Source organism: Calliphora vicina, chromosome 2 (assembly GCF_958450345.1).
Source record: "Calliphora vicina chromosome 2, idCalVici1.1, whole genome shotgun sequence".
Lineage (NCBI taxonomy): Eukaryota > Metazoa > Arthropoda > Insecta > Diptera > Calliphoridae > Calliphora > Calliphora vicina.
This window is the reverse complement of record NC_088781.1, coordinates 97,360,701-97,432,789: the sequence shown is the minus strand read 5'-3', so window position 1 is coordinate 97,432,789 and position 72,089 is coordinate 97,360,701. Positions and strand designations below refer to the sequence as shown.

The window sequence follows — 72,089 nt, the reverse complement described above, 5'->3', positions numbered from 1 at the left end:
TTTTATTTATTAATAGCACATTAAATTTACATATCAATATTAGAAATTAGGAACTGGCTACTGAGGCCTTCGTCCTTAAACTTATATAAAAATAAATATTTAGTTAATAAGCAAGCATAGAATATGTAGATATTGAAATATAAAAACAAGCATTGACAGGCGCTAGAACCAAACACGCCAACAAAAGTAAACAACTGTATGACTGACTCCACCTTTTATGAATTTGCCTTGTTTTGCAATTTGTTTAAAAAAATTTATCAGTACACATATCTGTCGCTTGAATCCGTTTACAATTTTTATTTTACTTTGTTTTTAGTTGATTTTAGTTTTTTAATAAAATATCTAAAAAAGTGAAATCTCTGCAACAACAATTCGTTTTAGATTAAAGTATTTTGCTTAATTTATATTTTAGTTAATTTTTATCAGGTAAAATTATATGTCCTAATTTAACGTAGAGTGTTCAAAGTCCAATTTTATTATTTTGTACTTTAAGATTCTAAAATGCAGTCCGCAGCTTTGAGATCATTTACAACAATGTTCCGTAAGCCGGTAACAGTTTTGCGCTGTATGTCTTCATCCTCTGTTGGAAAATTAACTACGGTCGATGTGAATGAGAAAACCGGCATAGCCACTTTGACCATGAACCGGCCCCCGGTTAATGGTTTGAATTTTGAATTGTTACGTGATATAAATAATTCGATTGATGAAATTGAATCGAATAAATGTCGTGGACTAATCTTGACTTCGGTAAGATTGTTAGAAAGATAATGGCTAGACTTTTTTATATAATTAAATGAGATATTTAGTCTTCCAGCACCATATTTTCGGCCGGTTTAGACATTATGGAAATGTATAAGCCCGATCAAGAAAGACTGAAACAATTTTGGACTGCTTTGCAAGATACCTGGATGGCTTTGTATGGATCAAGTGTACCAACAGCTGCTGCCATAAATGTAAGCCAAAGATCTTTTAAGCACGGTGAACATTTTCAAATTGTATTAATCATTTATTTTTTAGGGTCACTCACCAGCCGGTGGTTGTTTGCTGGCCACCAGCTGCGAATATCGTGTAATGCTGCCCAATTTTACTATTGGCCTTAATGAAACTAAATTGGGTATAGTGGCACCCAAATGGTTTATGTCTACCTTTTGCAATGTTTTACCTCGCCGTGTAGCAGAATTGGCCTTAACCCAAGGTAAAATGTTTAGCAGTGAGGAAGCTTTTAAAGCGGGTCTAGTAGATGAATTAGCACAAACAAAAGAAGAAGCTTTGGCCAAGTGTGAGCAATTCTTTGCTAACTTCGCCAAAACGAATCCATTTGCTCGTGCCATGACCAAACAACAATTTAGATCAAAAGACTTGCAACAACTCGAAGATGAAAAGGCACAAGATTTAGAAGCTTTTCTATTCTTTGTTAATCAGCCCAGTGTTCAGAAGGGCTTGGGCCTTTATTTGGAAAGTCTTAAAAAGAAATCCAAGTAAATAATGGGAGTTAAATAATGAAACTAAAATCAATGAGATTTTAAAGTTCCTTGAAACGATTATTGTTAAAATGCATTTAAATGTATGTTTTTATTTAGAATTACAAAAATATATACACATTTATAAAAAAATATATTTTAAATAATATTTAAATTGCTAACTCAACTTACACACATATTTAGCCTTCTTCATTAAGAAGTTCATCTCGTACTTCTTGCTGCAACGATTGTAGGTTTTCAGTCATCAAATCAAGAAATGTATTAATTTCTAAAACTTTTGCACGATTGCGCTCAAGTTCATCTCTGAAAGAAAAATACAGTAAAACTTAAGTCATAAAGGAATTGAATTAATCAAAAATTTAGATTATGTGTATGAAGAATGCTGAAAAAAGGTTTGAAATTTGAAGATTTTCCATAAACATTTTTTTAAACGTATTTGTATTATAAAAGAAACATTATTAAGGCCCTAATTTTGTAAATCACGTCACCAAGTGATATTTATGTGGAAAGCAAAAACAAAATTTCAAAAATTTTAAAAATTTGTTTTTGTTTTATGTACAAATTCTGAATAATTTGAAAATTTTGTATATAAAACAAAAACAAATTTTTAAAATTTTTGAAATTTTGTTTTTGCTTTCCACATAAATATCACTTTGGTGACGTTATTTACAAAATTAGGGCCTAAAAATTGTTTTCACCCCCACTTTTTCTATTTAAATATAGTAAAAAATTCATTTCATTCTGGAATTTTATAAAAGTTTTTTTGGGAATTGTGAGATTTTCTGTAACAAATTTCTTTTTTTCCACTGTAGTATTTTTAATTAAAATTTCTATATAAACCGTAAAACATAGAATAAACGCATAGAACGGAAGGAGAGAGTAAAATATTACTCTCCTTTCACACATACGGGTTATACAAAAAAAAATACATGCAATACATTCTCATGAATTAGGTTTCTGACTACAGGCTTAGGTTTTTGGCTCTCGGTTACCTATATGGTTGTTACCTATGCCGAAAAATTTCATTACAAACTTTTATACACAAAACTTAAATGTTTGCCTTGATTTTCAAAGACACCTCCATGATATTTTATACTTATTAAAATTCAATACATCTTTATTAATTTAATTTCTTGAATATTTCTGTTTTGTCATGTAATTTTTAACTGCATTACCGACGACGGCATAACCAAACGTACAAGAAACCAACTATGTAGATGAATCTACTGCGATCGTGTAATTTGAGGCTATTTATTTTTTTAATTCCCCCACTATTGGCAGTAATTATGCCTTCTTTTTCGAAAGTTTTTAAAAATCTACAGAAATGTCAAAAACTTAAATTAAATCTCAGAAAATATTGATTTGCATGTTTTCTACAATAATAGAAGTGTTCGCGTATTTCCAGTAAAAATATCCAGTAACATTATTTTAGAGAGTAAAAATAATTTACTCTTAATCTGAAAAATAACCAAAAAAAGTACGCGAACGACAATTTGTAAAAATAAATTGTATTTTATTATAAATCAATTTAAAACGTTTGTTTATGTTATTTTACTTCTTTTCTTTGCAAGACTTGTAAATTGTGTTAATTTTCAACTTTTTTGTTTTGTTTACATTTGCAATAATATGTTTTAAACGTATTTGTTATGTTGATATTTTTTACTGGACAAAAAATGCCCAGTAAAAAATATCATGTTCTCTATCTACGAACTGTCACTTTTAACACTCTCTTGCTCTCTCGTTACAAGTTTTTAAAAGTAAACGAACGGAATCCCGTAACTTCCAGTGATAATTTGTACAAATTATTCACCCTTATCGTGGTTGGCGTAAACGTCTTACGCCTACGACTGTTTCGTACTAGATTAAAGGTAAAATGCAAACTGTGTATTTAATCTAGTACGAAACTGTCGTAGTCATATGATGTTTACGCCAACCACGATAAGGTTGATTACAAATTATCGAGTACGCGATCACAACTAATTACACAGTACAACACATGATTTTGGGACTCAATTCTGACAATTGCACGTGAAAGTAGCCCCAAAAATAAGAACTTCTGCATCATTAGTTTTGTCAAGTTGGCTGCCGTAATAATTTAATGACCATACGAATTTGTTTTCCTCAAGGTGGATTTTTATCACTTTTTCTATATTTTAGCACGGTTATATCTCGTATACCGTACGGAATATCTCTTTTGTGGCTGAAGCAAAGTTGTAGATATTGAATAGTAGGAAAAAAGTACGGAACATACCTACCCGAAAAAGGTGCACCCAGTGCCTTAAAAATCGCAAAAATGCCCATTTTTTAACCAATTTTTCACCTTTTTTGCTCAATAACTGGATTACAAATCCAATTATGGACCGATCACCATGAAATTAGGTCATGTGATTTGTAACTATATGAAAGTTATTAATCATGAATTTTGTATGTATACCATCATTTTTAACAGATTTATTCACTTTAAAGTGATTTTCGGAAGCGGGTCTTATATGGGAGCTATGAATAATTATTGACCGATCATAATAAAATTTTTTGACATGAATTTTATATATATAAAACTTATTTTGAGCGAAATTTGTGTAGATACATATATAAATTAAACATTTATGACCGATAAAGTCCAATTTCGGGAGGGCATTTGTATGGGGGCTAAGTGAAATAATGAACCGATTTCAGCCAATTTCAACAGGCTTCATCCTTGTGCCGAACAAATTATATGTACCAAATTCTTTTATGATCGGTCCATAATTTGTCATAGCTCCCATATAAGACCCGCTTCCGAAAATCACTTTAAAGTGAATAAATCTGTTAAAAATGATGGTATACATACAAAAGTCATGATAAATAACTTTCATATAGACACAAATCACACGACCTAATTTCATGGTGATCGGTTCATAATTGGATTTGTAATCCAGTTATTGAGCAAAAAAGGTGAAAAATTGGTTAAAAAATTGGCATTTTTGCGATTTTTAAGGCACTGGGTGCACCTTTTTTGGGTCGGTATGTTCCGTACTTTTTTTCTACTATTCAATATCTACAACTTTGCTTCAGCCACAAAAGAGATATTCCGTACGGTATACGAGATATAACCGTGCTAAAATATAGAAAAAGTGATAAAAATCCACCTTGAGGAAAAAAAATTCGTATGGTCATTAAATTATTATGGCAGCCAACTTGACAAAACTAATGACGCAGAAGTTCTTATTCTTGGGGCTACTTTCACGTGCAATTGTCAGAATTGAGTCCCAAAGCAATGAACTGAAAAATGTTGTACTGTGTTATAGTACCAAATTTGCATGTAATCGATATCAAATAGTGTTTCAAAAATATGTATTTGTGTAAAATTTTTTCAGGAGAAGAAGTTTTCTTATCAGTAATATATGCGGAAACGTAGCTTTAGCGTATTTTATTTATGGTTAAATCCCTTAAATAAAAAATATCTGAGTGTAACTTACTTATTCAATTTATCGATCATGTCATCAATGAAGAACTTGCTACGAGTCATCAAACGATCTTCACGTTCATCGATGCGCTGTGTGTGGCAGTCCTTCGTGCCAGCTATTAAATTTGCTATAGCTTCGCGATCTTCCATACAATTTCGTAGTGGCTTAGGAACACCGTCAAAATCTTGTAAGGCCAATTTGGTTGCTATATAACGATTGACAATTTCGCCTAAATTTTCGGAAAAATGTACAGCAATATCACGCAATTGACCGAAGTACGTTTGAGCTTGTTCTACAAATTTTGCAATCATTTCCTGGAGACGTCTTTGAAATATGATGATTGTTTCCTGAAATGGGTTTACATACATATAGATGTTTGTATATTTTTAATATTTTCTAAACATAAATTTTCTCCTAAAATAAATACCTCTGTTGTCTCGTGCAAATGTAGTTCCTGGCTCATCAATTGCTGCCATACACTATTAACAATATCATCAAATTCCACAGATAAATGATCCAATTTATCTGATTGTTCTAAGCTCTCTTCAGTTTCCTCATCTTCACCCCTCAAAGCTCTACCTTCTAAGTATTTGTGACATGCAATAGCTTTTTCGAATATATTTTCCTTATACTGTTGAAATTCTTCCAGTATCTTGTGACCCATTTGTTGTACCTCCAAGTGACCTTCTTCCATGCTGTTGGTAAATTGTTCAATTTCTTGTTGACGTTCTTCAAATTTCTGCAAGCCCAGTTTATAGATTTCCTGAGTCAACTCAAAAATATCTTTGTCATATTCTTCGGCCAGATCAGCGGCTGAAGAGCCGACCATCAAGAGTATACGGCCATCATCGTCACCTTTCCACAATGACTCATACAGTTGATGTTCATTTAAATGTTCCACAAAACTTGAGGATAGACGTTCTGCATCTCGTTCCTCTCTAGCTTTTTGTGCACGAGTTTGAAGTTCTATTTCTTCGTTAGCCTCGATTTCCCGAAGTTCCCTACTGGAAGTAGTAAATTACATGTTAACATTTGTTGTTAACGGAAATATCCGGGGTGTAAGATTAATCGAATAATCGGGCAGATATCAATTAACAAATATGTATATAAAACCAGAGAGAAAAAAAGATTGGAAGGGAAGAAGATACAATTTTTTTGTAATCAAAATGATTTCTCATTTCTACTATCGTCTTTAGAAAATATTATCGGTATCGAATCTTTCGAAAGCGATTCTTGACATACAAAAAATATACTCTTTATCGGGATATCGCAGGTTTATACACATTTTTGAACACATTCTAATTAGCTATTCTATATTAGCTCATTTTGATTCGAGAACGACTATCTATCTATGATCGTAAGTCAAGATTATTACTTCCATTGTTCCTTATATTGATTATAAAATATACTTACTAATAACGTTCTTTAGCCCTTTGCCGATCCTCATTTTTAATGGCTACATACTCATAATATTTGACATGCGGCAAAACTGCAGCAATATAGTCCATCAAACAAAATTCTGGATCATTTGATAAAGGGTTTCCTTCCAAATTTAGAACTTTTAAATTTGTTAGAAAACGTAAGCGTTCAATCTGAAAGAAAAAAATAAAATATTTAATAGATTTAAAACGAATCGTTAATTCCTACGGGAAAACACTTACTCCCTTCGTGGAACTTATTAGATTATTACCAATACTCAATATAACTAATTTCTCAAGAGTATCTAACTTTTCCAATTTTGTTATCATGTTGCTGAAGAGTGACAAAACTTCTAGATTTATCAATTTATCGAGATTTTCAATACGTTCTATGTAGTTGAAACTAAGATCGAGCTCTTTAAGGTTCACTAGCATTTCAATATTTTCAATAACTTCGATTTTATTGCAATTTAAGGCCAACTTGGTTAAATTTGGCAGAATCCATAAGTGATCTATGCGCAATATGTCTACCAGATCAAATATATTTACAATAAGTATAGCAAGTAATATGTTTTAATTGAAAATGAGTTTAATACTAACTTCGGAAATCCAAACGCAATGTTGTTATGCGTTCATAAATCACGGGTTCCATTTGATGCAATCGTGCCTCTTCGCCATTGTAACCATCCTCTAAATATGATTTTTCGATCATGTGTTTACTTATAATACCGGGTTCAATTTCTGGATATATTATCTCATCCAGTGATTTAAGATTATCTATTTTTTTATTGTTATCCGTTGTTGCTTCTGCCATATTTTAGTATAAACTATGAACGTATTAAATAAATTTTGTGAATTAACTGGATGTTTCGATATGTTTGTTGGTTGCCAAGGAGTTTTCTTTGGATATAAATGTTATAAATGTGTACATTGGAGACTTTAACAGTGGTTAGTGTGTATTTGGAAATCTGTTTGTGTTTTTACTTGTTGGCTTAATATATGATTTCAATTAAATTATTAATCAATGTTCCAATGAGGAACTAATAATATCATGATCAGGATGTGTGATTTACATACAAATGTATGTTTGTATTGTAGTTAGTAACCCAAAATCATTTCTAAACAAATACATTTCGAAATCAAAGCATTTCCAATAAATAAGTTGATACCATATCAAAGATATTAGGCATTAAAGTATACCGATCGACTCAGAATCTCTTTCTGAGACGATTAAACGATGTCCGCCTGGTAACTTGCTTCGCAAAGTCATTAATGTCTGATTGTTTTTGACCAATCCATAATTGAGCATAGCTCCCATATAAGGTCCACTTTCAAAAATCACATTAACGAGCATAAATCTCTTAAAAATGTTTGAATCCCAATGAAATTTTACAAAAATAAGTTTCATCTTATATAAAAAATAGGCCACACGTTTTTTTGTGGTATACTCTTTCCATAAAAGTGGTAAAAAGCGTTTTAAAAATGGTCGAATTTCGGCCGCCATCCTAGTAGACATAAATCTCTCGACATAAATTCATGAAGATCGGTTCATAAATGGTCATAGCTCCCATATTCACTTTATAACATAAAATTTCACAAATAACTTTCCAATCTCTCCTATATAGGGTCTTCCGAAAATCCATCACAAAAAAAATTATTGAAATTTTAATAGAAGTGGTTTTGTTCATTTCATCACCTAAAATACAAAACATCATCAAAAAATTGATGTTATTATTATTTTATTTTTAGCAAAAATAAAAAAGAGCCCATTTTGAAAAAAAAGTTCGAATTTGCAATAAAAAAGTCAATAATTGTAAAAAATAAAATAGGTCTCAAAGGAAAAGACCTAAGCTTTCTTTTGAGCAAAAAAAAATTTTTTAAAAATCCCCATATTGGAAAAATATTTCGATTTTGCAAAAAAAAATTAAAAATTTTATGTCTTGCGTTACAAAATATTTATTTTGATAGATATCCCACTCGCATCCCACTAAGGGAAAAAAAAATTTAAAAAAGGGCATGGAACCTAACCTAACTATGTCTTGAGTTACAAAATATTTATTTTTATAGATATCCCACTCGCATCCCACTAAGCGACCAAAAGGGCCTCCAAGGAAAATATCTCAGCTTTTGTTTGAGCTAAAAAAAAAAATTAAAAAGGGTCCATTTTGAAAAATAATGTCAACAAAGTTTTTGATTTTGCAAAAAAGTCAAAAATTGTATGTTTTGAGTTACAAAATATTTATTTTGATAGATATCCCACTCGCATTCCACTAAGCGACCAAATAGGTCTTCAAGGAAAATATCTAAGCTTTATGTTAAAAAAATGGCCCATTTAAAAAAAAAATTCAAAAAATTTTTTGATTTCGGAAAAAATATTAAAATTTTTTTATTTTTTTAAATATATTTTTTTCGAAAGATTGAAGAAACAGCTATCTAAACTATATGGGACACATTTTACTAAGAACAATAGGTAATAAGTTACATGGATAAGAAGAAACACTGTCAAATTTTGACCCCCTCTAACTCAGAGAGTTCTCGCCCGATCTTGTTAAAAAATTGTGTCTGAGTTACTATTCAATAGAACTAACCTTGGTACTAATTGTTCCCGATCTGAAGACATCGATTTCAAAAGTTGGTTCACTTGACAAAATGCCCCATATACAAACTGCTTTTATTTAAAATAAAAAAAAATATTTTTATTTAAGTTTTTATTTTTCATAAAAATTTATATTGATGATACGTTTTTTTGTTTCGGAAAATAACAATTCATAAAATGTATGTACTTTGAAAAAACTAGTTTTATTGTATAAATTATAATTCTAGTTTCAATGTAATTCAGATTTGAAATTTTTTTCCAATATCTCAAGTAGTTTTCATTTTATACCGTTTATTGCTTCTCCTATAAACTTATGAAAAGTGATGTTGCGTTTATTTGCATTTTAGATGAAGATAACTGGACTATTTTAAATATTTACTACAAAATCATAATTTAAATAGTTGCATTTATAATTTGATTTCAAATACAGTGCACTCGCGATAATATGAACTAATTAAAACCATAGGAAAAAAAAACTGTGTAGATTGATCCGTTTAAAACCAAAAATATGCTGTTCATATTTTAAATCATTTGCACTAAGTTCTTATTTTAGAGTAGCCAATTAAAAGACTAATTCTTGCCTTTTATAAAGAAAACACGTCGACGTAGTATAAAGGTTTAATCAATATTCATTTATTATAAAGAAAATTATATTATATTCGTATACGGATTTGACATATATCTCACAGTAAAGAAAAAAAATAATCAAAGGTTACTAAGTTAATAAAATTTAAAATTTAAGAAAAACACAAATGGAAACACAAGTACATTTTAAATAAAATTATTGAAAACATATTTTAGGGTTTCCCACAGTCGGCTATCCTGCATTCAAAGCGTCCTCGCTTTCATCATCTTGAGAATCATAATCAATGCCATCATCAAATGTAGGCGGCAATTTCCAACAGGGTTTCAATTTATCTGAGGCATATACTGATGAATAATGACGTGACGTTCTTTTAGATTTTGGAAGGTCTTCTATAATATATCTGTCATTATCAAGAACTTTCACTATAATAAATGGACCTTTGTAACGGGGTTCCAATTTACGAGATGTACCACTACTCGGAGGTTCGTTTTCAGCAAGTACAAGATCACCAACGATGTATTTGTGAGGATTCGAGTGTTCTTTATCGTATTGATCTTTAGCTTGTCGTCGCTTTATATTAATTTGTTCGGAAGCAGCTTGCCTTATGGCTTTCATTTCATCATCGTTAAAGTTATAGTTATCGTGTACAGCTGTAAAATCTTGTTTTGTAAAATATCTCGTGGAGAATAACAAAATAGTAACTCATGAGGACTTCTACCAGACGTTTTGTTTTTCATTGTGTTTAAAGATCATTGAATGTTCATCAAATGTTCATCCCAACGTTTATCATTTTGTATTGTAGGTAAAAGCATTGAAAGTAATGTTCGATTTGTCCTTTCAGCACGACCATTAGCTCGTGGTGTTCTAACCGCGTTTAATACATGTTTTATGTCATTATCTGAACAATATTTCTTGAACTCATTCGATGTGAAGGATGTCCCTCTGTCAGTGACAATACGTGTTAGAACTCCGAAGTAACTTGAAAATTCGTTCAAAACACTTATAACATATTTCGTTGCTGTACTCTTCACAGCTCTAATAAGAGTAAATTTAGTAAAGGAATCAACCACCACTAAAATGTGTTCATTACGTTTACTTGATTTTGGAAACGGTCCCAAATGATCCAAATGAATTGTGTGAAATGGTACAGGTTCTATATCATTAAAATGGTATTCACCTTCTATTCGACCACCTTTGTTTTTATTGTAAGCACATTCAACACATGCTTTGATATAAGACTTTACAAAGTTTCTCATTCTTGAAAACCATACATAAGTCAAAAGTTTATCCATCGTTTTTTCGACACCGAGATGTCCATTTTTGTCGTGACAATCTTCAACCACTCGCCATCGCAAAGATTTTGGAACGACCCATAAGTTTTTGTTGTTGTTCTTTCGAAATAGTCTACCGTTCTCCAAATGGTAATCTTTTGACAGGATCTTATCTTTATTTTGAAGTTTTATAGTAATTTCTTTTATAGATTCATCTTGAATTTGCATAATAGATAGCCAGTCGTCATTATGAAGATTAATTTTATCAATTTTAAGAGTAGCGACATCTATATCACTAGGAGGCTCGTTTGGCATTCGGCTTAACGCATCAACATGTTCCATACATTGACCTTTTCGGTGTTCTAAAATCACATCAAAGTCTTGAATTCTTAACCACCAACGAGCTATACGAGGAATTAGTTCACGTTTTGTCATAGCTGATTTAACGGCGCTGCAATCTGTTATTAACTTAACTTGTTTACCATATACATAATAACGAAACCTTTCTAACGTTTCTACTACCGCTAAAGTTTCCAGTTCGTAACTGTGAAAATTCTTTTCTGTAGGACTTGTTGAACGGCTGTAATATGCTACAGGTCTTAATTTGCCTCTTCTTGTTGTAGTAAACGCTGCCTAATCCTATCGAACTGGCATCAGTGTGAATTTCGTGATCTGCTTCTAGACGAAATGCTGTCATGACAGGTTGAGACGACAATTTTGTTTTTAATTCGTTAAATGACGTTTCTTGTTGATTTGTCCAAATAAATTGTTGATCATTTCGAAGAAGTTTTCTGAGTGGTTCTGATATTATAGAATAATTTGGAATAAATTTACGAAAATATCCACTCAAACCTAGAAATTTTCGGATTTCGTGTACATTTTCAGGGCGTTTAAATTTATGATTATATTGCTGCGGATTTTACTTTACCAGGACAAATACCTTCAGGAGTCAACTGATGTCCTAAAAATTCAATCGTAGTTTTTAAGAATTCGCATTTCTGAATATTTAAAGTTAAATTTGCATCTTGTAAAACTTTTATAACTATTTTGATTTTATCAAACATTTCATCTTCCGTATTACTGCCGATTAGAATGTCATCCATGTAATGCTCCATAGGAGCATTTTTCAGTCCGAAAGGCATGCGTTTAAATTCGAAGAGACCATTAGTGGTAATGAAAGCAGTATATTTTCGACTATCAGGTTCGATTAAAATTTGATAATATCCACTATTGAGATCTAACGTAAAATATTTATATTTCTTGGCTTCTTGAAGACACTCTTCAATATTTGGCGTTGGAAAATTTTCTTTTACCATTAACTGATTCAATTGCCTATAATCGATGCAAAGTCGCTCGCTACCATTTTTCTTTTTTTGAAGTAGAACTGGACATGCGTATTCCGAATTTGAATAAGTGATTATATCGTTATCTAAAAGCTCTTGAATCATATTTGCAATTATCGCCTTCTTTGGTTCTGAAACACGATATGGAGCCTGTGCAACAACTTTTGAATTCGTCAAATTTATTTTCATTTCAACTAAATCAGTTTTTCCGAGATTTTGTAAACTATTTGAAAACACACTTTTATTTTCTTGAATCAATTTATTTAATTTAGCTTTTGTATTTTCGTCGTCTAATTCACATTTTATAAATTTATTGTCAATTTCAATGTTTTTGTTTTCGTCAATTTCAATAACATTATCAACGATTCTCACTTTTGTATCAGTTTTATTATCAATTATTATTTTACCGTTTTGAACTGACAATATTAAGTTACCGTTAGCAAAAATATCTTGTCCGAGTAAAATATCTGTTAACAAAAGTTCATCTTCGACTAAATATAATGTAATTAGTATTTCGATATCATTTATTAATAAATTTGCTAAAATTTTTTCATTGGCAACACGTATACCACCAAAAATACCGGAAATTCTCATATTGCATTTAATTCGTTCCGAGTTAATTTGTTCACAAACCGATTTTTTTACTAAACTGCACTGACTTCCAGTATCAACAAAAGCATTTAAGGTATTGTCATTTATTTTAAAAGTATCGTCATTGCAACAAAACATATTTCGTACCGTAACATTCTGTTTGCACTCAGTTTCATTTTTAGAATGAACTTTATTACATTTTTCACAACGGGGACGTTTTTGGGGTTTTGAGCAATTGGTAGAAATGTGTCCCATTTCATTACAGTTATAACACTTAATTTCTTTTCCCGATTTGGTTGACGTTCCTTTTTTTTATTGTTGTAATTGACACTTTTATTCACCGCATCAGTTTTACTTTTTGTATCAATCGATTTTATTACACGTTTATCGGGCACATTTCGTTCATACTCACACAGAATTTCACGTAATTGTTTAACCGAATCGATTTTCTGAGCTGCGATGGCTACTTGAATTTCGCGATTTTGTAGTCCTTCTCTAGTGTATTTAACAATTGCTTTTTCGCTCAATTTATACCGTTTGCCTAACGCGCATATTCGAAAACAATAATCCGTCACTTTTTCATCATTCTTTCTTAACGCACTTATCATTTTAAAATGTATTTCTGCTTCGTCTTGAGATGAGGTAAATTTTTTCTTTAATTCTCTGGCAAAATCATTCCAGTTTGAATGTAAAATTGGAAGACAGTCTAACCATAAACGAGCAGCACCTTTCATTCTGCTGTATACGGCAAGTAATAAACATTTTTCTTCCCATTGATAAGCTTGTATGGCACTTTCTACTCGTTCCACGAATTGTTCAACAGATAATGATGATTCATTTGTTGGATCGAATTCGGGAATTGTTTCAGCAATTTCTCGAACAGAACAATTATTATTTAGTCGTGAGCTTGAGTAAACATTGGATGCTATATTATTGTTTCCCGCAATAACATTTTGACGTTGCATTCCAGCTGTTTGTTGTGCGTTTGGCGTTGCAAAATTCATTTGCGTTTGCGTTTGAATAAGACTCATAGCGTTTTCCAACATTTTCTTCAACTCATCAACCTGCCGTTGCAAGTTCATGACATTATCGTTATGTTGGGCAACTTGAGTTACGTTTGGGTTTTCATAGTTTTGAGGAGTGATTGTTGAGGCCGTTTCTTCAAAAACATCACTATCCTCACCGTTATCACCAATTTCATCAGTACCAAGAAAACTTGAAAGACGTAGAACAAGTTCCGTTTTTGAGCCCGAAGTTGGTAATTCTCGTTCACGTAGTAGCTGTTTTAGCTCGTCCACCTTCAATGTTGAAAGCTTTTTCATCTTTAATACGTTGGTATAAATTATTTATGTCGTTTATAATTTGATTCCCATCCCACTTCTGATCTAAAAGACTAATTCTTGCCTTTTATAAAGAAAACACGTCGACGTAGTATAAAGGTTTAATCAATATTCATTTATTATAAAGAAAATTATATTATATTCGTATACGGATTTGACATATATCTCACAGTAAAGAAAAAAAATAATCAAAGGTTACTAAGTTAATAAAATTTAAAATTTAAGAAAAACACAAATGGAAACACAAGTACATTTTAAATAAAATTATTGAAAACATATTTTAGGGTTTCCCACACAATGGAAGTAAAAAAGTTTTCACATTTTGGTAGAAAGGGAGTGTCCCTTATAAGCCATACATTTTTTTTTTTGGGAAAGAGAGAAATGTTATATATTTTTGGGTCGATTTTGATGAAACTTAAGAAAAATATAACATGAACACAGCACAAAAATGAGGTCATTTGGACCGCAAAAGCTATTAGGTTGACGATGTTTCACTATTTTGGAATTAATTTTGAATTTAATTCCAAAATAGTATATAATGAAAACCGCTGAGTTTTAAAATAAAATCAAGCATGATTCACCTCAATTGAACGAGTTTGTCATAACGTAATTTTTTTCTGGGTTATAATCTCTATGGAAGACAAAAGAAAAATAATAATAAAAAATATTTCTAAAAGACTGAAAAAAATCGTTCATAATGGTTATTAAAGACCAAAAAAAAATAATACTCTTTTATAATGGTTATGGGAGGACTAAAATTTGTTTGAGTTGTTTATAATTGTTATAACTGGACCTATTTTTTTGCACTTATTTTTTCTAAACCAATTGCTTATTTAAAAAAAATAACAGTTATTTCGAGTCCCTGGTTGAAAATGTTAAAATCAGTCCAACCAAATGCCCATACGAAGTATTTGAATACGAGGGGAGACCTAGAAAACCGATATTTGCCGCAAATATGTATTTACACAGTGCAACAACCAAAATGGGAATAGGATGAAACCAAAAGAAAATTAAAGTTGACGTTTTCCATAACAAAACCCTCAAGGCTTTTTTTAGTTCCGCGCTAAATTTTTTTATACGCATTTGATGTTGATGATTTTGGAACGCTGTCTAACAAGAAATAATCATTAAAAATTTCATAAAACAATGCTTATTTATTTTTATTATCCTGAAAAGTTGTGGTATCGTACTGTTTTTGGGGTAGAGAAATCCATTTTTCATATTTATTTTTACTGAAACTCGCGCCAGAAGGCGTTGCACAGTTGTATAGAAAGAAATAAATCTATAACTTCTAAACGGTTATTCCGATTTTAATGAAATTTGACATGCGCAAAGGCGAAGTGTTGTTATGTTAATGGATTTAGAACCTCATGGGCCCACCAAGGGTGCGGGCAGGGGTCCCCCAAAGTAGGACACCTCGGGTATTTTAATATTCAATAAAAAATACATATATAGAACCTCGTCTAAGCTATCAATTAACTCTTATAGCTTAGGAGATATTCGCATTTGAAAATTAAATGTATATGTCAAAGAATTGTTTAAAAATCATTACTGAGTCCAAAGTTATACGCATTTGAAAAAATTGTTCACTAGTTTTTTGGGAAAAAATACTTTTTGTCTGTTATGTGTAAATAATTTTTACTTAAAAATACCATTTTTGGGAATTGCGGGATTCCTGAATACAAATTTCAAAATACAGTGCAAGCTCGGTATTCGCGACTAATTAAAAACCAGACCTGTCACGATAACAGAATCCAAAATTTTATTGAAAAATTTGATGTAATTTTTAAAATAAGAATTGTTTTTATTGATATATTTACATTTTAAATTTTTTAAAGAAATTGGAGATTTTGAGTTGCTGTTTTGGCAAATTAAATTTTAAAATAACAGCTGAATCAGGTAGTTCATATAGTGCTGTTGTCGGTTTATCATTTTCAAAGCATATATTTATCGATATTATTCGATAATTTCCCGTACCAATTTGAACTACAAGTGTACCAATAGTTGAAAGATCATGGTTTTTTTTCCTGAATTATATTTTGTAAAATATTTAAGGGCATGTTATTCTCTTTACTCCATTCAGTACCGAATTCAATTCGTTACAGGATTTTCGGAAATTGGACACTGATATTTTATCCGAGGACGTAGCTTGAATTTTAACTGCATTTTTGAGATTGACGTTTTTGAATTTGAGCTCCAAATTTGTTCCCTTTTCGCCAAGCAAGTGGGTGAGCAGTTGTTTTTTATAATTTAATTTAACGGTTGAATAAGCACAGTGCAATTGGGTGGTAGATTCTTTACTATAATTAAACCGTCATCACTTTTTAGTTACTCAACTCAACACGTCGCACAGTGGGTTGAATGGTACCCAAAGTGGCGATTAATTCATAGAAGCCGTAGTTTTAAAATATTATATTTTTTTATTGATGAGTTAATATAAGCACATAAAAACACAGCATTTTAGAAAAAAAGGTTAAAAAAAAAATTTAACCCTTTAAGCGCATTATTGTTTTTTGGAAAAAAGACCTTTTTTCACAATTTATGCTGTAACTTTGGAATGGAAAGCGATAAATTATTGAATAAAATTGGAAATTAAAGCATACTTAATGTGCTATTAAAAAATTCAAAATATAAATTTATTGTATGTATTTATATTAGTATAAATTTAATTTAAAATCCAATTTTTGTTTTACACAAAATTGTATAAATTTACAAATTTTTTGTCAAAAAAGTCATAAAAGAGAATATTATAATTTTTTAGTACTGAATAATCATAAATCCATAAAAACACAGCACTTTAGAAAAAAAAAGTTTAAAAAAATTTTTTTTTAACCCGTTAAATGCATTATTGTTTTTTGGAAAAAAAGACCTTAGCTCACAATTTATGCTATAACTTTGGAATGGAAAGCGATAAATTAATATATAAAATTGGAAATTAAAGCATACTTCATGTGCTACTAAAAAAATAAAATTATAAATTTATTATATGTATTTATCTATATATATAAAAGAGTAACGTTACTGACTGACTGACTGACTGACTGATTCATCATCGCACAGCCCAAACGGCTGAAGCTAGAATCACGAAATTTTAACTGTGGGTTCCTCCCTCCCCAAAACGATCCGATAAGAAGGGATTTTTGGAAATTCGAACGTTTAGGGGGTAAAAAAGGGTAAAAACGGGTAAATTCGGTAACCTTATATCTTCAAAACTAATAAAGATACAAAAAAACTTAAAATAGCATGTTACTCCATTTAAAAAATAAGCTGACAGGTGTTTCGTACTTTTTGGAAATTCGAAACTTTTTGGGGAGAAAAAGGGTAAAAACTGTATTTTGGTACTTTTTTTGCACCCTATGTATCTTTTAAACCAATAAACATAGAAACAAATTTTAAATCGTATTCTTTAATTAACAAAAAATAAAAAATATAAGTTTGGTACTTTTTGGAAATTCGAACCTTTAAGGGATAAAAATTGTGTTAATTTTTGGTACTTTTTCATAAAATATGTTTTTCTATAATTTGACATAGACATACGAATATTTTATTATGAGCTCCCACCACGTTACAGAAATTTATTTGAATGAAATTGTACCACCTCAATGGGGATAAAAAAGGTACCAAAAAGGGGATAAAATCGGGAAAATACATTATATTTGAAATTATTAATCCAATTTTGATAATTTTTTTTATCGTTGGTTCCTGGATTCATACAAAAATTAACTAACAGCGTGTTATTTGGAACTCGAGTACCAAGGTGTATATTGGGCCAAATCCGGGTAAACAGTTTGGTACTTTTTTTAAAACATATTTATTCTTGGGCACATTAACATAGATTTTAATATTTTGATACATGCCTATAGCATAAACAATTTTGGCAAAATGGAATATTTTTAAATTTCAAACTTGAGGGGTGTTCAAGTAAGAAAAAGGAAATTGGTACTTTTCCTAATGGTACTTTTTTAAAATTTTAAATTAATTCAGTTATCGACATTAAAGTTAGCTGATATTTATTTGAGTGAAGTTAGTGTTAGGAATAGGGCATAATATTTAGGTACCAAAATGTGTGAACTGTACTATAGGTACTTTTTTGTTCATCTAATGGTACTTTTTTGAAAATTCTATAATTATGGACTTAGAAACATGAAATTAAACATATATGGTCCTAAGTGAGTGATAATTCTAGGGGGAGACTTTTTGGTACTTTTTCTTTATTCGATTGGTACTTTTTGTAATTTCTTCACCAATGAACCTAGAAACATGAAATAAAGCTTATATGGAACCGAGTGAGTGGGAAACCACAAGTGTGGGCTTTTTGGTCCTTTTTCTATATTCTAATGGTACTTTTTTGAATTTTCTATAACAATGGACTTAGAGACATGAAATTAAGCATATATGGTCATAAGTGAGTGAGAATTCTAGGGGGAGACTTTTTGGTACTTTTTCTTTATTCGATTGGTACTTTTTGTAATTTCTTCACCAATGAACCTAAAAACATGAAATTAAGACCGGAGTGAGTGGGAATCTACAAGTGACTGCTTTTTGGTACTTTTTCTATATTCGAATGGTACTTTTTGAATTTTCTGTAATAATGGACATAGAAATATGAAGTTAAGCATATATGGTCCTAAGTGAGTGAGAATTCTAGGGGGAGACTTTTTGGTACTTTTTGTTTATTCTAATAGTACTTTTTTGAATTTTCTATAACAATGAACTTAGAAACATGAAATTAAGCATATATGGTCCTAAGTAAGTGAGAATTCTATGGGGAGACTTTGTGGTACTTTTTCTTTATTCGATTGGTACTTTTTGTAATTTCTTCACCAATGAACCTAGAAACATGAAATAAAGCTTATATGGAACCGAGTGAGTGGGAAACTACAAGTGGGTGCTTTTTGGTACTTTTTCTATATTCTAATGGTACTTTTTGAATTTTCTATAATATAATGGACCTAAATATGAAACTAAGCGTATATGGTCCTAAGTGATTGAAAATTCAAGCGGATACCACATGGTACTTTTTGTTTATTCTAATGGTACTTTTTTTTAATTTTCTATAGCAATGGACTTAAAAACATGAAATTAAGCATACATGGTCCTAAGTGAGTTAGAATTCTAGGGGAGACTTTTTGGTACTTTTTCTTTATTCGAATGGTACTTTTTGTAATTTCTACACCAATGAACCTAAAGCCATGAAATTAAGCTTATATGGACCCGAGTGAGTGGGAACCCACAAGTGGGGGATTTTTGGTACTTTTTATATATTCTAATGGTACTTTTTTTGAATTTCCTATAATAATGGACCTAGACTTTCCAAAAAATCGAAGAATTTCAAAACCGCGGTTTCGGTTTTAAAAAATTAAAAATCGATCGGTTGCGGTTTTGTGATAATTTATTAAATCTTAAGTATTATAGAAACAAAATTAGTTGATAATATAGGAAATGATATACAAATCTAAAATTCAAGCTTGACGGGTTATGGTTTAGTGAATGCGAATTTAAAAGTGATAATCAATGGTACTATTTCCTTATTGCAATGGTACTTTTTGAATATTTTATAATAATAAACATAAAAATTTAAAATTAGGAACACATTTTGCATTTTCTATAATAATGGACCCAGAAATATGAAATTAGACATTTACAATTAGATTCACAAAGTGAGACTTGGTAGTACTATTTCTTTCTTCTAATTGGGGTGGCGAAGCGCACCGGGTCAGCTAGTATTAGTATAAATTTAATTTAAAATGCAATTTTTGTTTTACACAAAATTTTATAAATGTACAATTTTTTTTAAAAAAGTCACAAAAGAATATATTATAATTTTTTCGTAATGAATAATCATAAATACATAAAAACACAGCATTTAAGATAAAAAAAATTTAAAAAAAAAATTTTAACCCGTTAAGCGCATTATTGTTTTTTTGGAAAAAAAATACCTTAGTTCACAATTTATGCTGTAACTTTGGAATGGAAATAAAAGCATACTTAATATGTTATTAAAAAATGCAAAACATAAATTTATTATATTGATGGCTTATATAAAAAAGGCGTAACTAATTTTTTATTTTCAAAAATTTCAATGAAAAAAGAATTATATTAAATAACTTCATTAAAATAAAAATAAATAAATTTTAAATAAGAAATAAAATGTGATATCTCTTCTTATTAAAAATTGCATTTAAACTTTTTTTGTGTGTAAAATTTGATGGATTTTATTAATTTTTTTCCTTCTCCTGTAAAGTAAAAAAATATCGAGTTACGCCTTTTTTATATTAAGCCATCGATATGTATTTACATTAGCATAAATTTAATTTAAAATCTAATTTTAGTTTTTCACAAAATTTTATAAATGTACACATTTTTTTTAAAAAAAGCCACATAAAATACATAAATACATAAAAACACAACTTTAAAAAAAATGTAAGAAAAAAATGTTTTAACCTATTTTGTATCAGAATATGTTTTTTAGCAAGAGGAGTTCTTTCACTATAACTTAAATAAGTAAAAACCTCAATAAACCCGCACGATTTTTTTTCTGTATATAGAAGCTGAAAGTTCATGTTTTAAGAGCATTTAATGGAATTTACCCGATCTCGCCCTGATTTTTTTTAAACTCAATCTATATATCGAAAAAACCCCAATAATGGAGAACTTTAAAAAAAATCTTAAAAAATATTTTCAAAACATTTATCTAAACAAAAATTATTTATTTATGTTCTCAAATACCTGAAGTTGATGGTTCCATTTTAATATTTCTACTTTAACAGATTTAACAAAAAATATAAGCTCTCGAAATATCACAATTTTCAATTTTAACCACAGCACGCAAAATTTGTAAAAATTATTTGACTTTGACCGATCACTGCCAATAAAGTAAGTTACTCACAACTGTAATTTTAGCAGTTTGTGATGTATTATTTAATGCACTTTAACCCAATACCAAACATGACTAAAACAGATAAAGTTCAGCTTTTGAATTAATCGCCACTTTTGGTACATTTCAACCCTCTGTGCGTCGCGTTATCTAAAAGCAAAACTGCATTTTGCGGCAGACATTTTGAAGCCAAAAATTCTCAGACCTAAAAAATGTTTACTTATGAAGAACTTACTTTTTCGAATTGGTGAAAATTAACTTACGTGGAGAACAAATTCGTGATGGAACCAGTCCTTGAATATAAATGATGTCATCCAGGCGTTATTACAGGAGTTGTATATTACAGGATTATTGAAAAAACATGGGTGGGTTTTTCGATTTTCCAACAACCAACAATTACAGTTTGTATGTGCCATTCGCAGGACATGTTTTATTCGCTCTTTACATGTTTTCTGCCTCATTACATATGACAAGAGTGTGATTTGGAAGCATCCTATAACATAAACCGGATTCGTCGGCATTGCAGATTTGGTGAAGCGTCAATCCATGCTCATCAACGAATGCTCTTAAACTGTTTCACAAATGAATCAATATGATGAGGTTTCGAAAATAATTTCTCTCCCGTAATTTTGAAAAATCTATTTGTATGTCAACGCTTGGTTCGATAAATTTTAGAATACAAATGACTTTTGATCGTAATATCGTTCCCTTTGTTTTACATACCACTTATAAAGCATTTGTTCCATTCTTGCACGCAGAGAAAAAACATGGTTCGACATGGTTACGAAAACTATACTATGTTCTTTGTAACAATATATTGTTGTCGTAAACATATAATTGTTGTTTTAATTTAATTTCAACCATATTTTAGTTACTGTAAACGTTTATATTTTCACCGTAAATATAAATATGAATATGGTTTTCGGACAACTAAATAATGATAAATAGTTAAACATATTATTATTATGTACAACCATTAAATGTTAAGTTGTTATATATATGTTTAAGATTCAAACAAATTATGTTTAAGATGCAAACAAAATATGTTTACTTTTAATAGTCTTTTATTCACCATTTGTGAGTGTTGGTGTTTGTCTAAGCTGTTTTTTTTACAAGTAAATTTTGAGTCTCTGTAATTCCCATTCGCTCTTAGTTTTATCTGCATATTATCTTTAACTTTCCTAGAGCGAATAACAATAAATTTCAGTGAATTTACCAATAATATTTTTATTGGGAATTTAGTACCATAAAACTAAAACCTATTAAATTTTGTATTTCTAAAAATGAATTTTAATAATAATATGATTACTTTGGGTCATATTATGATTGATTTATATCATAATATGATTATTTCAGAACATTTTATGATTGATTTGTATCATAATTTGATTATTTCAGAACATATGATATTTAATGATACTAATAATGATCGTAATATGTTTTGGACTACAAGCATAAATCTGATCATAATATGTTGCTCTTAGTTTACGGTTACCACAACCATGTTTTTTCTCTGCGTGTGGGTACTCAGCATTCTTTAAAGTGCTACGTTTGTCAGTGCCACTTTCTGTTGTACGTACGAACTTTTGTAATGAATTTTCTTGCTTTATAATGCGGTAAACCGAACCCTTATGTAACTTGTAATTCACGAAAATTTAATCTTTTTTTAAATTCCCTAATTTTTGAGAAATCGTTGGCTTTAAAATATGTTAAACTTTTCCCATATTAAAAGACACGAATAAGCTAACAAAATTGATAAAAATCATCCAAATAGGTTAATATACCAGGTGACGGGGATTTCCCTTTTTTGGATATAGACATTGTAATCAAATTTAAAAAAAAAACAGATAAAAGTCGCGAAAATAGAACCTGTTTTTCGTAAACTGTTAAAAATTAAGCCGTCGCAATAATAGGTAGTCGCGAATACCGAGCTTGCACTGTACCAATAATTATTGGTAATATCTAACGTATTGTTAGGAAATCGTACTTGAATTCAAATATAACGATTTAACCGGCTGATTTAAAGTTGCATAATGCTTTCAAACAGCAGTACCTCTCAAACTGTAACATATCTGCGGGTATTATTAACATTGAATAAAAGCTTTTAGTTGATCAGTGATCGTAAGTACGGCAACGCTGAATGTTTGCTGCGACTCGTATATTCGAAAGCTCTAGACTTCGAATATACGAGCTTTGACAGTAAAAGAACATTGTAGAAATGGTTGCAGTCGTTTTAGTTTATCAGAGACGCTATTCGAATAAACATCAACTGAGTGCCTTAAAGTGTGCTGTATTTTCCAGTGAATTAATAAACGTGTATAAAAAAAACACTGAGTGACTATTTAATTCTGTTGTTGTAAATTTAAAATAAATAAGGAGTTGTTACAATTTTTAAACTACTAAACGGTTTTTATTTGCAATCAAAAGTATCCGGTTTATTTAAAGGAAATAAACCAACGTTTTGAAAAGGTTAAAACGTAACAGTATGTATTAAATAATACATATATGAAAAACTTTGTTCGGACCACTATACATATTTTGATTCCAATAACTTTTAAATGCATAAATTATACAATGTGAAATTTACCATTAATATTTTCTCCTAATAGAAAATATACAACTACCCAAATCAGATGAACCAGATAAATATTTTATACAAAATGCACAACAATGGATGTTGGTATTATATTGGTGGTGGGTACATAAGATTTGAACAGCCGAATATAACACTCTTATTTGTTTCATGATCAATATTTTAAGAAATGAAACCGGCCACTAATTTTAGAAAGCAAAAAAAATTCGCTTTCTCTCTAAAACAAAACTAGTATTTCCTTCCAAAAATACTAGATCTAGATTAATCCTGTTCAAAAAAAAGCATTTTTAAATATAACAGACAACTATACCGATTACTTACTTAACAAATATTAAGTATTTCAAATATAGTTTTTGGTAATTATGGCCAATACACCGTTTCCAATGGTTACGGCAAGGAATAGTTGTGTTCCTAAAGTTTCTTTGAAATAAACCACCCTTGCTTGAAGAAGTCTTCCACGATGTACATATACAGTACTTTGTTTAGTTCAGTGACACCCACCTTAAGGTGTTCTTGCAATTTATTATACTTTAAAAAGTAGCAAGTTAAACGAAATAGCCGAAAAAACAATCCTAACAGGTGCAATTGTTTCCCCAAGACCACGATTCGGGTAGAAATTTCGCTGCAGATGTTTTTGTAGTTGCAGTTTTTGTTGGTGTGATGTTGTTTGTGATGTAGTGGTCGGTCGGTCGGTCGTGCATTTTAAAGCGGGGTAGTTGAAACTTTATATAGTTTTTATTACTTTAATTCAATTTAACATCCTGTGTGCGTGTCTAGTCCTTACAGACAGCACGCTCCATCGTTTGTTGGCTCGTTTACTCTCGCACTAATTTACTCACATATACACTGTCAAACAAACACAAACATATGTATGTTTGTCCTTTCGCTCTTGACGTCTTATTAAATTCGTTGTTTTTGTTGTTGTTGTTCTTTGATAGTAATGAAACTCTCTAATGGCTAGATCCGCTGAAAAAGTCTTGGCAACGTCTATGCTAGTGCTAGTTACATTCGTGGTTGTTGTGGTATCAGTTTTATACGTTTTTCTCCTCGATAAAAAGTATTTTCAAGTGCCACAAATTGTAAAAGAAGAATTTTATACAAATTTAAAATAATATCTCTTTTTATTATAAAATAAAAGTGAAAAATTAACTGTAACTAAATGTCAAATAAAAGTGTTGTAAATAAAATTATTTCTTTTTGTAAAAAAAATTATTAAAAAAGCCGAAAAGGAAACCTTGTGGCTGGTCATAAAAACCGAAAGAATAAAGTTTTATTATAAGCAGAAATTAATTTTGATTTAATCGATAAAGGCAGCAATTAAATCCTGGTGGAAAAAATACCATAAAAAACTAGCAACCATCCAGTCTGTTGGACTGTCACTGCTTCGGTGATTTTTATTTATAAAAAGGTATAAGTAAAGTTTAGTTAAAATATTATTTTTAAATTAAATCACGATATTTATTCAAGCGAAGTGCATAGAAAAAAATATACACATATTTATTTGCAAATATATGTACTTTTCAGAACTTTTTTTGTGGTAGAAATCTGTATTAAAGTTGATTTTTTATTAAATATTGTAATTATTTCAAATGTAATTGTGGACAATGCGATGGCGAAGGATGTGTTTGTATTTCAAACTGTGACATATTTTATTCATTAGAACTAGTTCATATCCCAAATTTTAATGCCCTTAAAAACAACAACTTTGTGAATAATAATAGTTAACAATAATTGGTTTTATTGTTTCTTATTAATCATCAACTAGAAAATTATTAAATTTTTTATTGATTTTTTATTATTAGATCAGCTCTTTCCCAAATGAAATTTAAGTGTTTTAAAAGGATGGTCATAAGGTTTTTAGTTTATATAAAGTATTGTTTATATGTGTATAAATGAATCAAATTATGGAGTAAAAGAAGTAGGGATAAGGGGAAAATAATCTAGCTTAAATAATCCAAAATCTCTGAAAACTTTAATAACTAAAAAATAACACTATGAAATAAAATCAAAAATGTATTGTACTTCTGGAAATACCGCAAGAATTTGAGAATATCAATGTAAAATTAAATATAATTCCAATATGAAATTTAGAAAAATCCAAATGAAATTAGAAAGATTCTAATTGAAATTGAGAAAAATTTTAATGAAATTAAGAAATATAAATCATACAAATTTAAGAAATATGAAACAAAAAACATAGTGTTACTGACCAACAGTTTGTATTTTGCAAATCCAGAGCGGTTTGATGAAATGATATGAAATATTGCGGTTGGTTTAGTTATAATTTTCTAAACCAACCAACATTACTTTTAATTTTGGACCAAATTATGGTGAATAAAGTGTTGCTGAAGAGTTGTCCAAAATTTTACACAGAAAAAAGTTTCAACATAAATATTATGATTTGATTTCATTGATTTCAATTCATAACATTTATAAATAGTTTCTTAAATATTAAGTTTTTTTTCATATTTTATGTTTTCAATATTTCGAGAAAAATTAAAATAAAAGCTAATTTTTATTTAAAATATATCCGTATTTACTTGTGTATGAGTTTTTGTCTTCGTAGGATACCGTTAACCTATTCGCATGTATGAACAAACAAATTTAATTTTTTAACGGCAATTTCAAAACTCCACTTTCAAATTTTTAAAAATTTTGTTAAACAAATTTCAGAATTTTTTGATTATCACATTGGGATTTATTGAGATCATAATAGGGAATAAAAATATGAAAAAATTATGTCAATACCTCTAGCAGTTTTAATTTTTTGTCCATATTTTGGAGAATGACCCCAATTTCCTTACTGTTATAAATTTTAAGTAAAACCTATTCATAATATTATAGTCCTGGTAATTTTAAATATGGCCTGAAAAAATACACATATTTTAATAAAATGTTTTGACATTTTTTTTTTTTTATTTTGTATTCATTTTATTTATATCCCAACAAACACAAATTAATACATTTAAAAATTTATTTTAATATCTTTTGATCTCAAACTTAATTCTTAAGTCTTTCTCGATCTAAAACAGCAAATTTAACATAAAATTTAAACTCGATATGAGGTTGATTGTGAAAGAAAATTGAAAGTTTTATATTTTTAATTTGAAATTTAATCTAAATGTTTGTTGGTATAAAGTTCTATCAAAGTGCTGCCACTGTTTTATACTGAAATTACAGGATGATTCCTGTATTTGAAATGATTTCCGACATGATTTTAATATTATCACGAAAATTTTACTCGATTTTGTTTGAAAAAATGTATGGGAAATCACATTTGTAGATTATCGAGGCGATTTTCGAGTGAATGTGAATGGGCTATAAGGAATTGGGTCATTCGCCAAAATATGGGGAAAAAAATAGTTTTTCTCGAAAATCGAAAAATTTATATCGCAGGTACGGAAAACTGTAAGAGATATTGGCATAATTTTTTTCATATTTTTATTCCATATTATGATTTCAATAAATCCCAATGTAATGATCAAAAAATTCTGAAATTTGTTTAACAAAATTTTTAAAAATTTGAAAATTGAGATTCGAAACTGCCGTTAAAAAAATAATTTGTTTTTGGCCATACCTGTGAATAGGTTAACGGTATCCTACGAATAGAAAAACTCATACACAAGTAAATACGAATACATTTTAAATAAAAATTAGCTTTTATTTTAATTTTTCTCGAAATATGTTAATTTTTGTTCCTAAATTTTTTGTTCTCATTACAACGATAATTACGTACATATTTCGATTCTTTTGCATTCAATTGCAGAAGTATTTATTTAGTAGCAAAATTTTTTCAAAAACTGTAAAATTTACCTTTTTTCGAATTTTGGCGAAAATACAGTTTTTGGGTCATTTTGATACAGGGTTAATTTCCAAAAAAAAAATTTAATGTAATATTCATTAATATAAACAAATCTACATATTTCTAGAAAACAATGCAGAATGTTAACGACTTTCACCTATTTATTCCATATAAATAGTAAAATTTTGCATATATCTGAACTTTGACCTCCATGCGCGTCCAGACATCGTTGTCCGATTTGGCTTAAATTTTCAGCATTTAACTTTTAGGCCTAGTGTCACAATATTCCACCCGGCACTCTTCAAAATTTTAACAAACATTTTTTTCCATACAACTGATTGTCACTCTAATGAACATGTTCTTATTCTGAATGAAAAAGTTTGGGAAAAAAAAGTCATGTTCGATTACTAATATTTATTACAAAATTCATTCCAATTATGAATTTATTTTTTCTGTGTATGAAGACTACTGGCATTGTCACATGTCAGAACGAGTTCGAATACCTGATTCCCCCACTGTCCCCATCAATGGAAATAAAGCTGTAACTTCTAAATGGATAGTCCGGTTTTAATAAAATTGTCCATTGCTATAGAGGAGGCGTTGTTGAGTTTAAATATTGATATACGAGTATAATAGTAGTGTTTTAAAACAATCCTTTTTAATGAATAAATTGAAATTCGTTGTTAATTAAAAAAAAATATTTAAAAAAGACAGATTTGCTAACAGTAGCAAAAAAAAAACAGAGAAAAAGACAAATGTGAATTTCTAGTAAAAATATATAGCTAAAGTAATGTTTTTTTGTAGCCCGAAATCAAACATTTGGCATGATTTTTAATTGTTCATATACCCGAGCTAAAATAATTTGAGGCCTTGAGGATAAGCCTGGTATTTAAGAGCAAATTCAGATTGGTTTTTAAGTTACAGATTTATTTCCACATTTTTTTAGTTCACCAATTGTGCTCTGCGACTATCAATTTGAGTAATGCCTGCGTTAACAATTGCAGCTATCAGGTCAATGCTGGCGCCATATGATGTATTTATCCAATGGAGTGTTCGGGATCCAACATGAGACCAACTACATTTTCTAATTAAATAAATTAAAGTTGGTCTCGTACGTTTAATTAAATGTTTCTAAATTTTATTTCGAGTTTTCTTAATTTCTTTTGGAATTTTATCAATTTTAATTTCAGATTCTCAATTCCATTTGAAACTCTAAATTTCAATTGGAATCTATTGAATTTCAACTGGCAATTCTCAATATCATTTGGAATTTTCGCTATTTAAAATTGAATTTTATTTCGAATATTCTCAAATTACAATACTCAATTTCATTTCGAATATTCTCAATGTATTAGTAGAAAAAACTATGTGAAAACAAAAACTACAATCGTATGTGTGATTATTTTGAGTAATTTTTTTGTTTGAGTTTTTTTCTAGTTTCCGCTCTATGTTCACAATTTTCTCAATTTCAATTTGAAATTCTGAAATTTATTTGGAATTTTCTAAGTTTCAATTTTAAATTCTCAATTTCATATTAAATTTTCTCAATGACAATGACAAATGGTGTAGTAAAAGAGAATAATATAGAGTTTCGAGTTTAAGAAAACATATTCATAATTCAATAAGATTAAGTTCTCTAAAGTCAAATCGTTATACAAATAGAATTGGTTGGATTCCTTTGTATTAAATTAATTGCCAATTCATTGAAAAATATTGATCATATCTTTTTACAAATTGAGTTACTAGTTTATGAATTTACCAGAATTTTTCCATATTACCAAATTCTTCATGTTTCAAATCATAATATTTAATAAACTAGTTTTTTGAAACTCTAGAATAATATGTTCTCTTGATGTGTTTACTAGATTTTACTACAAAAACTGAATTTTAAGAAAACTAAAAAATATTTGGTCAATTCACAAGGTCTCTTATCAGTCATATTGTCATAATGTCCTAATATATCACGACTCGGCAGCTCGGCTTAACCGACTCTTAGGCATTCGGCACAGGTTTCTGCTGGTTGGTTGCGATGACACAATAAATAAAGCATACATAGTAGAAATAGTTTAGGACATTTGTGAAATATTAGGACATTATGACAATATGACATGATAAGAGACCTTGTGAATTGACCAATTTATTTTACATTTATTATTTGTAGATAAAGTCAGAATGAACAGTAAAGAACAATATAAACAATTCATATAAAAATTACAATTAAAACAGCTAACCTAAATACTCTTCATTTGCTAGTTTAAGCGGTCAATATTGGTGTGATAATCTTTGCAATGTAAAACAAGCTGATGAAAAATAATTTTTCAGGAAAACATAAGGAAGATTTAAGAGACTTGAATAAATTTTTGTGTTTTAATTAGATTTTGATAACAAAGTTTAAACTAAAACTCAAAATCATCAATGTGGATTAACGTTAGATTAGACTAATGTTTTTATTAACCAAGAGCTAGTTTCTTACTTGTCAGTTAAACTCAGCTTAACACGCTGTTATATTAAACCTGAAACATATTTTGCCGGGATTTAAATAATGATTGTGTTTCTCACTAATGGATTAATTTTGTAAGCATTGCCATACTTTTCAGTCAAATCACATGTGTATTCCTCAAAATTGTTCATATAAATATGGCAATACCTAAAAAGCAACCGCGTACATATTTTTTTTTTTTTAAATTTTTAACTTTGTAAATGAAAAAGTGACATTAAAGTATATAAAATTTATATTAAAATTATATTGATGTTAATAAAGCAAATCTAAACAAAGAGCTGTGCTGAATTGTTTATTTTATTATACCCTTCATCTTCGTGAGAAGTGTATATATAAGTTTGTCATTCCGTTTGTAATTTCCACAAGATAATGTCTGTTGAAATCAATTTTCTAAAGACCCTATATATCTTCGGGATCCAAATTTTCAATAATTCTGCATTCGAAAAGTTTCCTATTTAAAATCAACTAAATCGGTCCACAAATGGCTTAGATATGGGGAAAAAACCAAGAAAACCTCGATTTTTGACCTATATCTGGATTACTAAGTCATTAATATGGACAATATGGATATCTAATGATAGATATTTCAAAGACATTTGCAACGACGCACGGTGGCTTCATCGGCCAAAAGTCCAACTTTTGGTTAACTCCGATTTAAAAATTTTTAATGCCATTCAATAGTAAACACATTGATACTAAGGTAGCCAATAAATTAGATAAAAATATGGTCAATTGTGTGCGTGGCATACTGTTAAAGTCAGATATTTTATATCATTTTATAAAAAAAATGTGATTTTTGTAAATTTGATCAGAAGTAAATTATCCTTACTCGCAAACTATTATAGATAATTGGATGATTTTTTTGTTATTTTGGTAGGATAATAGTCTTTAAGAACTGGTATGACTTGTCACTGCACCGTTTATACCTGATTTGTTATTAATTTTTTTTCTCAGGTACTATATTTCAGTCAAAATAGAATTTCAGTGGAATAAAAGTGCTTAGGGTCAAAAGGGGTTCAATAAATTTTACTACCAGGAGAAAGACCAATGTGTCCTCTTTAAGCCTATATATACTTGTTGACCTGTTTTGACCTGTTTGTTGAACACTTTTTTAATTTGAATGAAATTACTCCCACATTTTTTTTGTTCTATTTTTATTTTACCTGTTCATATGACTGGCGCAAAGTACAAGTCGCAGTTTTGAAGATATTGCGATAAAATTTGGTACATACATTTTTTCGGCCCGAGGACGAAGCCTATTGAAAATGCCTGAAATCGGTTCATAATTTCACCTAGCACCCATGCAAATGTTATCCCGAAATTATACTTTATCGGTCGTAAATGGTTAATTTATATAGGTATCTACACAAATTTTGCTCCAAATAAGTTTTATATAACCTGAATTAATGTCACCTAATTTTATGATGATCGGTCCATAATTAGTCATAGCTCCCATATAAGGCCCGCTTCCAAAAATTACTTTAACGAGCATAAATCTCTTAAAAATGTTGGTATAAACACAAAATTCTACACAAATAACTTCCAAATAGACATAAATCACTCGACATAATTTTATGGCGATCGATCCATAATTAGTCATAGCTCCCATATAAGACCCGCTTCCGAAAATCACTTTAACGAGCATAAATCTCTTAAAAATGTTGGTATAAACACAAAATTCAACACAAATAACTTACATATAGACATAAATCACACGACCTAATTTCATGGCGATAGGCCCATAATTAGTCATAGCTCCGAAAATCATTCAAGAAAATAAATTATATTGTAGGGTATTATATGGTCGAGCTTGGACGAACATATTCTTTTACTTGTTTTTATCTGCTTACAACTTTTTTATAAGTAAAGGTGATGTAAAAATTAAAAAATCCGCATTTTCATACTAAATGCTATAAAAAATTAAAAGTTCAACTTTAACCTTAAATTGCTGAACAACTGTTGAATCGATTTTAATGAAATTAAAACTGGAGAAAAACTCAAGAAGTTATCGGTCCATCAAAAAAAATTTCTAAAATATCTCCATCGGTTTAAAAGTTACAGAGTTTTGGCCGATGAAAAACGATAATGAGCCACTGTGCGACGTATATACGACCATAGTAAGTTGGACCTACAATGGAAAAAATATTTTTTAACCCGAATTTTTTTTTAATTTTTTAGCACCCAATGAAATAACGCCCAATTAGGAAAATGAAATAAGTTCCAATAAATTAAAACCTATAAAAATTAAATAACTCCCAAATGAAAAAAAATAATTTTAAAGTCTTTAACAAAAAAATTATTAATATTTAAAAAAAAAAAATTTTTTCAAAAAAATTAAAAAAAACAACTTTGGAAAAAAAAATTTGTATACCTTAAAATATTTAAAATTTGTATTTTGAAGTATAATTTGGTGAAAGGAATATAAGATTTGGCACAGCCGAATATAGCTCTCTTACTTGTTTTTCATCTGTTTGTGCTTTGGCATTTTATACTTAGGTTTAATTCAACAATGATGCTCAGTTAAACCGAGATGGTACAGTGAAATAACTCCCAAATGAAATATCTCCCCACAAAAAAATGAAATAACACCCAACAAATTTTTCATACAACTTAGGACTTATTTTATTATGAAACAACTCCTAACGCATAGGGAGTAATTTCATTGCTCGACCATTGCCAAAGGCCGGCAATGCAAAAAACTTTTCTGAGCGAAGCCAGTTTTTGATACACCCCAGAGGAGAAAACCTTAGCGCCTGCCCAAAGGCCGGCAATGCAAAACAAATTTTCTGTATGAAGCCAGTTTTTGACACATCCCAGAGGAGTAAAACTTTGCGCTACGCCATAGGCCCGCAATGCAAAAAATTTTTGGTAAGCGAAGAATAATTTCACTTTTGTAGTTGCTTTTTTTAGATTACATAAATAAATTGCTTCGGATTGAGAAAAAAGTACGCGAACAACAATTTGTAAAAATAAGTTGTATTTTATTATAAATCAATTCAAAACGTTTGTTTTGTGTTATTTTAGATATTTTCTTTGCAAACTTGTAAATTGTATTACTTTTCAACATTTTAGTTTTGTTTATATTTGCAACCTATCGAGCCCTAACCGCGAAAATAACGTAAGCGCCAAAACCAAATTTTATAAGAGAGAGTTTTTTCGTTTTTATTTAAGGATTTCTTTGAAAATTAAAATGTAGTCTATTAATGGTATAATTAATACATGCTATCAGTGCATTTTTAAGTTAATTTTGTGAGCAACAAATTTGTTTTGGAGCTTACGTCATTTTTACCGCCTCTATTACAGGCAGCTGAGACTAAATTGTGGCGCATACGATAAATGCCTTACCAAGAAAAAATATTTTCTTAACCCTTTAATGCATATTGTTGCCAATTGTCTACATTCCAGTTCCACTTAATTTTAGACGAATATAAGCTTGATACTAATTCAGATTCTAATTCCGAAAAATCAAATGGAGTACGAAAAGTTTCAGCTAAAGAAATTCTAAATCAAACTAAAGATAAAGGAAATATAATAAATAAAAATCAACTAAATATTTGATATTTTATAGAAAAATAAAAGTAAAAATCATGCATTTAAGGCTTAAGTTTCGAAAATATATTTTCTTAAAGTATGCAGTAAATTAAACATTTGTTATAAATCATAGTAAAGATTTAACATAATATAGTAGGTGCTTAGGAAATTAAGGCACATCTTCTTCATATATTTCGTTTAAGGCGTCTTAAATATTTTGGGAATGTTTTAGGGCAATATATTCGTTATAAAAACATATTTTTATTGCAAAGAGCTTTTATATCATTGAATTTATGTGACGAAATTTTTAATTCTCTGTTGTATAGCGGAGGAGGTCCACGGACCGTAGAAGTATTTAAATCAATGTTAATTGTCTTTCCTCGCTATTGTCTAAATAGCTTTATTTAATTGTAATCACGGTTGTATCAAAAATTGCAGACCACATCGGGTTTAATTTTACTTTCTTTGGAAGAAGCAGATCAGACAACATTTTCCAGTTTAGAAAATCAGAGTGCTTTAGCGATATACACTCATAACCGTAAGGGTTTGTTCTTGCACTTCGAATAACTGTCGGCCACTAAATAGGAGCCCATACAGTTTGGTTTCGAGTAAATGATTCTATTGTGCTGTGAATAGAATCAACAGGCATCATGGTAAGATTTAATGAATTTGGGTGATATAATGAAATAAGCTATCATGGTTAACATGGCTTTATTATGATTTTGCAAGCACAGCTATCGCAATACAAACTTAAATCGTTCACAGTTTTCTGTTCATCTAAAATAAGGAGATATTTGTACATTGCAGTACAAATTTCATTACAACATCGTTTGCCGTCTTTTTCACCCCATAAAAAACACAATCCATAAACACTTAAATTGTAATACTATTATTTTCTTGAATAAAACAGTGTAATATTTATACCCTACACCACCATAGTGGGGAGGGTATTATGCGTTTGTGCAGATGTTTGTAACGCCCAAAAATATTAGTCTAGCACCCACCTTAAAGTATACCGATAATATACCGATCGACTCAGAATCATTTTCTGAGTCTATTAAACGATGTCATATAATTTTTTCGGCCCAAGGACGGAGGCTATTGTAAATGGCTGAAATCGGTCCATTATTTCACCTAGCCTCCATACAAGTTTCCTACCGAAATTGGACTTCCATAAATTTTGCTCCAAATAAGTTTTATATATAGGGAATTCATGTCACCAAATGTTATTGTGATCGGCCCATAATTAGTTATAGCTCCCATATAAGACCCGCTTTCAAAAATCACTTTAACGTGCATAAATCTCTTAAAAATGTTGGTATACACATAAAATTCAACATAAATAACTTTCATGTAAACATAAATCACACGACCTAATTTCATGGTGATCGGTCCATACTTGGTCATAGCTCCCATATAAGACCCATTTCGAAAATCACTCAAAAATATAAATTATTGAAATTTTAACAAATTTTAAGAAAAATGATTTTGCACTTTTTCTTAGAGTAGGGTATTATATGGTCCGGCTTGACCAACCATACTTTCTTACTTGTTTTACTATGAGGCATATTCAAAACTTTTTGAAGGTCGAAACTAGCACATAAAAACAAAACATTTTCCCTCCTTTGTTTTTGTTCCTTAAAAAAAATTCTTAAACTTAAATTCTTCTGTTTGGATGTGACTGCTGTCTAATTTTTTCTCCTGACCACATTTAGTACATCTATCTTTTTGTATTACAATTTCTTTTGATTTTCTCTCTAATTCTTCGGCTACTCTTACTTTCATTTACTGCCCCTTTTTGCTTTTATGTCGCTTACGTTATTTTTGCGGTAAAGCAAAAAGGTGAGTGTCGCTTACGATATAATTGAAATTGCGATATCTCTGTATACATCGAGCCCTTAGCGGCAAATTATCGTAAGCGACATTTTAAAATTTTTTTTTTATTGCAGAAATTAAAATTTTATGGACCGACTGATGTTTTAGCGTTCTCAGAATATCAAAATTGTTAATAACTTCAAAAATATAGGGGGTAAGATTTTATCTTAAGTCTATGTTTACATTTTACAGTAAACAAATTTTATCGTAAGCGACACATAGTGGTATAGAAAAAAAGAGGGAAATAAATCTGTAACTTCTAAATGGTTAGATTGGTTTGAATGAAAATTCACATGCGCAAAGAAGAAGTATTGTCGAGTTTAAGTTTTGAACGCGAACCTCATGGGACCACCAGAGGTCCTCAAAGTTGGACACCTCGGGTATGTTACATTTTAAAACGATACTATTTCTTGGTTTGAGTTCCGATTTAAAAAAAATTACACATAGAGAATCTTCTCATCGAGCACTACAAAAAACCTAGTCGTAGCTATCATTACTCTTATAGCTTAAGAGATATTCGCATTTGAAAATGAAGTTTTCAACATTTTTACCCACCCTACTCCAGTTTTTTGATAACAGCGCATCCAAATATTTCATTTCCATTTTCTCCACTTTTCCTTTATTGGATAAAGAATAACAACACATGTATGTGCCAAATAGAAAAAGAATTGTTTAAAAATAATTAAAAAGTTCAAAGTTATATGCATTTGAATTTAAAAAGGCGATTTTTCGCTATTTTTTGGGAAAAAAGTACTTTTATTCTTTTTAAGTTATCTAAAAAATTTCTAAAAGGATGTATAATGAATTTGTACTTTTTGAAAAGCTAACTTTACATCAAATATTTTAAATGAAAAAAAATGTATAATTTTTGATACCTAGGGGACCAGGTTCATTAAAAAACGCATATTTTGTATGTAAAATAAAACTTTAGGACAAAAATTCTCAAATCGCATATTCGATATGAATATAATAACCGATTTTAGGTGGCTCAATGTGTTTCTAATTATTTTGTAAAAGGTCCCGATAACCCCGACCCCGGTATTGTAGCCAAAAAACTAAAAATTCCCATTTTTGGAATTTTTCAACACTTTTTTGGGAATTGCGGGATTGCTGATAATAAATTTCAAAATTCGTTTTTATTTTTCCATTTTAAGCGAAATTATATTATATCGCATCATAACATTTTTAATTATATGTATAAATTTCAAAATAATCAAAAAAAAGCTTCTCCTGTAAAATTTGTGTTTTGTCGCTTACGATAATTTGGCGCTAAGGGCTCGATATAAACACTAAATTTTCATTATTTCGGGTGTTGATGCGCACGAAAGTTATCTATCGATTTCCATTAAAAAGTCAATTGTGAAAAAAATGTCGCTTACGTTATTTTTGCGGTTAGGGCTCGATATGTTTTAAACATATTTTTATGTTGATATTTTTTACTGGACAAAAAATGTTCAGTAAAAAATATCATGTTCTCTATCTATGAATTGTCACTTTTAACACTCTCTTGCTCTCTTATTACAAGTTTTTAAAAGTAAACGAACGGAATCCCGTAACTTTCAGTGATAATTTGTACAAATTGTTACAAATTATCAAGTACGCGAACATTACTATTGTGTACTTGCAACATTTTGACAGTTAAAAACACAAAACACTTTTAAAAATAAAATAAAAAAAACTTCACATTAACTTCGCTAAACGTGGATGACCGCGAAAGAATGAAGTAAAATCATAATAAAAACTTCATTCATACGTAAATAAAACAAAAATTATTATAACAAACCACCATTCGTACTATCGAATAGAAAAAATGCCCATTTATTGGTACTACAGAGTAGTCAATGCAAAAATTTTGCCATTCGTTTATTGGAAATTCGTTATAAAGAGCGTTCGTACTACTGGACGTCCACTGTAATTTCATTTTACCCTTTGGTAATTATTTCATTTTTCAAGTTTGGGAATTATTTAATTTTTGATGGGAATTATTTCATTTGGGAGCTATTTCACGGTACCAACCGAGATTATATATTAAATAAACAATAAGTGAGAAACACAATTTTTAGTTTAATTTAAGTTTAAACGAAAAATGTAGATTATCTTTATCCCTGAAACTAGCTCTAATAAGATTAATTGGCATTTGTTCTTCAAGTAAAACTCGACCTAATATCGTCCCCTTAATAAAACAATAGTGTATAATTTTTTTGCCATTTCGAAATAATTGAGTTTAAAATTTTTGTCTTTATACAGTGTATAGCCAATGTGTTTAGCCAGTGTATAGTATACACTGTCAATATCCAGATATTTATTTACTAAAATTGGGATTTTCTTCAAAGAATTTCGGTATTATTGAAAATCAGCCAGAAATACTTTCTGAATTGTCTGTGTTAAAAGAATTATCCATAAATGACCGAAATATAAGCGAAAACCGATGATATGTTATATGGTCGCAAATACCTTAACATAATATAAAATAAGTTAGCATGAGTATGAGCTTTAGCATTTAAAGTGAATTTTTAAAATATCCATGAGGCTGAAAAATTCGCTCCTTTGTTTATAATTAATATATGTATGTATGTAACTGAAAGTGATATAGTTTCTATAGCATTTAACATATTTAGTGAAGTGTCAAACAAATACAGTCTATGATACATTCATTTATTACATTTACATACTTTATATATATTTATACGCGTACTTATGTAAAATTATATGTTGATATGTTTATATATTTTATCTATTTCCGGTGCTATTAACTCGTACTAAAATAAAAAGAATGAAAGTATGTCAAACGGAAAACGAGAATGACCTTGAATACACAAATTTCGGTTTACTTTACTGAATGTTTTTATTGACATTTATGTATGTATGTACAAGCAAGTCAATTACATTGTATTATTTTATATTCTCCACTGAAATATTGATTGATTAATTACAACGTGTTCGCAGATACAACAAATTACTGCAATTGTTAAAATTCACAGTTGAATTTCATAGCACAACTATAGCAATGAACATTTTTTATAATTTTAATCTAGGATAGAATATCAGTTTTTTCTATGCAACATCTCAAGGTATTCCAGTCGGAGCCCTTTATATGTTCCAGGTTAGGTGTTGTTTTAGGGGATACATTCGATTCTTTTAAATTAAATTGCAAAGGTAATTATTTGATGTCGACATTTCATTTTTCCCTTGTAAATGCACCTCAAAATTACAGCTTCGCGACGCGTCGTTGCGGTACCAGTTAACGTTATCCTATTATCTTAATATTTTACAAAACGTGTTTCTACAATAAATAGAACAATTCTAGAGGGGGGGGGGGTTAATCATGGAGCACTCTAATGTATATTTTAGTAAATTATTTTAATAATTTGTATTCATTATTCGTTTCATCATTTTCAATTGTATTTCAGAAATTTCTAATTGTGTTTCAGAAATTTCTAAGTGTATTTCAGAATTTTCCAATTGTATTTCAGAAATTTCAATTTAATATTAAAAAAGACAATTTATTCGAAAAAAATTGACTGCTTTTTGGTTTAATTTAGTAATAAAAAATTCCCGCGAATTCCCGGGATTGAATAGATTTTTTAATTTCGTCCCGGGAAAGGAAAAAGTCGTGGAAATTAGTTACCCTAGTATAGATTATTTAAAATACTAATAATTCGTTCAATCCTTTATATAGAATATGTTTTATGACATTGTTGCAAAAAAAATGAGGCAAATTATCAAAGGCTTCTCGCAGGCAGCAAAAGTCATTGTACAACATGTCGTCAATTATATTTGATATTTCTAAAACTTTGGAAGCTCTGATAAGTTCTCCCACGATAAGATAAGAGATTGTTTTAAATTTAAAAATTAAATTTTGTAATTCGTCTCCGAAGTACGTAATATCTATTTTTGAAAATTGATTTGCTTCTAAGTAATTTTAAAGTTATGTAATTTTAAAGTTAAAAAAATTAAATCTTTTTTAAAATAGTTACAACTTTGCTTCCATATTTTGACCAATTCAAAAGATTACTCACTGTGCAGTTCTATAAAAGTACAGGAATCACTTTCTAGGGCTAAATTCATGCATTACGTTATATATAAAATACAAATATGCCTTTGAAAAACCTTCATCCATATTGAAAAAAATTAAAAACTCGGACATTTTTTTTCAACTGTAATAAAAAAAACTCCCTAAAGTATGCAGTACAAATTTAGATATTTTATTTGCAAATCAATATGTGGGTTGGAGTTTTGTTACGTCCTATTCGTCCATAACTATTATTTTACTAATATAACGTTTATTAGTATTAACGAAATTATCTCGAAAGCTTTTGTCTATATAGTTCTCAATTCACTGGTAATGCCTATACAGTACTGTCTTTATATCTTGGAAGAAATTGTCTTGACTTTACACCCCCTTTTCTGAGTTGAACAACAGGCTATTGATGCATATGTCACTAGTTTATAACTAATAATTTATGTATGTATAGGCAATTTTCGGGTTAATACCCCATTAAAAGCCGATTTTTCTTCATAATACTTACTTTGTATTTAATTGCAGTTTTTAAATGAATGAACTATGAATCGTTATATTACCTTAAGTCAGCTGGGTGACGGCACCTACGGCACAGTAGTGCTTGGCCAGCGTAAAGACACTGGAGAAAAAGTGGCCATCAAACGGATGAAACGAAAATACTATTCATGGGAGGAAGCAATGAATCTTCGAGAAGTTAAAGTAAGATTGTTATTACTTATTTGAAATTAATATTTGTAACATTTAAATTTATTTAAAAATCAAACTTTTCCTTGCAGTCGCTTAAAAAATTATCTCATCCAAATATAGTGAAGCTCAAAGAAGTTATAAGAGAAAATGATACATTATATTTTGTATTCGAATACATGAAAGAAAATCTGTATCAGATGATCAAAGATCGTGAAACACATTTGCCAGAACCAACACTAAAAAGTATATTATTTCAGGTAAGTTGCCTATTTTAAGAATAGTAATCATCAGTTTTATTGATGATTTCAAATATTTTATTATACCCTACACCACCATAGTGGGGAGGGTATAATGCGTTTGTGCAGATGTTTGTAACGCCCAAAAATATTAGTCTAGCACCCACCTTAAAGTATACCGATCGACTTAGAATCAATTTCTGTGTCGATTAAACGATGTCCGTCCGGCTGGGTGGCTGTCCATGTAAACCTTGTGCGCAGAGTACAGGTCGCAATTTTGAAGATATTTCGATCAAATTTGGTACATATTATTTTTTCGGCCTAGGGACCAAGCCTATTGAAACTGACTGAAATCGGTCCATTATTTCACCTAGCCCCCATAAAAATATCCTTCCGAAATTGGACTTTATACACACAAAAAAAAAATTCATAATATTTATGAATATTTTATGAAAAATTTGCCAATGAACGATATTAAGAATTTTTTCATAGTATTTATGTAAAATTTCTTAAATTACAAAAAAATACTGGGAAAATTTAGCTTGGTATATTTATGAAAATATTCATAATAATTATGAAAAAATACTTTTTATTTATGAAATATTTCATACAAAATTTTCCAATGTACTAAATCCTAATATTTATGAACTTCTCCATAAATACACAGAAAAAAATAATTTTCATAATATTTATGAATGCAGTTCATATTTTTTTCGGTTCATAACATCTATGAATGGTTATTAATACTTATGAAACATTTCCTATATATAAGAATTTTTTTGAGGTTCCCAGTATTTCGTTATGAATTAATTCATAACTGTCATGAATTAAGTTCATAATTGTGTTCATAAAAAAAAATCATAAATGTAATGAAAAAATTCATAATTATTATGAAATTTTCATATTTTTTTTTATTTCCCTACTTTTTTATATAACCAAGTACATACATAATATGAAATTGTACATATATTTCATGAATGCTTTTATAAAAAATAATAAAAATAAATTTTTAATATTTATGAAAACGGTTATAGTATTAATGAATTATTAAGAGCTATTTTTATGATAAGTTTATTAGTTTTAAGAATTTGTTCCTAAATAAAAATTACTTATTACACAAAATTATAGTAACTGCAATTTATGAAATCGTGCATATATTTCAAAAACAATTCATTTAAAATATGAAGTTTATTCATAATATTTTCAAACCGGTTTGCTTATGTGTGTTTAAAATATAGAAATTATGAAAAAGTTCCTATATTTATGAATTTATCATAAAAATAAGAATTTTTTTACATACATATTTGAGTTTAACAGAAACTAACGGTTTAAAGTTTTGTGGTATGCTGTGAGTAAGAGTAGTTGAAATTAATATGTTCTTTGTCTTACGCACACATATCATGAAAATACAAAGAAAAAATAAATAGTTTTGCGTCAGCGTGCATGGTGTAAGCATCATTAAACAGAATTAAAAAAAAACAATTGTGTTATTAAAAAAGTGATTTTTAAACAGAAAGTAATAAAAAGTAAGTGACAAAATGATTAAATGTTTTAAGTGTAATAAAGTGTATTTAGATGTAAATGAATATATTTTACATTTAAAAAAAGATCATTTTTGTAAAGTAAAAGATAAATTTGAATGTACATATGAAAGTTGTCATCAATTGTTTGACAACATTTATAGATTCAAAAGACATTTTACAAGAAAACACAAAATTGGATTACAAGACTCTCAACAATCAATGGAGCCACCAGAGTTGACCAATATTGTCAGTAGTTATCCAGTCGAATTTGGTAATATCGATTTTGTAATACCAGATCTTAATATAAGGAATTTAACTTAAAAGATTTGAAGAACTCTTTTTTAAATTTTATTTTGCACTTACATAATAAAGACAATATTTGCCGAAAAGATGTTCTGGAAATTCAGAAAATGATAAAAGATTTTGTTGTTTTACCAATAATTAATATCATAAAAAACATTACTGAAAATAAAAATTTACCAAGTAAGTCATTCTCGACAATATTGGATGACATATGTGCATTTTTTGATGAAATGGATAGTGAACATAAAATTGTAAAAAAACTTTCAAACCTTGGTTTAGTCGAAAACATAACACTTTCAAATATTAATAGAGAACAACAAGCATTTCATTGTAGAAGTGAATTACAATTTTCCACAAAACAATCCCATGCCATAATTCTCCCAGTAAAATTTCAAATTAAAGCCGTTTTAGAAATAAATAACAATTTTATGAAAATGTTAAATAACGTGAATACAATTGAAAAGTCAGCGTCATTTACTAATTTTATTCAAGGAAAAATTTGGAATGAAAAAAAGCGACTATATCCAAACAAAATGTTATTTCCAATATTTTTATATTCAGATGATTTTGGTATTAACAACCCTTTAGGCTCCAAAAGTAGACGTCATGGTGTGTGCAATATATATTACTCGCTCCCATGTTTAGATGTAAAGTCATCAGCCCTTGAAAATATTTTCTTAGCAGCTGTTATAAATTCTAATTATGTGAAAAAATTGGGCGCAAACAAATGTCTTAAAGGCCTAATAGACATCATAAAAGATCTGGAATTAAATGGAATTGAAATAAAATTACCTAACGGGACAACAAGAAGAGCTTTTTTTATTCTTGGTTTAGTGTTAGGTGACAATTTAGCATTAAATGTAATGATGGGATTTGCAAAGTCTTTTTCAAGTAACCATTATTGCCATTTATGCTCAGCATCTAAAGAGAGAGCTAAGGAACTAAGCTTTGAAATGTTTCATTTATTTAGAACTCCAGAAACTTATAGAGCGCAAGTCCTTGAGGGAAGTAACGCAGTTGTAGAAGATTCAATCTTTAATGAAATTCCATCATTTCATGTAATAAATAACTACGCATGTGATGTAATGCATGATGTTTTTGAAGGCATATGCCACTACAATTTTGGTGAAGCCTTATCCTATTTTATTTATAAAAAGAAATATTTTGATTTTACATTACTTAATCACCGCCTCAAACATTTTAACTTTGGCGTTTTTGAGGAAAAATATCGACTTAATGAAATCTTGCCAAATGAATTAGTAAAAAATAAGTTTAAAATGTCTGGACGACAAATGATGTCATTTACATATCTATTACCTTTAATTATTGGAGACTTAATACCATCTAATGACAATGTATGGCAATTTGTTCTCAATTTCATCAATATGGTTGATGATTTATTAACTTTCAAATATAATGCCCAATTCTCTTCAAATCTAAGGAAAAAGATTGAAGATCATAACCGGCAATATATGCTTCTATTCGACAAACCACTTAAACCAAAATACCACTTTCTTACGCATTACCCAAGCATTATAAACCAATCCGGTCCGCTTAGGTTATTTTGGAACTTTCAATATGAAGCGAAACACAAACAGTTCAAATTATATTCCCATTCTATAACATCTCGCAAAAATATTTCATTAACGCTTGCCAAAAAATACCAATTAAAATTCGCGCATTTTTTACTAAATCCACCAAAAATAGATACAAGCTTCAAAAACACTACAAAAGATCCACAATTAGAAAAATTAGTACGCAATATATTAGGAAACAATAATTTTAAATTATATTTTGAAGTGGATCATCATGGATATTCTTATAAGCAAAACTCATATATATCAACACATTCAAATGATGTATTCATTTTTAGAGTTATCGTTGCCATAAAATCGGATGACAATTCTGTGCTCTTCTACTGTGAAAAAGTAAAGACCTATCATTACAAACCTCATTACTTATCCTATGAAATCACTTCAGAAAAATCGAATGAATATCACGTTATCAGTATTAACAATTTATTGGGACCGGCAGTATCGAAAACAAACACAGCTTTTGGAAAATCTTTTATACGTTTAAAAGAGTATTATAAATTAATATAAATTTCAAATAAATATAAAAATGGAAAACGAGCCGCAGCAAAACGAAGAAGACCAAAAATTGTATTCCTTACTATCATCATGGGATTTACTTCAACTGTTTGATAAGTTAAAAGGTAAGCAATCTGTTCTTTTGTCTGTTAGTTTTAGTATTTTACAATATTTTGATTAACTTTTGTGTTAAAAATTTCCAAAGTAAAAGCAAGCAAACAAACAAACGAACAGATCTATTATTTTATTTTTTCTATTACTTACAATATATTATATTTTTTTAATTTGTAGAACAACATTGTTATATACCGGTACTTAAAGTTATAAAAGCACACCAAATAGAGAAAATACTCACAGATGTTCCCATAGGATTAGCCATATTATTTGAACATTGTTTGGAAACTTGGAGATCAGAAATGAAGATACCTCTAAAATGTTCTACACCCGACAATCTAAGCTATAGTTCAGAATTTTCCAGTTGCTCAAAAGAAAATAAAAACGAATTTAAAGAGGATCTACAACTTATACTAATGAAGACCAATAATGGACAAAGTTTAATTGAATACTACAAGAAACATAATTCATTTAAAGAAGCTCAAAGAAAACTCTTAATAAACACAATAGCAAAACACTTTATTGGAAGAAGAAATATTGAAGCTATTTCCTAACGAAAAACTTGTAAGTATATTGATTCAATATTATAAAATTATAATGTATGTATATAAGAAAATGGAAATGTCAAAATGACTCCATAATATATATGTGCCAAAGTTGGACCAAATCTGAAGACCCACGGTCAAAAAATGGCATATTTTTATAAATCTTTAATGGAACTGATATATATTTTTTAGGAATTCTATCGAACTTGCAAAAGGGGACGTATTTATGCTAAAGTATGTAATATAAAATCACAAATGAAGATTGCTTTATCTGAGTCCACAACACCCACATCGTCGTCAAGTTATGAGGAGTCTCAATTTGGTAAGAAAACAACAAATTATAAATATCTTATAAATTTATTAATTAAATTTTTATCTAATTAGTGCCTGAAGAAGATTACGAAACAATAAGAAATTCTTTGACAGATGACAAGCTAAATGAAGACGAATATATGGACTATTGGAAAAAATGTAGCCAGTATCGATTTTCACAAATAGATAAATGCAAAACTGCTGCAAATATTTTCAAAATTTGGCCAGAGTACACAAACGCAAATGGGATTCGTATGGTATAAAAACGACAAAATAATATAAGTAAATACACATATTTTGAAATTTTCTCTTTTTAAATTTCAGTTTGACATTGATTTTTCTATCAAATATCCAAACTCTGGAAATATTCATGAAATCTGGGCATTAAAATCGAACAATATTGAGACTTTATTAAAAGAGAAAATTTCAGGAAAAAGCACAAATGGATTTAATTTAAATTCTATAAATGAGGAGACTAGAGAGAGTAATTATAATTTTAAACTATAAATGTATGAATTATTAATGATTTTATAATTATATACACTTCCTTTAATATAGATACGCGGGATATAATATTGCTCATGAACCTTCACCAGTTGCTATTATCTCCAAATAAATGTGGTGGAAAACAATCCAGAAAATTTAGTGTTGAAGATTCCTTGGGAGCATTTGCTATTTTTGGGAAATCCAGCGAGGAAATTGAAGACAAACTCCGCCATATAAGTTCAACAAAACAATTCCTGCAACCTCGTATTTTAATTATCGGTGATATACATATGATTAAGGATATTTTCGTTTATGTTGACGGTATTCGCTTTAAAACAATGTATGTAATTCATGCTGTAGATATATGCTTTAAAATCTTTTTCGTTTTCAATTTAAAATATCCGGAAGAAGCTAATCTTTTCTGGATATTTATTGAGCACTTTTTTTATAAATTGAAGCATTCCAAAGCTAACATTAAAGTATCTACATTGTGTAATGAATTAAGTGCATAATTAATTAAAATTATTTTTTTCAATTAAAGCAATTATTGCCTTGCAATATGAATTCAATTTATATTATTTATTATATTTAATTGTGAATTATTTTGTAATATTTTTATTTAAAACTAAAAAAGTATTAAAAGTTTCATAAATATTATGAAACTTTCATAAAATGTATGTGGCAAAAAATTACAAAAAATATGTAATAAATATAAAAATCTTCATAAATATTATGAAACTTTTCATAAAAATGTAGAACGCATTTTCATTTATACTATGAGCAAGTTTTTATATTTATGAACGCAGTAAAAAAAACAGTATTCTTTATACACACAAAAAAAAAATTCATAATATTTATGAATATTTTATGAAAAATTTGCCAATGAACGATATTAAGAATTTTTTCATAGTATTTATGTAAAATTTCTTAAATTACAAAAAAATACTGGGAAAATTTAGCTTGGTATATTTATGAAAATATTCATAATAATTATGAAAAAATACTTTTTATTTATGAAATATTTCATACAAAATTTTCCAATGTACTAAATCCTAATATTTATGAACTTCTCCATAAATATAAAGAATACTGTTTTTTTACTGCGTTCATAAATATAAAAACTTGCTCATAGTATAAATGAAAATGCGTTCTACATTTTTATGAAAAGTTTCATAATATTTATGAAGATTTTTATATTTATTACATATTTTTTGTAATTTTTTGCCACATACATTTTATGAAAGTTTCATAATATTTATGAAACTTTTAATACTTTTTTAGTTTTAAATAAAAATATTACAAAATAATTCACAATTAAATATAATAAATAATATAAATTGAATTCATATTGCAAGGCAATAATTGCTTTAATTGAAAAAAATAATTTTAATTAATTATGCACTTAATTCATTACACAATGTAGATACTTTAATGTTAGCTTTGGAATGCTTCAATTTATAAAAAAAGTGCTCAATAAATATCCAGAAAAGATTAGCTTCTTCCGGATATTTTAAATTGAAAACGAAAAAGATTTTAAAGCATATATCTACAGCATGAATTACATACATTGTTTTAAAGCGAATACCGTCAACATAAACGAAAATATCCTTAATCATATGTATATCACCGATAATTAAAATACGAGGTTGCAGGAATTGTTTTGTTGAACTTATATGGCGGAGTTTGTCTTCAATTTCCTCGCTGGATTTCCCAAAAATAGCAAATGCTCCCAAGGAATCTTCAACACTAAATTTTCTGGATTGTTTTCCACCACATTTATTTGGAGATAATAGCAACTGGTGAAGGTTCATGAGCAATATTATATCCCGCGTATCTATATTAAAGGAAGTGTATATAATTATAAAATCATTAATAATTCATACATTTATAGTTTAAAATTATAATTACTCTCTCTAGTCTCCTCATTTATAGAATTTAAATTAAATCCATTTGTGCTTTTTCCTGAAATTTTCTCTTTTAATAAAGTCTCAATATTGTTCGATTTTAATGCCCAGATTTCATGAATATTTCCAGAGTTTGGATATTTGATAGAAAAATCAATGTCAAACTGAAATTTAAAAAGAGAAAATTTCAAAATATGTGTATTTACTTATATTATTTTGTCGTTTTTATACCATACGAATCCCATTTGCGTTTGTGTACTCTGGCCAAATTTTGAAAATATTTGCAGCAGTTTTGCATTTATCTATTTGTGAAAATCGATACTGGCTACATTTTTTCCAATAGTCCATATATTCGTCTTCATTTAGCTTGTCATCTGTCAAAGAATTTCTTATTGTTTCGTAATCTTCTTCAGGCACTAATTAGATAAAAATTTAATTAATAAATTTATAAGATATTTATAATTTGTTGTTTTCTTACCAAATTGAGACTCCTCATAACTTGACGACGATGTGGGTGTTGTGGACTCAGATAAAGCAATCTTCATTTGTGATTTTATATTACATACTTTAGCATAAATACGTCCCCTTTTGCAAGTTCGATAGAATTCCTAAAAAATATATATCAGTTCCATTAAAGATTTATAAAAATATGCCATTTTTTGACCGTGGGTCTTCAGATTTGGTCCAACTTTGGCACATATATATTATGGAGTCATTTTGACATTTCCATTTTCTTATATACATACATTATAATTTTATAATATTGAATCAATATACTTACAAGTTTTTCGTTAGGAAATAGCTTCAATATTTCTTCTTCCAATAAAGTGTTTTGCTATTGTGTTTATTAAGAGTTTTCTTTGAGCTTCTTTAAATGAATTATGTTTCTTGTAGTATTCAATTAAACTTTGTCCATTATTGGTCTTCATTAGTATAAGTTGTAGATCCTCTTTAAATTCGTTTTTATTTTCTTTTGAGCAACTGGAAAATTCTGAACTATAGCTTAGATTGTCGGGTGTAGAACATTTTAGAGGTATCTTCATTTCTGATCTCCAAGTTTCCAAACAATGTTCAAATAATATGGCTAATCCTATGGGAACATCTGTGAGTATTTTCTCTATTTGGTGTGCTTTTATAACTTTAAGTACCGGTATATAACAATGTTGTTCTACAAATTAAAAAAATATAATATATTGTAAGTAATAGAAAAAATAAAATAATAGATCTGTTCGTTTGTTTGTTTGCTTGCTTTTACTTTGGAAATTTTTAACACAAAAGTTAATCAAAATATTGTAAAATACTAAAACTAACAGACAAAAGAACAGATTGCTTACCTTTTAACTTATCAAACAGTTGAAGTAAATCCCATGATGATAGTAAGGAATACAATTTTTGGTCTTCTTCGTTTTGCTGCGGCTCGTTTTCCATTTTTATATTTATTTGAAATTTATATTAATTTATAATACTCTTTTAAACGTATAAAAGATTTTCCAAAAGCTGTGTTTGTTTTCGATACTGCCGGTCCCAATAAATTGTTAATACTGATAACGTGATATTCATTCGATTTTTCTGAAGTGATTTCATAGGATAAGTAATGAGGTTTGTAATGATAGGTCTTTACTTTTTCACAGTAGAAGAGCACAGAATTGTCATCCGATTTTATGGCAACGATAACTCTAAAAATGAATACATCATTTGAATGTGTTGATATATATGAGTTTTGCTTATAAGAATATCCATGATGATCCACTTCAAAATATAATTTAAAATTATTGTTTCCTAATATATTGCGTACTAATTTTTCTAATTGTGGATCTTTTGTAGTGTTTTTGAAGCTTGTATCTATTTTTGGTGGATTTAGTAAAAAATGCGCGAATTTTAATTGGTATTTTTTGGCAAGCGTTAATGAAATATTTTTGCGAGATGTTATAGAATGGGAATATAATTTGAACTGTTTGTGTTTCGCTTCATATTGAAAGTTCCAAAATAACCTAAGCGGACCGGATTGGTTTATAATGCTTGGGTAATGCGTAAGAAAGTGGTATTTTGGTTTAAGTGGTTTGTCGAATAGAAGCATATATTGCCGGTTATGATCTTCAATCTTTTTCCTTAGATTTGAAGAGAATTGGGCATTATATTTGAAAGTTAATAAATCATCAACCATATTGATGAAATTGAGAACAAATTGCCATACATTGTCATTAGATGGTATTAAGTCTCCAATAATTAAAGGTAATAGATATGTAAATGACATCATTTGTCGTCCAGACATTTTAAACTTATTTTTTACTAATTCATTTGGCAAGATTTCATTAAGTCGATATTTTTCCTCAAAAACGCCAAAGTTAAAATGTTTGAGGCGGTGATTAAGTAATGTAAAATCAAAATATTTCTTTTTATAAATAAAATAGGATAAGGCTTCACCAAAATTGTAGTGGCATATGCCTTCAAAAACATCATGCATTACATCACATGCGTAGTTATTTATTACATGAAATGATGGAATTTCATTAAAGATTGAATCTTCTACAACTGCGTTACTTCCCTCAAGGACTTGCGCTCTATAAGTTTCTGGAGTTCTAAATAAATGAAACATTTCAAAGCTTAGTTCCTTAGCTCTCTCTTTAGATGCTGAGCATAAATGGCAATAATGGTTACTTGAAAAAGACTTTGCAAATCCCATCATTACATTTAATGCTAAATTGTCACCTAACACTAAACCAAGAATAAAAAAAGCTCTTCTTGTTGTCCCGTTAGGTAATTTTATTTCAATTCCATTTAATTCCAGATCTTTTATGATGTCTATTAGGCCTTTAAGACATTTGTTTGCGCCCAATTTTTTCACATAATTAGAATTTATAACAGCTGCTAAGAAAATATTTTCAAGGGCTGATGACTTTACATCTAAACATGGGAGCGAGTAATATATATTGCACACACCATGACGTCTACTTTTGGAGCCTAAAGGGTTGTTAATACCAAAATCATCTGAATATAAAAATATTGGAAATAACATTTTGTTTGGATATAGTCGCTTTTTTTCATTCCAAATTTTTCCTTGAATAAAATTAGTAAATGACGCTGACTTTTCAATTGTATTCACGTTATTTAACATTTTCATAAAATTGTTATTTATTTCTAAAACGGCTTTAATTTGAAATTTTATTGGGAGAATTATGGCATGGGATTGTTTTGTGGAAAATTGTAATTCACTTCTACAATGAAATGCTTGTTGTTCTCTATTAATATTTGAAAGTATTATGTTTTCGACTAAACCAAGGTTTGAAAGTTTTTTTACAATTTTATGTTCACTATCCATTTCATCAAAAAATGCACATATGTCATCCAATATTGTCGAGAATGACTTACTTGGTAAATTTTTATTTTCAGTAATGTTTTTTATGATATTAATTATTGGTAAAACAACAAAATCTTTTATCATTTTCTGAATTTCCAGAACATCTTTTCGGCAAATATTGTCTTTATTATGTAAGTGCAAAATAAAATTTAAAAAAGAGTTCTTCAAATCTTTTAAGTTAAATTCCTTATAGCTATTAAGATCTGGTATTACAAAATCGATATTACCAAATTCGACTGGATAACTACTGACAATATTGGTCAACTCTGGTGGCTCCATTGATTGTTGAGAGTCTTGTAATCCAATTTTGTGTTTTCTTGTAAAATGTCTTTTGAATCTATAAATGTTGTCAAACAATTGATGACAACTTTCATATGTACATTCAAATTTATCTTTTACTTTACAAAAATGATCTTTTTTTAAATGTAAAATATATTCATTTACATCTAAATACACTTTATTACACTTAAAACATTTAATCATTTTGTCACTTACTTTTTATTACTTTCTGTTTAAAAATCACTTTTTTAATAACACAATTGTTTTTTTTTAATTCTGTTTAATGATGCTTACACCATGCACGCTGACGCAAAACTATTTATTTTTTCTTTGTATTTTCATGATATGTGTGCGTAAGACAAAGAACATATTAATTTCAACTACTCTTACTCACAGCATACCACAAAACTTTAAACCGTTAGTTTCTGTTAAACTCAAATATGTATGTAAAAAAATTCTTATTTTTATGATAAATTCATAAATATAGGAACTTTTTCATAATTTCTATATTTTAAACACACATAAGCAAACCGGTTTGAAAATATTATGAATAAACTTCATATTTTAAATGAATTGTTTTTGAAATATATGCACGATTTCATAAATTGCAGTTACTATAATTTTGTGTAATAAGTAATTTTTATTTAGGAACAAATTCTTAAAACTAATAAACTTATCATAAAAATAGCTCTTAATAATTCATTAATACTATAACCGTTTTCATAAATATTAAAAATTTATTTTTATTATTTTTTATAAAAGCATTCATGAAATATATGTACAATTTCATATTATGTATGTACTTGGTTATATAAAAAAGTAGGGAAATAAAAAAAAATATGAAAATTTCATAATAATTATGAATTTTTTCATTACATTTATGATTTTTTTTTATGAACACAATTATGAACTTAATTCATGACAGTTATGAATTAATTCATAACGAAATACTGGGAACCTCAAAAAAATTCTTATATATAGGAAATGTTTCATAAGTATTAATAACCATTCATAGATGTTATGAACCGAAAAAAATATGAACTGCATTCATAAATATTATGAAAATTATTTTTTTCTGTGTAAGTCATAAATGTTTAATTTACAAGTTCCGCTCCAGATAAGTCATATATAGACAAAATTCATGTCACCTAATTTTATTACGATCGGTCTATAATTAGTCATAGCTCCCATATAGACCCGCTTCCGAAAATCACTTTAACGTGCATAAATCGCTTAAAAATGTAGATATACACACAAAATTCAACATAGTTAACTTTCATATAGACATAAATCACACTACCCAATTTCATGGTGATCGGTCCATACTTGGTCATAGCTCCCATATAAGGCCCATTTCCGAAAATATAAATTATTGAAATTTTAAAAGCAAAATGTTTTTTCTCTTTTACTTAGTGTAGGGTATAATATGGTCGGACTTGACCGACCATACTTCCTTACTTGTTTTTTATTTCAATTTAAGGTTTTTACTGGTTTGGCGTTTATGCATCGCCATGGATTTTTCCATCGTGATTTAAAACCTGAAAATTTACTGTGTTCTGGTCCAGAATTAATAAAAATAGCTGATTTTGGCTTAGCAAGAGAAATACGCTCAAGACCGCCCTTTACCGACTATGTATCAACAAGATGGTAAATATTATTTGTTAAATCAAAAATGATAAAGATACATATACTATTATTAAAAATTATTTATATTTTTAAAGGTATCGGGCTCCTGAAGTTTTATTGCACTCAACGACATACGGTAGCTCTATTGATATGTGGGCAATGGGTTGTATTATGTCTGAATTGTATACATTTCGTCCTTTATTTCCGGGCAGCAGCGAAGTTGATCAACTTTATAAAATATGTTCCGTTTTAGGGACACCAGACAAGGTAAATAATTGTATTGTAATAAAAAATTCTATGAAATGAAAATATAGCTGGAATACGAGTATTTATAGATGGGATTATACCCGGTATTTACCCGATCTATGTGTAAATACAGCAAATAATTTTTTTTGGAATTTATTTGTGTTTTTATTAAAAATATTAGAATTGCAGCATTTGGCAATATTAGTTGATTCATCTTTTCAAATGACTTAAAGTTTAATCATTAAAAAAAAGAAACAGATTAACTGCAGATAATGCTAAAAAATTGAAATTTCAATAGAGATATACGACAATTGTTGTACCGGCTGAGTAAGAAATCTGCTGATTCGTCTGATTGAGTACCTTCCATTGGTATCAGCCATTCTACATATCTTTCTTTTTTTAATAACACAGTGTACGGTGGTAAATTCCGGCCAAAAATTTTTTATTTTTTTGTTTTTTTAATTTTTATAAAATTTTGATGGTAAATTCTTCGTAACCCTTCAAAATATACAGTATCATTATTAATTTGGCTATAAAGTAACTTTATGCTTATTAATAATGCTTTAAAGTCAAAGGTTTTTTCTTGTCATTTTAATATTAGAAAAATGTAATTGTGCTTTTTTCTTTATAGTATTTTTTTTTGCAAATTAGCACATGTTTTTATAAAACAGTTAGCAGTTAACCGTTCCACGTACTTATTACGGAGTTTTTGCGTGTTCTTTTTTTATAAAAGTGAAGTGATTAGGAACTAGTTTTAAATCTATAGAAACTAAATTAAAAAAAGTTTGAAAGGCCAGAACAAATTAAAAGGGGCTATTAGAGATTAAGTGTAAATTAGATTTAATACTGTAAAGTATCAAGAGTAAGTGCTATAAATTTCAGCTGCAATTATTTGCCATTCTAATAACCAGAACGATTTCAGTGCCTTCATATTTTACACATTTTTTTGTATTTGTTTGGTCAATTTCAAAAATTATGAAGGTTTGAGAGTTATTTACATCTATGCTGATTTGGCAAAACCATGTATTTGTGTGTCGAAATTTTTTCAATGGATCATTATTATTATTTTAAATTATAAACCTAATTGATGCCATTTACAAAAATTACATACTTTTTTCGATACTTTTATAATGTCAATGTTTATTTGGCCAACCTCTGTATGCAATTTCTATTATTTTTTGCAATGGATCAAGTGTGTTGTTCTTAAATGTAAACCAAATTTCATGTATTTACATGAATAACGTAATTTTTCCGATAATTTCAAAACGTCCATGATTGTTTGGCCAAACCCTGTATATGTATTCCGAAATTTGTACGACCATTTTTTCAATCACTTATGCTATTCTTCATTTTTGGCCTAAATTTCAGTCATTTATATGAATAACCTAATTTTTTCGATACTTTTAAAACGTCCATGATTGTTTGGCAAAACCCTGTATCCGAAATTTGAATGACCATTTTTTTTTTTGATCACTTATTTTATTCTTTATTTTTGGACTAAATTTCAAATAAAATATATTTTTTGTGAAAACCGTTGGAAAATGGCTCAGTTAGGGTAATAGCTCCTCAACTAAATCAAAATACAGACGGTTATGTTATTTTTAAAAAAGAAGAATGAGAATTTGAAGCATATGAATAAATCGAAAAAGTTTAAAACATTTTTTTAACAGATTTTTATTTACTTATGTAGGTGTTTTGGAAAGCTACTTTAGTATGAAGAGAAAAAAGTATTTTTTTAAAATGAAAATTTTGTGTATTTTCATCGTGCCGAATTTCTAAAAAATGTATCAGTTAATTTTCGAGATATTCAGTTCTATTTTTACTTTTTTTCATATGGTAGCAACCCTAAAAATATTCACTATTACAAAAATATAGAAACCAAACTGTGCGTGCTCATGAAAAAGTCTTAAATTCCAAATTTCAGCCATATCGGTCCAAAACTTTAAAAAAATAGGGAAATAAATCTGTAACTTCTAAACCCTTAGTACGATTTGAATGAAATTTGACATACGCAAAGAAGAAGTGTTTTTGAGTTTAATTTTTGAATTTGGACCACATAAGCTCACCAGAATTGCGGCCAGGGGTTTATATTTATATTCAAATAGAGCTATAAGGACACAGAGAAAACAGATTCGTGTTCACAACCGAATTTGTCGCCAATCGAATTCTGTCGGTTACACGTACTATCACTAAATTCGATTACAATAACTGAATATGTGGTACTCATACAATTCTATTGCTGAATTTATGGTTCACTCAACTGTTTAAAAATACTAATTCGGTAGAAAGAACTGAATCTCTCAGTAGGGATAATTAATATATTTTGTTGCATTTATGCATTAAATTAAACGCTATTTTTTTCTTTTTCTGCTATTTATTTGCAATAAAAGAAATATTTAGTACCAAAAGTTTATAATACATTTAGGCGAATAGTAATTTGTAAGGTATAGCTTGAATAATCTTGAATGACGTCTCTTATGTTGTCTGTTTTGAAATGTCATGATGAAAACTAAGGCAAATCTAGAAGTATTGAGATATAAGATAATAATATATCAGAAATTACTTTCTACTCGAACAATGCATGTAGTTTTTTCATATAGTTTTACTTACAGAAACCAATCCAGAATGGATGATAGCACAGAGTAGTTCCTTTTTCCTTGAAAGTATGTACTTTCTGTAGTATCAGAATAATTGCTGTTAAGAACCCAATGAAAATTGTAGAACTCGTATTTATTTCTGACACAATATTTTGAGAATGTATATTTGGTATTACCTTTCTTCCATCTGCTAATACACTAATTTTATATGTTTATTATTAATTATATTTTTGTTATTTGAAAAAATAATGAATAAATTTTATTTAAATAATTTATTTATCAATGTCAAACCAAAACAATCAACACACAATTTTTTGTCGGTAGAGTGCACTGAATTTGTATTTTTTTCGATTAGTATCATTAATATTTGGAACTAAAGACTATAATGCTGAATTCAATTCTGTTCTCGTTGCCGAATTAATACGATACAATTTTAATATGTACAAATCGGTTACAATAACCAAGTTATGAATTGTTGCAACCTTAATTCGATTACATTTATGTTTTAACACTTATGAATATAGAAAATCTGTTGAATTTATAATCTTTTAAATATAACAATTAAAATTCGGTTCATCATATTCATTATTTTCAACCACAACCGATTTCCAATGGATCTGTTTTCTGTGTGGAAAATCAACATTTTACAGGAAAGCGAAAAAATTGTTTTTTCGTTAACTATAAGAGTAATAACTAAAGTTTATTTTACAATGTTATTTAAAAACGACGTCTAAATCGTACATATGTTAAGTTTTTATTAATTCCTGATATTCGCGCTTATATGTTAGATAGCACTTTTTACAAGTTAAAGTTTTTTCGATTCTAACAGTGATATAAAGCTACGTACACACGGTTGTCAGATCTTACAATATTGTCAGAAAAATTTTCAGAAAATGTCTAACAACCGTGTAAACTTAAAATTTTTGTCTTACAACGTTGTCAGAAAAAGTATTGTCAGTACATTGTAGGACAATAATATTGTCAGAAATCTGACAATCGTGTAAACACCTTACGTTGCCATTGCCAGATCATTATAAGATCATTGTCAGAAACTTTTTATTGTCATATGTGCGAAGTTTATGCATCTGACAATGGCATCATTGTCAGTGCAAAAAACACACGATCATGACCCTATACTCAGTTTGTCCATTTTGGTGACCAATTTTTATTTTTATGGGCCCCCAAAGATTTTGAAAATCAGTGGGCTCTCAAAAAATGGTGTCATCAATCTTTGGCCAAAAGCTAATTCAGACTTGGTGATACCGCTTAACTTTATATGGCAATAATATAGCTAAGAGTCCGCCAAACAAATTTTGTTAACATTTTTTCCCAAAAAATAGCTTTTTCGTGCACTTTTTTTGAAAAAAATATAGGAAAAACAATTTTTTTTTTACTTTCACTAACAATATTGAGTAATGTTGTAGCTACGGTAAATCTGAATAACTCTTGTGAACATATCAATGCATTATGAACGTGTCTAGTCCCTCTAAATAGCACATTAGTTTTTACTATTTTTTGACGCTAAAACAAAGATTGTTGGTTGAAATAGTATGATCAAGTCCACACTTCTATGTTGTGCAGTGTTATTTAGTCGGCTGAGGTGTTCGGAATGGGGATCAGTGGGAGGACCCTTAAAATCACACATTTAAAAAAAAATCGCCAAAATTTATCAAATTGTTCGGAGACCATTCGCAATAAATTATGAGTTCGTAAGTGGATGAGCAATGTAGCGTAAAATCCTTCCTACTGATGGCGAAGTACCCAATCCTTTACCCAAACTTTGCGACGATTTTTTGCTATTTTGCCTTCATCCTTCATGCAATGGCTTTTTTCTGTTCCATAATAATACTTTAAATATCCGACTTTTTTATAAATACACACAGATGACAATTAAAATTGTTTGTCAAAAGATTTGAATTTTCTTCTGACAATGTCTAACAAGAGATCTGGTTACCTTTGCCATACAACAATCTGACAACCGTGTGAACTGACAATTTGTTGGCATATAAATTTATTGTTTGACAATTGTCTGACAATGAAATTGTAAGGTTTTATTACAATCGTCTAAACTGACAATTTACCTTTTGGTAATAATATTTCATTGTCAGTACATTGCGAGCACATTGCCAGATCTGACAACATTGTAAAATCTGACAACCGTGTGTACGTAGCTAAATACACACAGATGACAATTAAAATTGTTTGTAAAAAGATTTGAATTTTCTTCTGACAATGTCTAACAAGAGATCTGGTTACCTTTGCCATACAACAATCTGACAACCGTGTGAACTGACAATTTTTGTTGGCATATAAATTTATTGTCTGACAATTGTCTGACAATGAAATTGTAAGGTTTTTTTACAATCGTCTAAACTGACAATTTACCTTTTGGTAATAATATTTCATTGTCAGTACATTGCGAGCACATTGCCAGATCTGACAACATTGTAAAATCTGACAACCGTGTGTACGTAGCTTAAGCAGATAGCACTATTTGCACAAAAATAAAAATGAGCTTTAATGTAAACTTTGAGGTTTTTATGTAAGTCATAGGGCTCATACACAACACCATCGATGATGTGCCATCAATTGATTGTGCAATTAAGCTGGACACACACTCTACACCAGCATGCTGGTACAAAATAAATTTTTTACCAAAAATTTTGTGGAAAATGTTGTAATGAATAACGATAAAATTTGTAATACATTTATTATTGCCATTATCCTAAAACGAAAAAGGAGTAAAAAACGCGTTTGGATGAAGAAATTGCTAGAAAACAAAGGAAAGCTAGGTTTTATCTAACTTTTATGAGCTAATTTTACAACACTCGATTCAATCATAATGGTACAATCAAAAAAATTATCAATCTATTTTTCATAAAGCACCAGCAGCTGGTACAATCATACTACAAGCTCATACTCGGCCAATCAGCTGGCACAATCACTTGATTGCACATTCATGATGGTGTAGTATATGGGCCCTACAACACGAGTTTTTGATATTTGCTTAGTTGAATAGGACATAGTTTTACATACGTGAAGAACTTCATAGTTGTATGAAAATTTATACATAAAGCTAATCAGCTTTCTAGAATTTTCCACAGAATTTCTTTTTGTAGAAAGCTGTGCTTCGTGCGTCTTTAAAAAAATTTGCTTACTTTCTCAGGACATACTCCAAATAGTTTCAAATGTAGGCTGTAGGGAATTCATTTTGATCGGGCATGCCCGACTATACCATTTTAATTGTTTAATAAAAAGTATTCTTCGTTTTTTTTTCACAACGGTTTTTGTTATATATTTTCAAATGAAATTTAAAATATTATTTAACACTTAAGTAGTGCAGATAGAAGGATGAAATTTTGGCATGTGGTATTCGGCATGGATCTTTAACACACAATTTTTTTGAAAAAAATGATTGGATATTCAAGGATAAAAATTTGAAAGGAAATTTTTAACATCTTTTGATCCTAACAGGATAAAACCAAAATAATACGAAATATTTTATAACCCTTCTTGATAATTTGACATCAAATTTGGCATAGTAGGATGATCAGAAGTATTTTAAAACATGTTTTCAAAAATTTACTCCATTTAATTTATAGTTTTAGACGTATATCATCCGGATCGTGTCTAATATTGACACAGTGTAATATATATTATATTTTGTAAAAACACTTCTATTACACAAACAAAATAAATTGTGTGTTAGATAGCACAATACAAATTTTTTGAAATAAACCATTGGAAATATTTTTTTTTTTAATTTAAATGATAGATGACAAATTTGTCAGGGAATACGTTGCTAAAAAAACTCATTTTCGAGAAAATGTCGTATAGCACTATTTGAATATAAACCCTCGATATACATTTGTTGTTAGTCCAGTAAAAGCAAAATGGGAACTACGACGATGCTTTTTGTAATGCTCGACGAGGAGATATATGTAATCGCTTTGAAAGGATCGTTTTAAAAATTGAACATACCCGAGGTGTCCTATATTGGGGACCCTGACCGCACCCCTGGTGGGATCATGGGTTCGGGTTTAGAAGTTAATGATTTATTTCCCTCTTTCTTTTCTATACCACTGTGCAACCCCTTTAATAATAATGAGTTCTTAAACAAAGCATTTAGTTGTACGAACGAAGGCATCTCCGACAGAACTATAAGGTCATAGAAAAAGAAGACATCCAATCTTCGATCCGCTAGCCAGGGATGTAAAACCGCCACCTCATTCTTCCTAAATCAATCTTAACCATTTCAAGGACCTATTGATTTAAGTATAAATCTTAATAAAAATTTCATTTGATCTTTTTTACTTATAGAATGATTGGCCGGATGGTTATAGATTGGCTACAGCCATACATTTTCGATATCCCGACTGTGTGCGAGTACCTTTAAATTCGATAGTAACGCGATGCAGTCAATCCGGTTTGGATCTGCTCGAAGATTTGTTACTCTACGATCCAGATAAAAGACCAACGGCACAGCAGAGTCTTAAATATCCGTATTTCAATGCAATGAAACGTATATCGCCAGCAGCAGCTACAAAGGCCAATGTCAAATTGACCGCCAAATATGGCAACAACTCGAATTTGACACACAAATTGTCAAGCAATGTGCTTCCGGTACAAGAAAAACTACAAACTCTAACCGAAATAATACAACGCAGTAATATGAATAATAATAAAAATAACAACAATAACAACAACAACATTAACAATACTGAGATCTCAGCGGCCAATTTAAGTAGTTCAAAAAATGGTCACATTATAGTACAACAAGCCAAAAATGTCAGCCAAATACCGAAAATAAGTTTTCTAACCATGAACACAAACGATCTGATAAATCCACCGCTAAATAAATTTCAACAAAAATCCCTAAACGAATCGGGATCCGTGAAAAGTGAAACAATACGATACAACACAATACTTGCACCCTCGAGTAACATTTACCTAAGTACCGGAAATCTAAATCAAAGTACTGAAAATTTGAATCGCAATGAATCGATAAATGATATATTCTTGAATCGTAATATATCTCAACTATTCGGTCTGAGTCAAACACCAGCCTCGAATGTACAAGCACAGCATCCGAATGTGTCCTTCCATAATGGCAACATTATGGGTAACAATAACCGGGGCACCAATGCGATCTACGTCAATGGTACACGCAATTATGCACTTTACGAAACTGCTGCTAAAAATGCCAAAAATTCGGCCAACATTGGGGGCTACTATGTTTATACGAGACCATCACAAGATTATGGTGTAAATGAGACGAGCAAAGTGTACAATATGTTTTCGAAGGTGGGAATGAAACAAAATAATGCACCTGCCGAACTGATCGTACGCAACGCATATGAGCCAACTATGATGGGAAGCAAAGTGTATGTCAATAATGATCATTTATCGGCGCGATCACAGGTCGGTTGTTACGAAATAAATCGAAAGGAAAGAGAAAATGAAATGCTGTTGGCAAATGACGAGTCTAACTATGAAAATAATACGAAAATGCAGGAGAATGGAGATGAATTGGATACTGTATTGGGGTAAGTGGAGAATGGAAAAAAATAAGTAAAAATGTATAATCTGTCAAACCCGACCTACACTGAGTAAATGAGCAAAAACATTTTTTTTTTAAAATTTCAATAATTTATTTTCATATTTTCAAAAAAAGGGAAAATTACACTCTGATTTTTTAGACTTTTACACAACAAAATTCCACAAAAAAATACAACTTTTTTTGAAAATTTTTTCTTGTGTTTGTTTTTTAAAATGTAAAAAAATCAGAATGTAATTTCCCATTTTTTTGAAATGAATACCCTCAGATTAAATAGGCTTGATCTGAATACATGAAAACTACGGGATGGTACATATATTTGGACTCATGTAACAATATTCTAAGTCAAGCTTTTATTTAATTGTAATTAATAACATTTGCATTGTCGTTTATGTTAACAAACACTTGACTTTCTGTTTTAAATATAAGAATTCAGTGCCCCTTGGAATAAGCACTCTTTTCAAGAGTCAAAATAAGCAAAGATAGCATGGATTTGTCAATTTCCAATGGATTTTTAAAAGCAATATTCCGTTTTACGCATATATAAACTTATTTCTTAAATCAATGCATAAATAGTATGGTTCCTTTATAAAATACTATGTAAAATCTTTAAACAAAGTCGGAAAATGGTGAAAAAATATAAACAAAAATATGTTTGCTGAAGAAATGCACACACATTTCCCGATGATAACTTTTTTCCATGAAATAAAAACGATAGTACGATCGCCAAGCTATTTAAAGATTCTGAATGCTATTTAGTACCAAAAATTATATTTTTATCTGTTATACTATATATTTCGCTAAAATAAGACAAACACCTGAAAAGAAAACACATCAAAGTATTTTTCATCTCATTCATATCACATGTGCATATGTTGTTGCAAATCAGGTCAATTCACCATTAAACTGAAAAAATGATTCGCGTGTTTCCATATTTCGTATGTTGTTTGAAAATTTTAAATTTAAATTATAATCTTTTTGAAGTTTTTTTTTCAAATGTTTTTTCAATTATATTTTATATCCACTTCCTAGAACCAAACTGAAAAGCTCTGCGAAAAAACAAAGGAATTCAAAATCAAATATTCTCTTAGAGGATCTTTTCGGACATCTATCCATGGATTCAGATGTGAGTGATACAAAATTCCCGGATCAACTTGTTACGGATCGTACATCGAATATACCCATAAAAAAGCATACGAATCAACTAAGTAGTATCGAAGCAAATAATGGCAGTCGAACGGATTCTTTTACCACCAATGCGTAAGTCCATTAACTTGTAAATTATTGTTTGGTTTGTGTTTAATATTTGCTTCATAAAAATTAATTCTTATAAAATCATTCATTATTATTGTTTTTCTTTTATTTAATTTAATGATTATTACACCTCATTGATCATTTTTCATATGTATAAATATGTTTGTGTGGCATAGAGACCTTTCACCCACAGAACACAACAATCTGTGTTCGAATGATGAAGACGATTGCCAATTCTGGCCCATAAGGTAAAAACTTCTACAACAACTACATTTATGTTTTTGTACTTAGATTGTATCTGCAATAGAATTAAATATAATTGTAGATACGAGTAACATTGGTCATGTAGTTAAGTTGTAGATTGATTAATAATGAACTAAACCAAAGTAATATAATAATTAGTTTATCCGTTTGCTTACTAATTTTTACTATTTTTACTCGAATTTTAAATACAAAAAGTAAACAAAATATTGGAAAATAGTTGAACTAGCAGGAAAACGAGCAGATTGATTGTTTATTTTTAATTATAGGTAATTGAGCTTGAGGTCAGATTTATAAAATAGTTATATTTTCCCAAAAATCCAAACCAAAATATAGACACTGTTTCTGAAACTAAAATTTATAAATCTATAACTTATTATGTACCTGAAATTTCAGAAAGATGTCTGAAACTAAAATTTATAAATCTTTAATTTAATATGTATTTGAAATATTAGAAAGATTACAAAGTTCCAAAATATTTGATAATATAAAAAATAGTATATAAAATGACTCATAAAATGCAGATTATTCAGTAAATCATAGAATAAATAAGTTAGAAACATCAAATATCGTTTAAGGTATTTATAGACGGCAATACTGAGTATTAATATTTGTCAAAAACTCATGTATCATAATAAAATTTCATCGTCTTACCCCCATTAACACGAAGTTGGGTTATGTGCTAACTAATAGTTAAACTGACGGTTTTCATAGAAAAATAATTTTAGCCGACGGTATAACTATTAGTTAAGGCATGACCAGACTTTGTGTTAATGGGGGTAAATAAAATTTGTATTAGATTTTAAAAAAAATACAATGAATTTTTTTTGATTTACGGTCGGTATTGAAAATTTGTTTAAAACAATTCAAAAACTTTTTATTTTCATATGTATCGGGTATGTATTTATAAAAACAAATAAGGCAAACAAAAATGTCAAGAAAATATAAAATAAAAATAAAATTTTCAGAAAAATATCAATCAACAAAGAAATTAAATATTTGTAATACTATCGTGTAAACAATATATGTTTTTTTGAAACGATTTTTAGAAATACCGAATGATTTCAATAATATTTTAAATTTGAAAAGTGTTAATACTCAGTATTGCCGTCTATAAATACCTTTATAAAATATCATGTAATGGAAATGATAATGAAAACTATAACAATGTTTTTGTAGGTAAAACTAAGAATAAACTCAAAACTAGAATAGTTGGACACAAATCGGATAAAAATTACAGAGACATATCTTCATAAAAAACGGAATTATTATCTCATTGTGCTATTTTAAATCAGTATCCTGACTTTAAAAATATATCTGTTTAAAATATAGAAAACAATTACAAACGCCATTAAAAATGTTACAAATTATAAATGTATGTACAGAGTTAATTTCGAAAATTTGATTCGCTTGCATCATCATTTTTCTGAAGGTTTTTGCGCAAATAATAATAATGTCGTCCTTTTTTTTTTGGAAAATTTTCACTCCTTATGGTGGTTCAACGCACCTAAAGGCGCGCATTTTTAGCACATTTTTCTGTAGAGCAAAAACTGTTGAATATGTTGCTAATCTGATTTCACCAGTCGATTCTGAATCAAAAATTAATATAATTGATGTTTTTTGAATCCTTAAAAATAGTTCCAAAAACCCTCAAAAGGGGACCAAATCTCATAAAAAAATAGCAAAAAGAATTTTAGTTTTTCTAAACATGCTCGATGACGAATATTGGTACCATTTTGATAAGCTTAAAATGGCCTTTCATCGTGTATATTTAAAAAATCAAAAATTATTTTTATTTTTTATTTATTATAAAGTAAATTTAAAAAATCAAAAATACTTTTTTGATTTTTTTTTTATGAAATTTACGCCCCCTGTTGTGGGTTTTTGGAACTATTTTTAAGGATTCAAAAAACATCAATTGTATTAATTTTTGATGCACAATCGACTAGTGAAATCAGATTTGCAATATTTTCAAACGTTTTTGCTTTACAGAAAAATGTGCTCAAAAGGCGCGCGCCTTTATGTGCGTTGAACCACCACAAGGAGTGAACATTTTCCAAAGAAAAGGACGCTATTATTTTTATTTGCGCAAAAACCTTCAGAAAAATTATGATACCCGAAATTCAAATGACGTGATCTGGTCACAAACGAACTCTAATGTACATACCAACAAATCTAAGAATTAATTGTGATTCAGATACAGATAGAGTTGTTCAAAACTATTAACATCCAGTTTATAAAAGCGGAAACAAATATTAAATAACACAGCTGTGCACAGTGCAACACGAAAAAAAATAACCATATACGGATAAAAGACAAAAAAAAGACCCGTGTCTCCCAAAGTAATCATTTTCTCTCATATCTTGCAAACAGTTCAGAATTTTGATTTACTTTCTGAGACAAAGTTGTTACCCTTATCTAAAGAACAAAAATTGTGAACATATTAAACCAAAAAAACTTCTTCTTCAAGATCAAAATCGCAAAAAACTTTAAAAAATTCAAAATAATTTTTTTTAAGCTGCCTAAAAGTATTCTTTAGTTTATAATGATTTAATAGTTTATGGCCCAAAATACTTAATTCCTTTAGTTTTTTCTTACTAATTTATATTGACCTACCTAAACGGTGTTAAGAATCATTCCTAGAAAGTTCATATGTTCTAGAAAGTTCTTTACTGAGATCTTAGGTACATTTTTGTAGTTGATTGTTTCCTTGTTTTTTGAACGGTTTGCTACCTATGGACCTAAACAGGGGAACAAAGGTAAACAAATCGAATTTTTCAAAGTTTTTTGTGATTTTGATCTTGAATGTTCAAAATTTTTGTTCTTCTGACAAGGGCTACAACATTGCCTCAGAGATTAAATTTCCGATGTAAAAATGACACCGAGACCCATAAAAAAGTGCATAACTTTGGGAAAAACTGGGACACGTAGTGGTGTCCGTACAGTGTAATGTTAAATATATTACACAAACAATATTTTTAATTTTGACATTTTGTTTATTGAAGATGCATGCTACACAACGGAATAGTGAAATATTGGAAATAAAATCTGACCTCAAGCCCAATTAACTATAATTAAAATTAATAAAAAATTAGACTAAAATTTTATATTTGTTTATTATTTTAGTTAACATCATCATTTTTACAATATTATTTCGTTGGAAAAATAAATTAACACATACTTTTTATACCCACCACCAAAAAGATGGGGGTATATTACGTTTCTCATTCCGTTTGTAACATATCGAAATATTGGTAGTAGAACAAAAAATTCTAAGACGATCTAGCTATGTACATTAGGGATATAATTTTTGAAATTTTTTGCAAATATGCAAATTGGCATAGCATAGTCGAATAGAGCATTAAAAAATATGAAAAACCACGGTATTATTTTTTCGCGGTTGTTAAAAAAGTTCACCCACCAAACGCAATAGTTTTTCATTAAATTTTTTCAATTATTTTGAAAAACAATATATTTTATTTTAATAATAACTTCAAAAGATAATTTTTAAATAAGGGAATTATCTCTCACACTTGCAAAAAAAAAATATGAGATTATTTATATAATTTTTCAGAGAAAAAAAAATTGGTTTATTTCAGAAATTGGTGTTGGTGCGTGATGTTTTTGATTCCAAATGACCTAAAAAAATTATTTTCATTACTAATACAACATTGGCCATCATGTGGTGGTATGCCAAAAATTTCGCCAAAATTATTTATATACCTAATATACATACATCTGTTGTTGACACGATAGAGGAAATGACCTACGGGAATGAAATATTCTTTGTTGATGGTATTGAAAATCGGAAAAATTGTAGAACCAGAGTTATGTGCCTAAATGTCAGACAACCTTCAAAACAGTTAACATCTTTCAAAAATGTTTTGCTATTTTCTTAAATATCATGGAATTTAAAAAGACAAGCTCTGTAGAAATTGGCAAGAATCGATCTATGATTTCTATCAGACCCCATGGCTATAATAGCTGTATCCATACAAAATTCAGGAAACATAAATTCTATGTAAAAAGAAATAACAAAAAGAAATTTTTTTTGGATAAGTCAATATTTGACCATAGCCCATATACATACATATATAGTTTACTTCCTTATCACTTAAATTTTCATGAATTTCAAATTTCTGTAATATCTATATGTATATAAAAATCCCAGTACCACAATTTTTTAAGATCGGTTTGTAATTGGTCAAAGTGCCCATATAAGGACCACTTTGGAAAAAAATTTCAATATCGAACCAAAATTTTACATAGATCAGTTGTATTAAAAAATCATGCTATTGGTTTTTGTGATGATCAGTCAATAATTTGTCGTAGCTCCCATATAAGATACTTATAGTGTTAGAAAATTTCAATTTTACAAATTTACAGTGTAGTCGTGGCCAACATTTTAATAAAGTTATTTTTAAAAAGTAAATGTCAGAGATTGTTCTTTCGGGGCATAATTAAGATTCCGATATCGAATTCATTTAAAATTAACAAAAAAAAAAAACTATAATTAGGGGAGAGGGGGCACGTTTGAACAGGTGCACCTTTGAACAATGTTAATATAATCTCTGTTAACAATTTTTTCAGACCCTTAACCAAGTTTTCTATCAACGTCAACAACTTTCGCTAGTTTTTTCAGTCGTAGAATAAACTTATAGTCCAACTGGTCTGAATTTTTTTTTACAGTGGGTCAAAGTTTTAATTTTTTGTTGTAAGTTAATGTTTAGGATAATTCTTATTGTCAGAGTTATATTGTGGAATTTTATTGGGATCATTTTTGTGGAAGATCTTAACCCTCTAGTTCCTCTCTTTAGGGATCCATTTGACCCTTTTTTCGAGAAAATAAAAAGTCCTTTCAAAAAGTACCATTTGACCATTTTTTTATGTTCCAAATTTGTATGCGTTTAACTTTTTATAGGGATGAGATAACTAACTGTTGGCGTGTTATTTTTATTATATACGAAATTTTATTGCAAATATAGATGATATTTAAAAAAAAAATTTTGAACCTCCGTAGGCCCGCCATATCTAAAAAACCAAAAGGTCGAGCAGAATTAAAAAAATATATAAATAAACCTAAATATCTCTTGAACTAAAAGAGATAACTTACATATCGAGCCACCTATAATCGGTTACAATATTTTGATATCGGATACGTGGTTTGAGAATTTTTGCCCTAAAGTTTTATTTTACATAAAAAATAGATGTTTTTTGAAAGGACCTGGTCCCCTCGGTAACAACAATTTTGAAATTGGTTTTCCTTTAAAATATTTTATCAAAACTTAGCTTTCAGAAAGTAGAAATTCCTTATACATCTTCTTAGAAATTTTTTGCGATAACTTAAAAAGAAGTTCTTCTTTCCCAAAAAAATAGCGAAAAATCGCTTTTTAAGAGACTTAGACTTAGTCATTATTTTTAAACAGTTCTTTTTCCATTTGACACATACATGTATTGTTAGTCCAATAAAGGAAAACTGGAGAAAATCGGGAAATATTTGGATACGCTGTTATCAAAAAACTGGAGTAGGGTGGGTAAAAATGTTGAAATTTTAATTTTCAAATGCGAATATATCCTAAGCTATAATAGATAATTGAAATCGGAACTCAAACCAAGAAATAATATCGTTTTAAAAATGTAACATACCCGAGGTGTCCTACTTGTGGTCTTGTTCCCTGGTGGTCCCATGAGGTTCACGTTCAAAACTTAATACTTCTTCTTTTCGCATGTGAAATTTCATTCAAACCAATCTAACCATTTAGAAGTTACAGATTTATTTCCCTCTTTTTATACCCTTCAGCTTCGTGAGAAGGGTATATATAAGTTTGTCATTCCGTTTGTAATTTCTACATTTTTCATTTCCGACCCTATAAAGTATATATATTCTGGATCCTTATAGATAGCGGAGTCGATTAAGCCATGTCCGTCTGTCTGTCTGTCTGTCTGTCTGTCTGTTCGTCTGTCTGTCTGTCTGTCTGTTGAAATCAATTTTCTGAAGGCCCCAGATATCTCCGGGATCCAAATCTTCAACAATTCTGTCAGACATACTTTCGAGAATTTTGCTATTTAAAATCAGCAAAATCCGTCCATAAATAACGGAGATATGAGCAAAAATCCGAGACAACCTCTGAAAATTTCATCAAAAAACACAATGTATTGCATGCTTTGACAAAAAAACAACAAAACGTATGTTTGGATGTGCAAGCTTTGTGTATTTTGTTTTTTTTGTGTTTTGTTTCTTTTGGCGTTGTTGTTGTTTTTTATACAACTAAAGTTTTGTTTGGTTGTGTGTTGGTTTTTTTGACAAAAAATCAACAAATCGTATGTTTGAATGTGCATGCTTTGCGTATTTTGTTTCTTTTGGCGTTGTTGTTGTTTTTTATACAATTAAACGTATGTTTGGATGTGTGTTGGTTTCATTGCCTTGCGTATTTTGTTTTTGTTTTTTCTTTTGGTGTTTTGTTTCGTTTGGCGTTGTTGTTGTTTTTTGTGTTCTTGATAAATTTAGGATGCTGTACGCTGAAAGTGGGCAATGTACATACATACCTATATACTAATTATAAAAAATAATAATGCATCCACAACAAAGGTGAAGGGTATATAAGATTCGGCATAGCCGAATATAGCACTCTTACTTGTTTTTCTATACCACTGTGTGTCGCTTACGATAAAATTTGTTTACTGTAAAATATAAACATTGACTTACAATAAAATCTTACCCCCTATATTTTTGATGTTATTAACAATTTTGATATTCTGAGAACGCTAAAACATCAGTTGGTCCATAAAATTTTAATTTCTGCAATAAAACAAAAAAATTAAAAATGTCGCTTACGATAATTTGGCGCTAAGGGCTCGATATGTATGCATATTTTATGTAGATCTCCTTAAGAACTATTTATATTTTAAATTTCAATTCATTCGGATCATATTTGGATTTTTGGAGATATTTTTAAAAAATGTGAGAACTGATATGTGGTGTAATTTTGCTAATTAAGCGTAAAGAGCTTTATTTACAACTTTTGTATCTTTGGTGACCCCCACTGAAATTTTACGGCAAAAAATTTCATAGAATATTTTAATCCTTAAATGTCCTTTTTGAAAGGATTTTTTTCGGTTTTCTCGAAAAAGGGGTCGAATTGACATTATAGTAAGAATTGTGCTAAATTTCCTAATTATTGATAAATTCACTGACATTTATTGTTGGGGGATAAGTTAGTTCCTATGCGCATTTCACTGGTTGCTTAAACCAGATCATCAGGAAACCTTTTGCCAAAAGGCTATAGAAAAACTAAAGATATTATACAAATCAAGCTATAGAGTGCATGAGAATTACAGACACTCAAGCTTTATTTGTAAAAATATCAAAGCTTAAACAAAACACCAACAATAAACAGTGAGTTTATCTTTGCTTACATGACCCCTAAAGAGAGGAGATAGGAGGTTAAGATCTTTCACAAAAATGATCCCCATAAAATTCCACAATATAACTCTGAGAATAAGAATTCTCTCAGACTTACAACATTTTTTTCAGTTAATATAATGCTACCTTCGATCAGAAAATTAAAACTTTGACCCACTGTAAAAAAAAATTCAGACCAGCTGGACTGTAAGTTTATTCTACTAAAATGATCTACTCAACATGCCCTTTCAGAATTATAGGGTCGCTATTCTGTTCCAATCAAAAAGTCTCAATTTGTTGGACAGTTATTATTTTACATTTTATGCTTTCTTCGCTTGTTTGAAGCATTTTTAATTTTTATTACCATAACATTTCCAATTTAATTATGGGTTTCACTTAAAGATTAAACAAAATTTCTGACACGCACAGTATTTCATAATTCATCATTATTTAATATCACCTTATTTTATTAATTGTCAGCCCTATTCCTAAACAATTGTATCTACATTTTATCAGCAGTTTTTAAAACATACATAGTTTTAAGAATACACATAAATTCGCTGTAGAAACTTTTGTTAACTTTAATTGTTTAAAAATATGACTGCAGCTCTTTAGCACTATTTTAAGTACATTAATTTTATTGAAACTTTCTTTTTAGAGCCAAATTTGAGGGAAACCAAAACACGCAATTCCCTTGGGATGAAACGAATAAAACGGAAGATGAAAAACTAACAGCCTGGATGGTCTCCGACAATGGTAAATTAAAGTATGCAAACAACATTTAGAGAATGTAGGCAATCACCTCCCCCAAATCGGTCTGACAGTCGTCAACTTAAGAAACTAAATAATTCTGCTCTAATCTCACTAAACTAAAACAAATTGAATTGTTTTTAAATCTAACCACAAATTTTCGTACATAGTCAACACATGTAAATACATTAAAAAAAAACAAAAATACTAATTCAACAATAGATCCAGTAGTTACTGCAACAAGTAGTTACGCGTTATATAATTTAAACTGCATTCTCATTATGGAAACGTTATATAAGATACAAACAAAAATATGTTTATTATTTCAATCCAATTTAGGATTAGGATCCCTTTTAGAAAATTATACACCAAATGGAAAGCACTGTTTTCATCAACAACTACAGCGGCCGCAGCAACAAAAACATCAACAATATAACTGCAATTCGTTAAGGAACTCATCCTTGTACCTGAACAATTAAAAACTAAAATAATTTTTAAGCTTTATAATTGAAAAAAATATGTATGTTAAATGTCTAAAGGAGCAACGAATAAACTAAAGGATGATGACTAAATATTTAATAGGTTGAGTAAATATTTATAATTAATTTATAAAATACATGGTTAGTTAAGAAGTTTTAAGTTATGTTTAACACTATTTTTATCACATCAACTATACTGTTATCAAGTCTAAACTTTATGAAATTATAAATTTTGTAGTGCAGTAAATGTATGTATCTTAGAAGCAGCTCAAGCGGCTCAATAATTGGCAGAATAACTTTACCATTCGAATAGCACATTCCCGTGGATTCCTTAGGGAACTTCAAAACGCTGCAATGTTTGTTCATTCCGCCAATCAGTACGTCCTTGTGATTCCTGTAGTCATTATACTTATAGTAATAAAATGCCGGCAACTTTAAATCGATTCTTTCTCTTGATCGAGCCATTCGGGAGCGATTGGCTTCTAGTCTTTCAATATGCTGTTTAGGTGTCCCTGCAGCTCTCGATGAAGATTCACTGCGACGCATTTGCTGAAGCCGTGATTTTCGTTCTCTTTCCGTTTCTGCGGCTCTAGACCATAGTTCCTCGCTAGTATTGTCCAGAATACGAAGATTTTCGTCAATTTACACGTACACAACCCGAATGTAAACAATAGAGATTAAAAATACAAATATTTCAATCAGTTGATTGATGTTGTTGCGGATATTTTATTGTTTACCCATACATGCACACAAATTTAATTCCTCTATTTGCGGGACTATGCTCTAGACCAGCGAAGCGCAAAAAGAGA

At 29.1% G+C, this 72,089-nt stretch overlaps 4 protein-coding genes and 1 long non-coding RNA gene across 5 annotated transcripts; 3 read left to right on the top strand and 2 right to left on the bottom strand.

Moving 5' to 3' along the window:
* Window positions 1–275: 275 nt before the first annotated feature.
* Window positions 276–1,647, top strand: LOC135951155 (enoyl-CoA delta isomerase 1, mitochondrial). Its single transcript, XM_065500742.1, has 4 exons — window positions 276–426; window positions 494–747; window positions 807–953; window positions 1,018–1,647. Exons 2-4 carry the CDS (start codon window positions 502–504, stop codon window positions 1,480–1,482), a joined length of 858 nt encoding a protein of 285 aa, XP_065356814.1. The 5' UTR covers window positions 276–426; window positions 494–501; the 3' UTR covers window positions 1,483–1,647.
* On the bottom strand, window positions 1,560–24,686 carry TbCMF46. The gene is made up of 7 exons (XM_065500741.1): window positions 24,549–24,686; window positions 6,946–7,172; window positions 6,589–6,872; window positions 6,341–6,519; window positions 5,355–5,931; window positions 4,940–5,274; window positions 1,560–1,784 (listed from the first exon to the last, which is right to left on the bottom strand). The coding sequence occupies exons 2-7, from the start codon at window positions 7,157–7,159 to the stop codon at window positions 1,661–1,663; spliced, it is 1,713 nt and encodes a 570-aa protein (XP_065356813.1). The 5' UTR covers window positions 7,160–7,172; window positions 24,549–24,686; the 3' UTR covers window positions 1,560–1,660.
* A 15,128-nt stretch (window positions 24,687–39,814) lies between these two features.
* Window positions 39,815–70,839, top strand: LOC135951640 (mitogen-activated protein kinase 15). The gene is made up of 8 exons (XM_065501324.1): window positions 39,815–39,970; window positions 40,048–40,215; window positions 52,589–52,755; window positions 52,830–53,001; window positions 59,898–61,123; window positions 62,167–62,394; window positions 62,565–62,636; window positions 70,710–70,839. The coding sequence occupies exons 1-8, from the start codon at window positions 39,815–39,817 to the stop codon at window positions 70,834–70,836; spliced, it is 2,316 nt and encodes a 771-aa protein (XP_065357396.1). The 3' UTR covers window positions 70,837–70,839.
* LOC135951849 (uncharacterized) lies at window positions 44,962–45,562 on the top strand. Its single transcript, XR_010575996.1, has 3 exons — window positions 44,962–45,091; window positions 45,154–45,338; window positions 45,406–45,562. It is a non-coding gene; the product is annotated as an uncharacterized LOC135951849 (long non-coding RNA).
* LOC135952620 (uncharacterized) lies at window positions 46,723–48,899 on the bottom strand. The gene is made up of 6 exons (XM_065502629.1): window positions 48,806–48,899; window positions 48,308–48,639; window positions 47,950–48,079; window positions 47,703–47,887; window positions 47,476–47,635; window positions 46,723–47,422 (listed from the first exon to the last, which is right to left on the bottom strand). The coding sequence occupies exons 1-6, from the start codon at window positions 48,897–48,899 to the stop codon at window positions 46,962–46,964; spliced, it is 1,362 nt and encodes a 453-aa protein (XP_065358701.1). The 3' UTR covers window positions 46,723–46,961.
* Window positions 70,840–72,089: the final 1,250 nt, after the last annotated feature.

What these genes read in the sequence shown, in the direction of transcription:
- LOC135951155 (XM_065500742.1), top strand. Translation starts at nt 502, where the DNA reads ATGCAGTCCGCAGCTTTGAGATCATTTACAACAATGTTCCGTAAGCCG. An exon ending in GTGGACTAATCTTGACTTCG is followed by an intron (nt 748 to 806) that starts GTAAGATTGTTA and finishes TGAGATATTTAG; the next exon opens with TCTTCCAGCACCATATTTTC. An exon ending in CAACAGCTGCTGCCATAAAT is followed by an intron (nt 954 to 1,017) that starts GTAAGCCAAAGA and finishes TTTATTTTTTAG; the next exon opens with GGTCACTCACCAGCCGGTGG.
- TbCMF46 (XM_065500741.1), bottom strand. Translation starts at nt 7,159, where the DNA reads ATGGCAGAAGCAACAACGGATAACAATAAAAAAATAGATAATCTTAAA. An exon ending in TAATAAGTTCCACGAAGGGA is followed by an intron (nt 6,520 to 6,588) that starts GTAAGTGTTTTC and finishes TTTTTCTTTCAG; the next exon opens with ATTGAACGCTTACGTTTTCT. An exon ending in AGGGCTAAAGAACGTTATTA is followed by an intron (nt 5,932 to 6,340) that starts GTAAGTATATTT and finishes TACTACTTCCAG; the next exon opens with TAGGGAACTTCGGGAAATCG.
- LOC135951640 (XM_065501324.1), top strand. Translation starts at nt 39,815, where the DNA reads ATGAATCGTTATATTACCTTAAGTCAGCTGGGTGACGGCACCTACGGC. An exon ending in GAATTGGATACTGTATTGGG is followed by an intron (nt 61,124 to 62,166) that starts GTAAGTGGAGAA and finishes TCCACTTCCTAG; the next exon opens with AACCAAACTGAAAAGCTCTG. An exon ending in TGCCAATTCTGGCCCATAAG is followed by an intron (nt 62,637 to 70,709) that starts GTAAAAACTTCT and finishes CTTTCTTTTTAG; the next exon opens with AGCCAAATTTGAGGGAAACC.
- LOC135952620 (XM_065502629.1), bottom strand. Translation starts at nt 48,899, where the DNA reads ATGGAAAACGAGCCGCAGCAAAACGAAGAAGACCAAAAATTGTATTCC. An exon ending in AACTCTTAATAAACACAATA is followed by an intron (nt 48,080 to 48,307) that starts GCAAAACACTTT and finishes TATATTTTTTAG; the next exon opens with GAATTCTATCGAACTTGCAA. An exon ending in TTATGAGGAGTCTCAATTTG is followed by an intron (nt 47,888 to 47,949) that starts GTAAGAAAACAA and finishes TTATCTAATTAG; the next exon opens with TGCCTGAAGAAGATTACGAA.